Below are 72,089 nucleotides of genomic sequence, written 5' to 3'. Positions count from 1 at the left end.
GAAATGCTATACTTTGAAATGTACGTATATATCTCGAATGAAGTTTTTGTTATTTTAATAAATTTCTCCATTCTTCTTTAACTAACTTTTTCCTTATCTTTATAATTTGTTTTTGTTTTTGTTTTTATTTTGCTTCTCTCTCTTTTCTTTCTTTACTTCATCTATTTCTTTAGTTCTATCTAGTTTAAAAAAAAAAAAGGGGGCAAAAGGTATTGGAGACAATATAATAATAATTGACAATATTATCAATTTAAAAATGTATGACTGTAAAGATGTACCTATCTCCAATAAAAAATTTATCTCAAAAAAAAAAATTAAAAAAAAAAAAAAAAAAATTATTATAATCAAAGAAAAAGCCAAATATATTTGAAAATTAAAACCAGATGAAATGTTGCCAGTGTCAGGATAAAATAAAGCCAAAGTAATATTTGGATGTTATATTTATCAGCCTAATAAGCTTCTTCTTGTACCCAGAATGGGATTTTTTAACTTCCCAGATGTTGATCAATCACAGCTTCCCTCCGGCATTTTCTGCTCTATTTAATGGATGTATAAAATAAATGAAAGTTGCCAAAAGATGCTTTAAATTAATACTAATATGGGCCTCATATCTGCGGAAGAACGTGTTGGCTCTGGAGAGGGTCCACAGGAAGTTTACAAGAATGAGCCCAGGAATGAGTGGATTAACATATAATGAGTGTTTGACGGCACTGGACCTGTACTCGCTGGAGTTTAGACGGATGAGGGGGGAACCTCATTGAAACTTACCGGATAGTGAAAAGCTTGGAAAGAGTGGATGTAGAGAGGGTGTTTCCACTAGTGGGAGCGTCTAGGACTTGTGGTCATAGCCTCAGAATGAAAGGACCTTCCTTTAGGAAGGAGGAGGAATTTCTTTAGTCAGAGGATGGTGATTCTGTGAAATTCTTTGCCACAGAAGGCTGTGGAGGCCATCAATGGATAATTTTAAGGCAGAGATAGATAGATTCTTGATTTGTATGGGTGTCAGAGGCTATGGGGAGAAGGCAGGAGAATGGAGTTAGGAGAGAGAGAGATAGATCAGCCATGATTGAGTGGCAGAGTACATTTCATGGGCCGAATGGCCTATTTTTGCTCCTTCATCTGCACCACACTCCTCCAGCCCCACCTTGCCTTGCTGTGGCCCTAACATGCAATACAGCTGCAGCTCCAAGGGCTGAGCTCTTATAATGAAGAGGTTGTAAATAGCAGGCCACTGCAAGTCTTGAGACCTTTTCTTTCTGAAGAAGATGGTTGGGCTTTGTCATTCTGGGGGGAGGGAGGAACAGAATAAGAACAGAAAGTGCTGGAAATGCCGAGCAGCTCGGAGAGCCTCCAGTGAGAGAGAAACAAAATGAACATCTCATGTTGATGGCCTTTCAGCAGAGCTTTCATTGGAGAGCAGAATTGTTGTTGGTGGGAGTCGTTATGTCAGATTGTACATAATAGAATGTCACTCGTTACACTGGCAATTTCCCAGGAGCCTTCCATCAAGTTCAGGATACAAATGTGTGCAAGGGAAGTCAAAGGCTGTCTCTAGAAATCAAGATTCTTGTAGAGAGATAGAGATGGAAGATGCAACATTTTTTGTTGATTTCTATCATTGTTACTAATAATACTTACTATCAATTACACAGTTCAAAATAAATTTTATTTTTGGATTGTTAGCTGGAAATCAACAATTCTACTATCCAGTGCTTAATGAGTCCTCCCTACATTCCAATGTAGATCCCTACCAGAATGTTAGTGGCATTTCGCTTCATTCTTATTCATGCAATTATGGTAAATGATTTAAAATAATATAAAAGATGGTTTCTCATTCAAAAACTAAAAGCAAGAGAATTTGGTTGAATCATTTAATTGTGGAATCATAAGAGTATTTGGAATACAGAAATACAGAGAATACAGTCCATTGTGTCTATGTTGGTCAAAGGTCAAAAGGCCAGCCAGGCCAATCTCATCTTCAGGCACAGTCCAGAGTCTTGTGGGTCACATATTTAAATACTGTCCAAATGTACTAGGGTTTCTGTCTCTACCACTCTTTCATGCAATTCCTGATCCACTGCCACCATCAAGTAGATTGAGTTTTTTTAATTTTTGACGCATTACACATACTGATAAATGTTTAAGTATTACAGGCATAGTTGTACAGGACAGAAATGGGCCCTTCGGCCCACCACGCCCATGCTGACCTGCTTGCCCATCTACACTAATCCAATCTGTCTCATTATGTCCCAATTCATCTGTACACCAGAGGGTGATGGTGGAAAGTTGCTTCTCGGACTGGAAGCCTGTGACCAGTGGTGTGCCTCAGGGTTCGTTGCTGGGCCCATTACCGTTTGTCATCTATATCAATGATTTGGATGAGAACATACATGGGCAAGATTAGCAAGTTTGCAGATGCTTGGTTTTGCAGATAGTGAAGATGGTTGTGAAAAATTGCACATTGGCCATCAGCCAGAGTATTGAGTATAGAAGTTGGGAGGTAATGTTGCAGTTGTATAAGACTTTGGTGAGGCCAGATTTAGAGTATTGGGTACAGTTCTGCGCACCGTGTTATAGGAAAGATGTTGTCAAGCTGGAAAGGATACAGAGAAGATTTATGAGAATGCTGCCAGAACTAGAGGGTTTGAGCTAGAGGCAGAGGTTGAGTAGGCTGGGATTCTATTCCGTGGAGCGCAGGAGGATAAGGGGTGATCTTAAAGAGATGTATAAGACCATGAGAGGAATAGATTGGGTAGTTGCACAGAATGTCTTGCCTAGAGTAGGAGAATCGAGGACCAAAGGACATAGGTTTAAGGTAAAAGGGAAAAGATTTAATAGGAATCTGAGGGGTTACCTTTTCACACAAAGGGTGGTGGGTGGATGGAACAAACTGCCAGAGGAGGTAGTTGAGGCAGGAACTATCCCAACATTTAAGAAACCGTTAGATAGGTACATGGATATGACAGGTGGGACTAGTATAGCTGGGACGTGTTGGCCGGTGTGAGCAAGTTGGGCCAAAGTGCCAACACTGACCCTATGAAAACAACCCCAGCCTTTCCAATCTCTCCCCAAATCCTCCACTACAAGTAAAATCTTCAATATCCCAGGAAATCTCCTCTGTACCTCTCCAGGACAATCACATCCTTCCCGTGGTTTGGTGACCAGAATTTCACATGTCTTCAAGTAAGGCTTACTTGGTGTTTTGTAAGTTTGAATTTGAAAAGTATATTTATTTATTTATGATCAAAAGTGTTCACGATATTAAAACTGATAAATTATCAGTGCCTGTAATTCTCTTCCTTTAAAATATTTCAAATGCAGTGGATTCGAGCTCCGTGATTATCCGTGATTATCTTACTTTTCAGATCCCCCTGATCCCAGCACATTTTATAAATTTAAAACACATCGCACTGTCTTTCTGAAAGTAATACAGATCTGTTCATTTAACAAGAAGTGATGCGCAGGACAAAAATCAACGTTTCATTTGTTCAAATCAAAAAGTCATCATCAATATCCAAATCTGGATACAGATCCAATCTACAATCATTCACATTGGTATGACCTTTACGCAAAAACTACTTTTTTTTTAACTTAAAGCAAGCAAAATTTGCTATGACTGAAATGTTTAAATAATGAATCCACAACCTGAACAGAATTCTGGGTAAATATTTCCTGGGCCAAGAGATGAAAGAGATTTTTGTTGGACAAAAACTTCCCTATTTTGAATTAAAAACCAAAAATGCTGAAAGCATTCAACAAGCCAAGCAATATCTATGCAGAGAGAACAAAAAAACATTTAAAGTCAATGATTTTTCAAAAGAATTGACAAATATATAGATCAAACCAATTTCAATTGGGACCTTATATTGATCTAATGAGGCAATCCTTAAAGTCTGAAGATGGGTCCTGTCCTGAAATATCACCTGTCCATTCCTTCCACAGATGCTGTGTGACCTGCTGAGTTGCTCCAGCAATTTAGTTTTGCTCAAGATTCCAGCATCTGCAGTTCCTTGTGAATTCTTAAAGTCAACTACACTTCCTTGAACAAGCTGTCAAGAATAATCTATTGATTGACTTTTTCAACATTTCCTAATCACATACTTGCGTAAATATTTCCTTTCTTAAATTAGCTTAGGCACTTGAGTGTATCTTGTTAATATTTAAATAAGCTAATTTAAGTTAAGTTGCAATTAATTCCATCTTATTTTATATTAATTACATATTACACAGTGATATTGAAAACAACTTGAAGATACTTATGTAATAATAACATCTATTCATGCTGCCAAGCATTAAGCATTTAATTTTATAATTCAGGACACTTTAATCATATATTGATCAAGGGTCAAGTCAAGAGTGTTTTTATTATCATATGTCCTGAAATGAAATAATGACATTCTTACTTGCAGCCGCTCAACAGTTAAGTAAACACAGTACTCTGTAAACATCATAATAAACACCAAAAGGTTCAGTACAAAATATTGATTCAATGCTTCAAAGTAATTACATTTTGATCTTAATGTATATATTTCTAAATTTCTCATGCAACATTGTTATATTTATCTTATTTATTTATTTATTTATTTTTGTATTTATCTTCTTTCCTTTCTACTACACTAAGGTAAAATATGGGGGCCAAAAGCTTCAAATCTGTGATGTCAAAATGCATCACTTCCTTTCAGATTTCCGTCAGTTTACATGTGTTGTTTAGCCCAAAGCCAAATGTATTTACTATTATTAGTTAACTAATTATGAAATTAGTTGCAAAGAGACACGTCTCCCACATCTATTGATCACACGTCATTTAAGATGGGAATCCTTGGATGAAATTATGTTGTTTCAATGAGACAATCCGAAAGGTCAATTGTATTTCTGCTGGTGAGCTGTCAAGTATAGAGCTGTGTCTTGTCTGAATGTTTCCACATCATATTTTAACTATTTCCTACCTTAAATTAGCTGTGACACTTGAGTTTCATATTAATATTAAAGGAAGTTTACGTTGCTGAGCTACAATTAATTTCACCTCATTTTATGTTGAACACATGTAATTACACATTTTGAAAGTAATGTAACGGTCAGCGTTTATCTGCGAACGTTTATTCATTCTGGCGGTACACCAAATTATTTACTTTATAATTCACAACACTATGAACATGTTTTGATCAAAAACCTTCAAAATAATCCAATAACCCAATAACCAACCTGCCTCTACCACCTCCACTGACAGCACGTTCCCTAAACCCTAAATTGTGTAATTAACTTGCCCCTCAGAATCCCTTCAAATCTTTCCCCTCTCATCATAAAGAATTCCCTTTAGTTTTAAATGTATGTACCCTAGGAAAAGAACTGTGACTATCTATCATATCAATGTCTCTCCCTCATAGCTTTATAAAATAAACCTATTAGGTCACCCCCTCAACCCCCTTCACTCCAGGGAAACCAATCCCAGCCTCCCAAACTCTCATAGAGTCATAGAGTCATAGAGTCCTTGAAACTCAAGTTCTCCAGTCCAGACAATGTTCTTCTGAATCTTTTCTGCACCATTTCTGGCTTTATCACATCCACGGCAATGGGAACTGCGCACGTTATTCCAAATACAATCTAACCAACGTTTTTTACAACTGCAACAACATCCGAACTCCTGCACTCAATATCATGGCCGTGAAGGCAAGCCTGCCGTAAGCTTTGGTCATTATTCTGTAGACCTATGTTGTCACTTTTTGGGGAACCATGTATTGTACCCCAAGGTCGTTCTGTTCAACAAACTCCACAGCCTATTCAACTCTTTCAGCTTTTTGAGGCTTTCTCTTATTTCTTGCATCATTAATCATAATGAAAGTCTTGTATTCTAATACAAAACAAAATAGATAAAAAACATGTGAATGGCAACTTGTTCATTTAAATGATTTAAATCAATTTTATGTCCTACTGTTTTATTTGAAGCCTTCTACTGAAAGCAGATTCTAAATTATCGACCGCAGCCCTCAGGTGAGCTAGTTTACAATTTATATTAAAAAAGCACATGTGTGGTATCAGGTCTCCAATGCAAACTGTTACGGATGTGCCAAATTTCAACCATCTATTTACAATGGAATCATTAAAAGGAACTTCTGCTGAGAATAGAATGGTTTGTACGAGTTTAATTTTATATCAATTGTTCCCTAACTGTTATACATGAAAGTTTCTTTAAGAGCAGAGACGTTCTCTTGATAGAACCTTGATTTTATGTAAAATGTTGCTTCTCAATGATTAGAATTCATCATTAAGAAATAAATCTTTTTTTTATGTGCATTGGCTATTGAAGCAGAGGAGAGTGTGTTTGTTAAATATGATGAGGGTGAAAATGATCAAATATTTGGAGTTTTTGGTTTTCAGCTTTGAGAAATATAACATCAAAGTATTTCCAAAGCAAAATGTAATCTCTACAATTTAAGATTGTTCAAGGCTTTGAGGCATATTCATACTGTAGAAAAATGAATCATCAAACAACAATGAGTTTGAAATGATTCATATAGTCATGGTCATAGAGCAGGAAAATAGGCCCTTTGGCCCAACTCATCCATGCTGCCAAGATGCCCCATCTAAGCTTGCTTCATATGCCTGTGCTTGGCCTATATCCCTCTAAACTTTCATTAACATGTACCTGTGCAAATATCTTTTAAATATTAATGTATTTACCTCAATTACTTCCTCTGGCAGCTCCTTCCATATACCCTTCGACCTTTGTGTGGAAAAAGTTGCCCCTTAGATTCCTATTAAATCTTTCCCCTCTCACCTTAATCCTTGCTCCTGATCTCTTGATCCCTAACCCGGGAAAAAGACTCCGTGAATTCACCTCATCTATTAACATGATTTTATACACCTCTCTAAGACCATCCCACAGCCTCCTGCTCTCCAAATGATAAAGTTCTAGCCTGTCCAACCTCTCCCTATAGCTCAGGCCCTCGAGTTCTGGCAACATCCTGGTAAATTACCTTACACTCTTTTCAGCTTAATGGAAAATCTCCTATAGCAGGCTGACTAAATATTCCAATTGCGGCCTCAACAATGTCTTGCACAACTAATGTGGTTCACCAACGTCTTGTACAACCTCATAGTTTCATAAAGTTTTAAACCTTCTCCATGGTGATTGGATGAAACTAACACGTTAAAACGAGAATATCACCTCATTAACTAAGTAGCATCGATACAATTTAGGTGACTTAATGACGTTTAATTTAGTTTAGAGATACAGCATGGAAACAGGCCCTTCCAGCGATCCCTGCACACTAATGCACTAGTGCCAATTTACAATTTTACCTAAGCCAATTAACCTACAAACCTGTACATCTTTGGAGTGTGGGAGGAAACCAGAGCACCCGGAGAAAACCCACGCAGGTCACAGGGAGAACGTACAGATAGCACCCGTGGTCAGGATCAAACCCAGGCCTCTGGCGCTGTAAGGCAGCAACTCTACTGCTGCATCACTGTGCATGTACATTGAATATAAATGTATATTTAATGATTTTTGAAAATAACTATAACTGGAATAGGAATGCTCAGTTTCAATCTGTTTATTTTATAATTAAATGAGGCCTCCTCTGACCAAAACAGGTTTGAAAAATTAGTTTGCTGACTATAACTTTAAATAAGATTCTATCAAAACAAGTAACATTTTCACAATCACTGCTAAAAAGGATGATTAATAACATACGTAAAGCAACTTGCAGAAAGAAAGTCATGATGACAGTCTGAAGTAGCCCAGAGGTGAAGTTTTCGATATCTGTCACTTAGCCTCATCTGTCTCTTGTTTTAATCTATTTGGAAAGTAGCTTTGGGGTCCACGGAAGTGATTCTTCACCAAAATCAAACATACTATTTTACATTAACTTTTAAATACATTCCAGGAAATGTGGAATGGCTCCAAAAGAATTCCAGGAGATGTGTTTTCACTCCACAATTATCTGATCCCTGACAATGACGAAAATATTTCTCTATCCACCCAGCTTTATATGCATTGGTTCACTACCTTTCAGGAGTCATATTTTAATATCTGTTTTTATAAAGTCCTTGCATGGATAAGTGTTTGATTCCTGCCTGCAGCAGACTAAGTCAAAAGTTATATTCCGAGGGATAAGAAATACATGCATTTGGATAGACGTGCTGATTAGGGACAGTCCGCATAGTTTTGTATATGGATGATCGTGACTTACAATTCTGATTGAGATTTTAGAAGAAGTCACTAAAAAGGTTGATGTGAGCAAAGCCATTGACGTTGTCTATATGGACTTCAGCAAGACCTTTGATAAGATTCCACGGTAAGCTGCTCTGGAAGGTTAGATCACATGGGACCCAGGAAGACCTAGAAGAGCTAGTCATGAAGCATTTAGATGGATGAGGAGAGACCCCATTGAGGTTAGTTTAGAAGGATGAGGGAGAACCTCATTGAAACTTACCAAATAGTGAAAGGCCTGGATAGAGTAGATGTGGAGGATGTTTCCACTAGAGGGAGAGTCTAGGACCAGAGGCCATCACCTCAGAATAAAAGGACATACCATTAGGAAGGAGATGAGGAGGAATTTCTTTAGTCAGAGGGTGATATATCTGTGGAATTCAAATCCACAGAAGGCTGTGGAGGCCACGACAATAGATATTTTTAAGGCAGAGATTGAAGTGCAAGATATTGTATTTTGGGAAGTCAATCCAAGACAGGACTTTGACAGTGAAAGGCAGGGCCCTGAAGAGGGTTGTAGAGCAGAGGGATCTTGAAGTGCAGGTACATCGATCTTTGAAAGTGGCATCACACGTAGATAGGATTGTCAAGAAGGCCTTTGGAGCATTGGCCTTCATCAGTCAAGGTATTGAGTATCGAAGTTGGGATGTTATGTTACAGTTGTACAAGATGATTGTGAAGCCGCATTTGGAGTATTGTGTTCAGCTTTGGTCACACCGGCATAGGAACGACGACATTAAGCTGTAAAGGCTGCAGAGAAGATTTACGAGGATGTTTGTAGGACTTGAGGGTCTGTGCTATAGGGCGAGGTTGCACGTAAGAGGATAACCTTGTGGTTAAAATGACAATTTGCTTGACAATCTGAACCAGGTGGAAGAAGATGAATTTCTGCATGCAAATGAAGTGAAAGTGCAAATCAAAAGCTTTTGAGGTGGTCACAAAGGTCATATAAGATGATGGTTCTGCTGTTCCTTGCATTTCCCTTGGAGCTTGGAGTTGGCGCATGGTGAAGATCGTCCATTGTACCTCTAGATAGACAAAATCCTTACTGTAGTTCAAGGATCAGTTCTTTGGCCATTGGGAGGAGCTGGTTGAGGAGATCCCTTGTGATGAGCTTCCCTGTTGTGGACAACAGGGAGACCCTTGTGCTGATCATGAGATCATATTTTGTCTTGTTTCTTGAGGATGCTTATGATTAATACAACTCTGGTATGCCCTTGTGGAAACAGTGAATTTATGACTGACGTTCCTTTCCACTGAGTTTTCTAACTTCGGCAGGAGTTCCACCTGTGAACGAGGTCTTGTGTCAGTCAAAATTAGGTTAGGCTGGCATCTTTGCTTTTGGATGGAGCAAAGGATGACCTTATCAAGGACCGAGGCATAGTCAAAGGTTCTTTCAATTGTTTCTTGCTGCAGCCACTGACTGCTTCTTTGTACTTGGTATGTTTATCATCCTTCTTGAATGTGATTTTTAAAAATCTGGAGTTACTCTGGAGAGGCGGTGGGGGTACTACCATGAGGGGGAGGGGGGAGAACAAGGGTGGACCTGGCGCGGGATACTTTGTACTTTGTCAGCGCCCTTTACATGATGACTATTTGCATACCTTGGGTATTCAAGCAAAGAATTTGTAACTTGTCACGTGTGACAATAAAGTATTCAATTAAATTCAATGGAAGCCCTTTGACTTGAAACATTAACATTGTTGTTCCCACGGGTGCTGCCAGATATGCAGAGTACTTGCAGTATTTTCTGTTTATTAAGTATATATGGTTCAGTTGGTAGCACTGTTTCCTCTTAGTGACAGTGTCACGGCTATGTGGACATAAAAATTCCAGACTGAATCTTGTTTTTTATTGAATTAGGGCTGCAATCGTGAAAACATAAAAACATAGAAACATAGAAAAATTGGTGCAATAGACAATAGACAATAGACAATAGACAATAGGTGCAGGAGTAGGCCATTCAGCCCTTCGAGCCAGCACCGCCATTCAATGCGATCATGGCTGATCACTCTCAATCAGGACCCCGTTCCTGCCTTCTCCCCATACCCCCTCACTCCGCTATCCTTAAGAGCTCTATCCAGCTCTCTCTTGAAAGCATCCAACGAACTGGCCTCCACTGCCTTCTGAGGCAGAGAATTCCACACCTTCACCACTCTCTGACTGAAAAAGTTCTTCCTCATCTCCGTTCTAAATGGCCTACCCCTTATTCTTAAACTGTGGCCCCTTGTTCTGGACTCCCCCAACATTGGGAACATGTTTCCTGCCTCTAATGTGTCCAATCCCCTAATTATCTTATATGTTTCAATAAGATCCCCCCTCATCCTTCTAAATTCCAGTGTATACAAGCCTAATTGCTCCAGCCTTTCAACATACGACAGTCCCGCCATTCCGGGAATTAACCTAGTGAACCTACGCTGCACGCCCTCAATAGCAAGAATATCCTTCCTCAAATTTGGAGACCAAAACTGCACACAGTACTCCAGGTGCGGTCTCACCAGGGCCCGGTACAACTGTAGAAGGACCTCTTTGCTCCTATACTCAACTCCTCTTGTTATGAAGGCCAACATTCCATTGGCTTTCTTCACTGCCTGTTGTACCTGCATGCTTCCTTTCAGTGACTGATGCACTAGGACACCCAGATCTCGTTGAACATCCCCTCTTCCTAACTTAACACCATTCAGATAATAATCTGCCTTTCTATTCTTACTTCCAAAGTGAATAACCTCACACTTATCTACATTAAACTGCATCTGTCATGTATCCGCCCACTCACACAACCTGTCCAAGTCACCCTGCAGCCTTATTGCATCTTCCTCACAATTCACACTACCCCCCAGCTTAGTATCATCTGCAAATTTGCTAATGGTACTTTTAATCCCTTCATCTAAGTCATTAATGTATATCGTAAATAGCTGGGGTCCCAGCACCGAACCTTGCGGTACCCCACTGGTCACTGTCTGCCATTCCGAAAGGGACCCATTTATCCCCACTCTTTGCTTTCTGTCTGTCAACCAATTTTCTATCCATGTCAGTACCCTACCCCCAATACCATGTGCTCTAATTTTGCCCACTAATCTCCTATGTGGGACCTTGTCGAAGGCTTTCCGAAAGTCGAGGTACACCACATCCACCGACTCTCCCCTGTCAATTTTCCTAGTTACATCCTCAAAAAATTCCAGTAGATTTGTCAAGCATGATTTCCCCTTCGTAAATCCATGCTGACTCGGAATGATCCTGTTACTGCTATCCAAATGCTCAGCAATTTCGTCTTTTATAATTGACTCCAGCATCTTCCCCACCACTGATGTCAGACTAACTGGTCTATAATTACCCGTTTTCTCTCTCCCTCCTTTCTTAAAAAGTGGGATAACATTTGCTATCCTCCAATCCACAGGAACTGATCCTGAATCTATAGAACATTGAAAAATGATCTCCAATGCTTCCACTATTTCTAGAGCCACCTCCTTAAGTACCCTGGGATGCAGACCATCAGGCCCTGGGGATTTATCAGCCTTCAGTCCCATCAGTCTACCCAAAACCATTTCCTGCCTAATGTGGATTTCCTTCAGTTCCTCCATCACCCTAGGTTCTCCGGCCCCTAGAACATTTGGGAGATTGTGTGTATCTTCCTCAGTGAAGACAGATCCAAAGTAACGGTTTAACTCTTCTGCCATTTCCTTGTTCCCCATAATAAATTCCCCTGCTTCTGTCTTCAAGGGACCCACATTTGCCTTGACTATTTTTTCCCTCACGTACCTGCAGGAGTAGGCGATTCGACCCTTCGAGCCAGCACCGCCATTCAATATGATCATGGTGAATATGATCAATTTGTTTGGCTGCCGTGTTTCTTATATCGGTCACTACATCTCAATAATTGTAAATGTTTAGAGAAGTTGTGAAAGGTGATATAAAACTGCAGTTTATTTTAACTAGCTTTTTTTGTAACTTAATGTTAACAAAAGAATCCCTTCATTCCAGGACTAGATACAGTTTGTACAATACCGAGCTATAATATATTAACAATACTAAATCACATTATATGCATAACAAATGATATTATGACATAGGATAAAAGAATTAAATCTCTTGCCAAATGGTTAAAGAAATCACTAAAGATGTGTTCTGACCTACACAATCTTTACTGTACAGATGAATAATCAGAGAATCTACATTCTCTTGGTCGAGTTTACTTAGAATAACTGATAATTTATTGTATATTTTTATTGTGGTTGATCTAATTTGCTCATAATTCTGCAGCAAGTAAGATTTTCATTGTTCCTGTTCATGACCAGCGAATGCAATAAGTAAACACTCTTGAGAAATAAGTAAGGTACAACTATTCACTATTGGTGATCCTGGAAGTAGTATTGTATTTTAAAATGCTGATTAATACCTGTTTCCCCAATCTTATTTGTGTTATGGATTTGGAAAATTCCTAAAAAGCCACCAGTCCTTTCGGCTGCGGGAGCGGCTGCGACTCGCCTTGGGCTTGGCCCGCTGTGGACCGTCCGGTGCGGCCTGCAACCACAACAACCTGACTGCGGGCGAGGACAGCAGGAGAAGGGAAAGACATTGTGGCCTTCCATCACAGTGAGGAGAGAGAGGACTGGAGGAGACTCACTGTGATGGATGTTTCTTTGATGGATGTTTCTTTTTTTGTGTGTTTTTGGGGTTGGGTAATTTGAATGCCTATTTAATGCTTTTATTGTTGGACTGTGTTTTTGGGGTTTTTGGGGTTGTGTAATTTGAATGCCTATTTAATGCTTTTATTGTTGGACTGTGGGTGACTGAATTTCGTCCAATATTGGATGACAAATAAAGCTATCTTGAATCTTGAATCTTGAATCTCTTGTGGGCGACGCCAGGATTCAAGTTGACATCTGCAACACGACGGGAAGTGCAGATTGTTCCCATGCACCACCTAGTGGGCGCAACTGGAATCTGCTAAGTTTTGGAAGCCTGTTAATCGACTCAGCATGCAGATAAACGTGGTTAAGGAAGAGATAACTGAAAGAGGGAAAAAATAACTTCGTTCTCCGACGTAACATTTATCATCAACATCATGAGTTCAGCTTTCAGAAGATCTATATTTTAATAACAGTTTTATTTAAAACGTAGAAAGAAGGAACTGCAGATGCTGGTCTACAAAAAAAGACACAGTGCTGGAGTAACTGGGCAAGTCTGATCGCATCTCTGGAGAACATGGACAGGTTCTTCAGGAATGCTGCCTGTCACGCTGAGTTACTCCAGCATTTGTGTCTTTTTAAAAAAAATACTGAAAACGTTTGACGGGTTGAGCAGCATCTGTGGAAAAAGAAACAAGTTCACCAGTGTTGGGAAAGGGAGACAAGTTGGGTTTAAGTTGCATAGAGAAGAGGAGAGGGATAGATAGGTCAGATGGAACATCTCTGATTAGGTTAGACCAGGGTTACCCTCGTGACAATTTGTTGATTAAGCTGCCTGGTTCATGGTTTAAAAAGGTGAGATAGATAGACAGATAGACAGACAAACAAAAGGAAATGTAAGAGCTGTGAAATGCAGGTCAGATCAAACCGTGATAGTGAAGAAAGAGAAACTGAGTTAATACCTTACAGATGAATACGGACCCACAACAGAACTGGACAGTTCTGACATGAATAGAGAAGTGAAGTTACTTGAAATTATCGAATTTATTATTGAGTCCAGAGGGCTACAATGATCCAAGTTTCATTTGGGCGTTGTTAGAAAAATGAGGTAGCCACCGTTGGGTTGGTGAGGGATTGGGCAGGAGAATTAAATGACTATTTGTTGTATTTTAATGCCTCAAAATATATTAATAGTTTAAATTAATGCAAAAAATGGCAGCTAATTAAAAAATATTTCTTCAGTTTCACTTATTTCTCTTGTTTTCTGACATTCCAACTGAGGAGGTCTCACAGCTTTGCTTCTCAGCTTTGGGGAAGTTATGGCCTAGATATAGTTGAGTAGTAAGTATTTTAGATTTGCGATTTTTAAAAGAAGAGCCGGAGTGGTAATCTTTAGTGGTAATTATTGTGTACTGAGGCATTTTTCCTTTGTAGCCCCATTCCTTTCCCCCCATATCCTTAGTTGAGAGCTCCACAGACGTTGAAATTCTTCCTCTGTTTCTCGGAGTACAAATCTTTTATGTAAGTTGTGAACAATGTGATCAACTAGTTCTGAGACCCATCGTTGAAAGCACCACATCCTATTATTTACCAGTCTGAAGTGTCATATGTAATTAAACATAATTGAAAGAAAATCGCTCACATCTACCCTTGCACTCCCTAGCAAGGTGTAACCCACCACGGAAGCCAACACCAAGGAAAGTCTCACTCCATTTCATCCATAGATTAGAAGTGACTGCTGCAAGTAATGGGGTGGATTCACTTTGCACAGTGAAAGGGTGGTGGGATGATGCACCATGATGCCAGCTGCTGGGCTGGCATCATGGTGGAGCAGGTAGAGGAGGTGGGTACCAGAAGCACCGAATATGCTGTGCCCATATCCCTGTGAAGCCAAGGACCTCATTTGCAAGAATGTGGAGACATTGCAGCTGATGGTGCATTGGAGAAGAATCAGTTGTCTCCTTTAGTGGTATAAGAAAATAACTGCAGATGCTGGTACAAATCGATTTATTCACAAAATGCTGGAGTAACTCAGCAGGTCAGGCAGCATCTCGGGAGAGAAGGAATGGGTGACGTTTCGGGTCGAGACCCTTCTTCAGACTGATGTCGGGGGCGGGACAAAGGAAGGATATAGGTGGAGACAGGAAGATAGAGGGAGATCTGGGAAGGAGGAGGGGAAGGGAGGGACAGAGGAGCTATCTGAAGTTGGAGAAGTCGACGTTCATACCACCGGGCCGCAAACTGCCCAGGCGAAATATGAGGTGCTGCTCCTCCAATTTCCGGGGGGCCTCACTATGGCTCCTTTAGTGGAATCTTTAACAAAGATTAAAATAAAGACTCTCTGCTTAAATCTCATTAGAACTGATATTCTCACTTAGATTAGCACTAGCCTTTGTTATTGAGCCCAAGAAGTTTCTTAATTGTGTATTCACACCCAAGTGTAACAGCAGCAATGCCAAATGTACTTTGCATGTCTATTAAACTGTGTGTCCTTCATCCTATCTGTGTAGACACATGGCATGACATCCATGGAGGTATGTATGATTTGCACACACAGAAATTAATTGAATTGAAAGATAAGCAGTTCAGTTTAGTTTATTGTCACGTGTGCCAAGGTACAGTGAAAAGCTGTTTGTTGTGTGCTAACCAGTTAGCAGAAACACAATACATGATTATAATCGATCCATTTACAGTGTATAGATACATGATAAAGGAATAACGTTTAATGCAAGGTAAAGCCAGCAAAGTCCAATCAAGGATAGTCCAAGAGTCATCACTCATCAAAGAGGTAGACAGTAGTTCAGCACTGCTCTCTGGTTGTGGTAGAATGATTCAGTTGCCTGATACCAGCTGGGAAGAAACTGTTCCTGAATCTGGTGGTGTATGTTTTCACACTTCTGTACCTTTTGCCTGATGGGAGATGGGAGAGGGGAGAATGGGGAATGGCCAGGGTGCGACTCATCCTTGATTATGTTGCTGGCCTTGCCAAGGCAATGTAAGGTGTAAATGGAGTCAATAGAAGGGGAGTTGGTTTGTGTGATGGTCTGGGCTGCGTCCACAATAAGCCCTTCGGACAACTGAGTCTATGCCGATTGTCGATCACACAAACACACTAGTTATGTTATCCAATTTGCTCATACATTTCTAACACACCAGATGCTAATGAATCTACAAACCTGGACGTCTTTGGGATGTTGAAGGAAACTGGAGCACCTGGAGGAAACCCACACGGTCACAAGGAGAACATGCAAAACACCACATAGGTCAAGATTGAGCCAGTGTCTCTGGTGCTATTAGGTTGAATGTGTTTGGTTTTATGCTTCAATTCAATATTGTGCAGATGTTGTGTTTAACTTTTCCAATTTTCAGAAATTCAGAAATGCTAGAAAAAAAAGCAATATCATACATGATGAACATAAAAGGGCAGGAAAAAACTGCCTAACATGGTGAAGCTTGATTCATCCACTTCTGCCTTTTGGCATGGTTACTCGCAAAAGATACAAGAAATGTGGAGAAGCAAGATTAGAAATATATTCTCTAAAGTTTCTCATAGACAATAATGCAAGTTCTAGTTATTATCATTCAAACAGCAACCTGCTATAACCCAAGATGTTTTTCATTCACATGAACATGCCCTGCTCGTTTTGAAGCCATTTAAGAGCCTATTCCAAAAATTGTAAACATTCTACAAAAGAAAAATACAAAAAGCGAAAATAAATCAATTGTATACTAACTGGTGATCCCTCGGCCCATTGCTCTCCAATAATATAATTAATGTTCCCATTTGTGCAGAATTTAATTCTATGCTATTAAGAATATATAAGGATTGTACTACAATTTATTGTGATATGATGTCTCTTTGCAAAACAAGTTTTGGGTAAACTAATGGACTTGAATACAGACTAAGATTCATGGTCATAAACTAATCAATAATATGTATCGCTCTGGAATGTATGCACATGAGTGATCATGTAGATTTCAAAAGTTCTGTAATGCTGAATTTAGTCCTGAGCACTGCACTGCATTTAGAAGAATGAAGAGGGACCTCATTGAAACATACAGAATAGTGAAAGGCTTGGATAGCGTGGATGTGGAGAGGATATTTCCACTAGTGGGAGAGTCTAGGACTAGAGGTTGTAGCCTCAGAATTAAAGGATGTTCATTTAGGAAGGAGATGATGAGAAATTTCTTTAGTCAAAGGGTGGTGAATCTATGGAAATCTTTGCCACAGAAGACTGTGGAGGCCAAGTTAGTGGATATTTTTAAAACAGAGAAAGATAGATTCTTGATTAGTCCGGGTGTCAGGGGTTAGGGGAGAAGGCAGGAGAATGGGGTTTGGAGGGGGAGATAGACCAGCCATGATTGAATGGCAGAATAGACTTGATGAGCCAAATGGCCTAATTCTACTCTGATCACATGACCTTATGGCTCCAGGTAGGGTGTTTCAGTCTTCAAAGCGGTATAGTGCAGCTTTGCCAGAACGATGCTGGAGCTAAAATGTCAGGACAGATTGCACAAACTACACATTCCCTTGAGTATTAAATTGTAAGGTGCTATAAATAGACACAAAATCCTGGAGTAACTCATCATCTCTAGACAGAAGGAATGGGTGACGTTTCAGGTCGAGTCCCTTGTTTAGACTGAAGTCTGAAGAAGGGTCTCGACCCAAAACATCACCCATTCCTCTCTGGAGATACTGCCTGCCCCACTGAGTTACTCCGCCATTTTGTGTCTATCTTCGATTTAAACCAGCATCTGCAGTTCTTTCCTACATATTAAGGTGCTATAAGATGTGTGACTGGGTGCTCAGGGAATAGAAGCCATTATGTCTGATTTTGGGAGTCGTGACAGAGTGTCACAAACATTAAAATTAGCAAGTTCATCCAAAGGGATGTCAGAGAGCACGGTTTTCACAATAAAGGAAATCCATACTCTCATCCCCAGTACTTCCTCCCAAAAAAAGACAAATTCCAGATCCAGGCATTGAAAAATTCAAAACTTTGGCGGGTTGATTGGTTTTCTGCAGTTGTAATGGATAGTTTGAGTTAAGATGCAGTGCAGGCATTATAACAGAATATAAAACATAGATAGCTGGAAGAACTTGCTAGGTCAAGAAGGATCTGTAGAGGCAAAAGGAAGAAGCCAATGTTTTTGGTTAAGACCTTGCATCAGGTCTGAAAAGGAAGGAAAAAGATTGCCAGTACATAGCATATATCAGTATGAGCAGTTGGAATAGTAATGGAACAGAGACTGGCATGTGATAGTTGGAACAAGATGGGAAAGGTTCACAAAAGGAAAATAAAACTACATGGATGGATAAATGTGTGTGGGAGGAAAACACTAGGACTATGGGCTACCAATACATAGAAAATTGAATGTGCATACCAACTAGTATACAAGATGTGGTTCTACCCATTCACATCTGGACCCTCCATGCCAATGGAGAAGGTCAATAATAGTTCATTGTAAGAGTGGGAAGGGTAGAGAAAAGGAATGCAAAAATAGTGGCCTCTAAAAGAGTCCACCCTTGGTTAGCCAATGTAGAAAAGAACACGTGTGAGCACTTATTGCATTGAGCACTGACTGCAGTCGGTCAGGTTAGAAGAGATACAGGTGACTCACCTGGAAGAGTTGTTTAAGGCCCCTGGGTGGTAATGAGGGAGAAGGTTGTTACACCTCCTACTGTTACAGGGGACTACTGGGTGGGGAGCGATGAACGGACCAGGGAGTCGCAAAGAGAATAATCCATGCAGAATGCAGAAAAAAGGGAAATGTGGAATCATGTTGGAGCTGGCGAAAATGACGAGGATGATATATTGGTGGGGTGAAAGGTGAGGATCTATTGCTGTAATGTTGGGGGACAAGAGGGTGGGCCCTCGCATACATTTCCTTCATTTCCCTCGCGTCTGCTCGTAATATTCCCCTCCCTCTTCAAACTATACGGGAAAGAAAGGCCCAAGATACCGTTGACTTAGGATGTCAGTGGAAGCAAGTTTTCTCTATTCAATTTGACACTCCTGCAGGTGCACACTACTTATTATCGAGACGTACAAGTTATGCAATAAATTCCATGCACGCAAGCCCCTTTAGTTGCAGTCTGCTTTTTAGTGATCTAAAATTGTCTCGATTCATATTTTAAGCAAGAATGGGCGCCTTTGAGATCAGTCGAAACTCGAAGTAAGTTTGCCTGGTTGGAAAACATTTAGACTTTTAGATGGTGCCTCCTCTCAATTCTAACCCAACTCAGACAGCTCCAATCCACTCTCACCTCGGCTCCGTGCAACTACAATTCAGTCTCTCCCCGACCGCACGCAGACCCATCCAATCTCTTCCCGGTTCCATTTACTACAATCGATTCTCTTCCCGCTTCTACACAACTCCAAATGAGTTTCTCTCCGACTCCATACAAATCAACCCACTCTCCCTTGTCTCTATGCAAGTCCGGTCCCATATCCTGGGGAATCTAACAACGCCTCTAATACAACACCAGGAAAGGCAGCGCACCTCGAACTCAGGTCAAAGCCCAATCTTGTAACAACCCCTGTTCTGGTACTTCAAGTTTCAATTATTACTGGTCCCATTCTCCTTACTTATTTTTTTTTAAATTCACTAAATTAATGGTATCTTCTAACGCAGCCAATCAACCCGTCCATCCCCTCTCCCCTCTCCTGTATCCACCTATCACTTTGTCCTGCCAGCTTTCTCCACAACCCACCACCAGTCACCCAAAACGTCGCATATTCAAGTTCTCCAGATGTCGCATGACCTGCCGAGTTACTCCAGCACTTTGTGCTTTTTTTTGTAAAATAGCATCTGCAGCTCTCTCTCTCTCTCTCTCTCTCTCTCTCTCTCTCTCTCTCTCTCTCTCTCTCTCTCTCTCTCTCTCTCTCTCTTTCTCTCTCTTTCTCTCTTTCTCTCTCGCTTTCATCTAATGCTGCTCACTACCCACGGATTTGCCATTTAACTTCAAGCAATGCCGCCACTCTTGGGTGTAGAATTATCAGGGCAACGCTAGATCGCCCGAAGCCCACCCATTCTGCTGCCGTGTTGAGGTGCTGTGTGTCTGCATGTTGGCGTCCGCGTAGTGTGTGTGTGTGTGTGTGTGTGTGTGTGTGTGTGTGTGTGTGCACATGTTGACGTTGAAGGGTCCCGGGTCTCCTCCCCCTCACTTTTCATTCATGAATGCTCCGATAGTATTTACGTCAGCAGCCAGGACGAATCGTGCTACATAAAGCGCCGATGGAGATATAAAAGTGCGAGAGCCAGACTATGTACCCCAATAACTTCTTATCACATTGCCATTTCATCTAGAGGTGATCAGTATCTGGACTTCAGGATACACCAGGTCCGTCCGATCCGGTTACGGTATTTATTTCTATTTCTTTTTCAAATTTCCACAATATTTTGCATTAATTTTCTGTCCGATACGTGCTTGTTTCACCAACACTGAATTTACAGTAAGGGCTACATTTTAAATGTGGTCCTGCATTTGGAGGCGTAATGCAACGGAGATTAGCATTTCCAGGTATAACTGTTTCAGACGACTAATGAAAAACACTGGGCTACACCGGACTGTAAAGGCAATCGATGCCCTGCGCTCTGTGCGTGTGTGCGTGTGTGTGTGTGTGTGTGTGTGTGTCCGTTCTGCCCGCGTCTTCTTTCCTGGCTCCCCGAAGACAGGACAGAGTCGTAATTGGAAGGTGTTTTCAATGATTTATGTACTGATGCGATGATCAAAGATAAAGAGCCAAGAGCAAATATTGAGCAATGATTTACTTGACTGCGTAATGAAAACCGAAGTTAGGCACGATATGCTGGAGTAACTCAGCGGGACAGGCAGCATCTCTGGATTGAAGGAATGGGTGACGTTTCGGGTCGAAACCCTTCTTCGGAAGTCTGAAGTCAAACGTCTGGAAAAGGGTCTCGACCCGAAACGTCGCCCATTCCCTCAATCCAGAGAGAGACCCGCCGAGTTACACCAGCATTTTGTGTCTCTCTTCGGTGTAAACCAGCATCTGCAGTTCCTTCCTACACATGAAAACTGAGGTGCTAGTTTTATTCAATACTTTCTCCGACTTACCAATACAGTACCAGCATGGGGTACAGTACCATTTTAATACTAGGTCTTAAATAACTAAAATAACTATTCGATCAGATATCTTTATTCAATTGTAAACGATTCCTCGTGCGATAGATGGCAAGCAGTGAGTGCGAATTTAATTTGCCTTTGTCCCCTTCAACCCCAGCTCCCTGCCATGAAGACCCCCGTCTTGCTTTGCTCGGCTGTGCTCCTGGTTGCGTTGATACCCAGCGATGACTGTCGGCATTTGCTGAAGCCTGCATCAACTAAAAACCGCCCTGGGCCGCAATCGGAGCTGCAACGTTTCGTTCCACTGGTCGGGGATCGCTTCCTGGAGGAATACCTTAAAGCACTGGCCGAAGCGTACAGTAACCCAACTTACCCTGCTCCACGTCTATTTGAGGTAGTCCCCCCCGGCGGAGCTTTCCAAGTGCCACTGGTCCAGTTCCAGCGCAACCTACATGGTAAAGTTGGAGACTTGAATGACGCTTTGGACAAATACCAAGATTTAGTGGATGCGATGTTAGAAAGAGGAAAAAGGCGCGGTTCGCCTCTCCTTTCCCTTAATGTACCTCTGCATGTTCTAAATAAACTGATCGCGATAGCTAAAGTGGAGCAAATGGCCAGGCAAGCGGAGGAAAACAAGAAAATAATGGATGCAGTCGGGAAATAGAGGCGCTGGCCAGAGTTTGACATCTATCACTCACCATTCACGTTTATTTTTGTGGCGCTAAACTAGAAAGGCTAAACTAGAAATTCACCAAATCAATGTGCATTTGACGGTCATTGTACAATTCTAGGTAATAAACGCATATATAGCCAAGCATTTATCATGAGCGAGAGAATGTCTGATCTTTATATTTCTAATAAAAGCTGCAACGTGACGGTCTATTTGGTTTATGCTTTATTATGGAGGCTGTTGTTAACCAATCCAGGTCATTTTTGTAACGTGTCTGATAACAATGTGATGGAAAGCGCACGGGAGTCGTGTGCATGAACTGTGAACACGAGGTGCCCGTAAACCGCCTGCTAGAGTCAGGAGGAAGCGCCGCGGTATCTGAAATATCAAAGCACACATAATATTTGTAATTGATAGGACACAAACTGCTGGAGTAACTCAGCAGGCCGGGTAGCCTATCCGGAGAACATGGATCGATTACGTTTCAGATGGAGACCCTTCTTCACATTTATAATGCTACGCTCGCCTGTTCAGTTTCGTGAGAATCCTTCCTCCTTCACCCTCTCCGCCGCGCCACCTCACCTATAGCTTGGCCCGAGATGAGGGCTAGCTCAAATGCCGCGGCCTCCGCAATTCACGTGGAAAGGTCGGCAGTTGTGTCCACCACTTAAGTTTTTTTAGTGTCAAAGTTGCTGTTGTGCTTTTCATCCCACGGTTTTCAATCTCCAGCCTAATATTTAATACACTCTCAAATCCTTCCAACGTCTGTTCATAACCTCATCCAATTTCTCAATTTCCTGGTCAGAAAACCCAGACATGTTAATCAGTAAACTATCCTCGTATTTATTTGCTTCGAGGCGTATTCGTCGTTAACCCAAACCCAATCAGGTAGCATCCTCGATTATTGATCCCGGGAACATCTCACTGCCATCAGTAAACATGGGCGATCAAAGGAACAATACTTTACAGTGACGGATTGGTATTAGCAACGTTAGATTCGTTTATCGTGGAGTTCATATCCTAATAGCAATTTTAATTGAGAAAACATGCCTCAACTTTTAATGAGCATCGTATTTTATGTCAAATACTTGCACGTGAACACACCATGCAGGTTGACACAAAAAGCTGGAGTAACTCGGCGGGCCAGACAGCATCTCTGGAGAAAATGAAAAGGTGACATTTCAGGTCGAGACCCTTCTTCAGACTGAGAGTCAGGGGAAAGAGAAATGAGAGAAATAGGTCTATATCCGTCTATTTCTCAGTATCACTCGTTTTTACTGGACTATCTTACTGGACTATCTTACACTAAACGTTATCTCGGTTGAGAATCTTAACCTGTCTCAATGTTTTATTTCAATGACAAAGAATGGATCACGTTTCATAATAAATACTTTCGAGGTATCTTGTTGATCACATTATGTTAATTTTATTTTAGCGTGTACGATCCAGTTTCTATTTTTGTTTTAGATTTCCAACTCTCAGAGTATTTCTACTTGAAACGTTTGTGTCACCGACAATGAACCACACTGAACTTCCAGTAAAAGTTTAATTGCAAAGATGGTCGTGTATTTCGTGATGTCGTGAAATATATACAGTGCATTTCCAGGAATGATTAAATAAGGCAATGTATGTAAAATGCTAGGTTTTAGATATAAAGTCTAACAAAGCCGTGTCCATCCGCTGTATGTATATGATGTGTGTGTGTATATATGTGTGGGGCTTTCCATATTTCTCAAAATATACCATACACCGGACAGAGACGTGGCTGCGACGTGGGAATTAATACCTTAATTACTGATGTGATAATCACAAGTAAAATACAAATCCAAAAACAAATGTTGGGCGGTGATTCATTTCCGCTGTGCAATAACAATCGAAGTACACGATTCAAGTTATCTGTTCTCTGATGTTCCTCTCCAGTGACTGCGTCGATGTGTTTCTGTTGGAGTATTTTATGTTCTTATAATGTTTAAAAATAACTAAAATAACTGTTCAATCTGATATTTCATCGTGTTTTTTCAATTCCACATCTCATAGATAGCAAGAAGCGAGTGCATTTTCATGTGGTTTTGTCTCCTTCAATCCCAGCTCTCTGCTACGATGCCCCACGTTGCTTTACACAGCTGCCCTCCTGTCCTACCCTCACTGATCTCCGCACCAATCGAAAACGGTCCTGTTCAACAACTGAAGCTCTGAACATTTCGTTGCACCGGCCAAAGCGTACTCCTACTCCAAATCTACCTGAGATGGTTCATTTCGATGAGGCTTTGAGGATACCACTCGTCCAGTCCCAGCGAATCCCGCATTGTAAATTTGGAGACTTGGGTGACGTTTACGGCAAGGACCAAGCTTTGTTGGATGAGATGGTAGAACGAGGAAAAAGATGCAATGCGTCTCTCCTTTACTTTTAACGACCTTCCTGTCTCCGTCACATGGGACAGACTTTAGTCCGAACCACTAATCCACTGACTCCAACAGATACCTCGATTATAGCCCATCTCACTCTTGCAAAGACGCCAATCCTTACTTTCAAATTTTCCACATCATAACATGGCACTTTCCATCCTAGGACATGCCAGGTGTCCTCTTACTTCAGTAAATGTTGTTTCCAACGGCTGTTGTGGATGGAGCCCTCGCCCTTAACTTCTCGGTCTAACACAGTTTTACTCACTCCCCTCCAGACAGAACAAGGAAATAGTTCCCCTGGTCCTCACCTTTCAGCCCACCAGCCTCGGTATCTAACTCATCATTTACCAAAAATTTGTGCCATCTGCAACGTGACCGCATGGCCAGTCACATCTTCCCTGCCCCACCACTTTCCACCTTCCCTAGAGACCACGGGCTCTGCAACTCCTTGGTTCACTCGTCTCTTTTCACCCAATCAGACCCCTCTCCTGGGACTTTCCCCTGCAACCGCAGGAAATGTCCCTACCTCCATGCAGGATTTCCAGCAGTCCTTCCAGGTGAGACAGAGGTGCACATGCATCTCTTCAAACCTAGTCGACTGCATTTGGTGCTCCCAATGTGATCTCCTTTTCATCGGCCAGATCAAACATAGACCAGGCCAACATTTTGTAGATCGCTTGCCACTGTCCGCCAAGGCCTGTTGGAATTCCCAGTTGCGAACTATGTTAACTCCCGTTCCCATTTTCATGCTGACCTCTTGGATACCTTACTACACAAAGGTATGGACATTTAATTCTCCAACTTCAAGTAATATTCCTCCACCCTCTCATTCTCCCCTGGCTCCCCACCCCCATCCCTACCCGAAACACTCCCGCCATCTCGCATTTCCTCCCAGTCACGCTGCGCCATTCCCTTCCTCCATGCACTCATCTCCCATCCCCAAATCCCCCCGTTTTTCTTTTGTCTCCCACTTTGACCTGCGATGTCCCCTTCCATGCACACTATCCCCCCCCCCCCCGAGTTTACATTTCACTGCCCTTCTTCACTGTTTATTTGACATCCTTCTTGTGTCCATTTGACCTCTAGTCTTTGTCACTTACTTCATCCATCTGATAATCAAAACCCCCTCTCCTCTGCCCATCGGCCACTTGCCAAGCCTTGTCCCACCTCTGCCTCTCTTTTCCAGCTTTCGCCACGCTAATCTCCAGTTAGTATGAAGAAGGGGCGTGACCCGAACCGTTGCACGCACACTCACTCACTCCCAAGATGCTTTCTGGCCTAGTTAGTTCCTCCAGCACTTTGTGCTTTGCTCAAGTTTCCAGCATCTGCAATTTCTTGCGGAGGGGTCGAGGGGTGGGATAGTGGGACAAATATATGCGCATCGGGGTGGGGGCTACGGGGAAGGTGGGGGGTTTTACTTAAAAATGGGGGGTCAATGTTCATGCCATTGGGTTATAGGCCAGGCATTGCAGAGACGCCAGAAGTTAGTTGCCAGACTTCTGGTGACAGGGGATCCAGTAAAGTTGATCGGGCGAGTTTTCTACCATGTTATTATTTTGATATGTTCCCAAACATTTGGTGCTTCTCACCGTTCTCACTGTTTTTGCATTTTTCCAAAAGTTATGTTGTGTGGCACAAGAGGAAACACGAATAAAATGTCACCACAGGCAGGTACGTTTCAAGGTTAGATTTGGAAATTGGAGGAACAGCACCTCGTATTTCGCTTGGGCAGCTTACAGCCCAGCAGTATGAACATCGACTTCTCTAACTTTAGATAGTTCCTCTGTCCCTCTCTTCCTCTCCCCCTTCCCAGTTCTCCCACTGTCTTCCTGTCTCCACCTATGTCCTTTCTTTGTCCCGCCTCCCCTGACATCAGTATGAAGAAGGGTCTCGACCCGAAACGTCACCCATCCCTTCTCCCCGAGATGCTGCCTGACCTGCTGAGTTACTCCAGCATTTTGTGACACCTTCGATTTGTACCAGCATCTGCAGTTTTTTCCTACACAAGGTTAGATTTGAGGTTATTTTAGTCCAAATCGATCATTCGATTTTTCGATTAAGGCCTCATCATTTCAAAATCAGCTGGAGGCAGAAGGGTACTTGGGAGTTTGCGAGTATAAATAACGCGGACCAGTGTGACATTTTACTTCTTGTTGTAGAGGATGTTATTCAACTCGGGGCCCATGACTTGCCTAGTTTGAACTTCAGGGCTTCACTAAATCCTGCGCTGTTTCTAAACAAAAAAACCCATAGGTTCTGTTTCTTTTTTTAAATTCAGGAAGATATCGTCGCCTGTCCTGTTTTAAATTAAGTGTCCCTATCTCGCGCACTCTGTGGCGAAGAAGAGCCCCGGCCCGAAACGCCGCCTATGCCTGTTATTCTGAGATGTTGTTTGCCCAGCTGCGTTACTCCAGCACCTTGTGTCTTTTTTGATAAACCGGCACCTGCAGCTTCTTGTGTCCACACTCTTCCTAGAAACAAATTTCTGAGCTGCTTCGAGATGTAGAGCGGTTTGTCTCCCGTGTGTTCATGTTTTAACTTCATTGGCTCCTAGCTTTCGTTCTGTTTCCAAAATCACGGGTCCCGGCCTCCCACACAGTTGAGAAAGCCGGGAGATGCCTCTTGCCCATGCTTTTGTTTTCAAACCCAGTCTGTTTTTCGCATTATTTCAAACTCAGGGAATCCTCTTTCTCCCACTGCTACTTTTCAATTGGGGTGGGTGGGTTCTGTCTACTGCAATGTTTTTCACACTGGGGAGGAGGGGAGGGTGATAATTATTCAACTGTATTGTTTTTAAATGCAATGCCCACCTGTCCCCTTCCTTTCTGCAACCGTTTTAGATGCTACGTCAACCAAAATGTCAAGACTAATTGCGATGTATTTCCTCTTCCGTGTTATTTGCAACAACATTTTAAATATGGACCCTCCACGCATCTATGATAAAGATAATTTAGTGAGGTGTCATTCAATGTAGATTAATGTTGCAATCTATTGTTGCAAACCGTGCTATTATCAGTAAATCACAATCCCGTTGTAATCATCATCTCTCTCAAAATACATCCTAGAACAAATATTCGCAGGCTCCGGAAATATGTTAAGGATTTGACAGTTAGATTGCGTTGCTGTGAATTTCTTATATAAGTTAGCACATTTGAAAAAGCCAAATCGAAAATAAGTTCCATCTGATAGAGAAAGTACATGTTCGTGTTAGTTGACATATTTTGTCAAAAAATGTTATATGAAATAAGAGCAATATGCATCTTCCGATAGTTATTCCTAAAGTATCCTTTCACAGTGTTAGTATAAGAAAATAACTGCAGATGCTGGTACAAATCGAAGGTATTTATTCACAAAATGCTGGAGTAACTCAGCAGGTCAGGCAGCATCTCGGGAGAGAAGGAATGGGTGACGTTTCGGGTCGAGACTGATGTGAACATTTCACAATGTTGGTAAAATTGCACTTAACTCAGTGCACCTTCAACTCAGATCACAGTTTAACGCCGCACACTTCTTACTTCTGATTTAATTACATCTTTGTTGCATTTTCATTTCTTCATTAAAGCTACCAAATTCCGTTAAATGGAAGGCAGTCAGTGCACTACAATCCAGGTTTCTGCTCACATTGATCGCTAGCCGTGAATTTGCCAGTTTAACTTCATGCGGTGCTGCCGCACTCTGGGTCGAGTTGGCAGAGAAACGCCAGGCTGAACAGAAACTGTTCTTGCAAGCGAAACGAGGCCGCTCATCACAGATTGTTCAAAGCCCAGCCCCGCTGTGCTGGCGTGGAAGAGTAATTACTTTGCGGACACAAAGATCTGCAGATGTGGTTAAAGTACAAAAAAAAGACACAAACGTGCTGGAGTAACTCAGCGGGTCAGACAGCATCTCTGGAACATTTGCAAACCACGTTCTCCAGAGATGCTGTCTGATCCGCTGAGTTACTCCAGCACTATGTGTGTTTTTGTTATTACTTTGCGTCCGTGTGTGGATGTGTTTGGGGAAGGAGGGGCGGATTTTAGCCTCCCATTCCTCACTTTTCATTCATAAATGCTCCCATAATATTTGCATTACCGACCAGAATGTAGCAAAGTACATAAAGCGCCGATAGAAAGTGCAATGGCCAGACTGTACCCCAAATAACTTACTATCTAGCAACCTTGTAACCTCGCAGAGAACACGACTACAGGGCAAATCGGGTCCGTCCGATTCTACAAAAAACGATTTATTTCTTACCATGTATTTCTTTCCATTCTTGCATGTTGGCCTGATTTTGAAAGGCATTTTGAATTTGTGAATTTAGGAATAGGAACAGGAATACTTTGTTGTCACACGTGACTAGGCACAGTGAGATTCCTTGCCTGCATACACAATGTATCCAAATACAAATCTGTCTGTCCAAATTTTAATCTGTCTAATTGTTATATTTCAATTACCGGAGACGTCGGATGAGAGAACACCACACTGCGCGTTTAATGTGAAGAACTATTCAGATCACTTGATTAATCTCCTTATGATCCAGCCTGTTGAAGGCAGTTCCTCTTCCCCTGAGCTTTCCACGTAAAGTCCAGTGAAGAACGCCAATGGCATGTTGGCCTTCATTGCGAGAGGATTTGAGTTTATAAGCAGGAAGGTCCTACTGCAGTTGTACAGGGCCCTCGTGAGACTGCACCTGGAGTATTGTGTGCAGTTTTGGGCTCCTAATTTGAGGAAGGACATTCTTGCTATTGAGGGAGTGCAGCGTAGGTTCACCAGGTTAATTCCCGGGATGGCGGGTCTGATATATAATGAAAGAATGGGTCGACTGGGCATGTAATCACTGGAATTTAGAAGGATGAGAGGGGATCTTATAGAAACATATACCATTCTTAAAGGATTGGACAGGCAAGATGCAGGAAAAATGGTACCACTGTTGGGGGAATCCAGAGCCAGGGGACACAGTTTAAGAATACGGGGTAGGCCGTTTAGGACTGAGATGAGGAAACACTTTTTTCACCCAGAGAGTTGTGTAGGAAAGAACTGCAGATGCTGGTTTAAATCGAAGGTAGACACATGTGAGTCTGTGGAATTCTCTGCCACAGAAGGCAGTGGAGGCCAATTCACTGGATGTTTTCTATAGAGATTTAGCTCTTCGGGCTAAAGGAATCAAGTGGTATGGGGGAAAGCAGGAACGGGGTATTGATTTTATATGATTAGCCATGATCATATTGAATGGCGGTGCTGGCTCGAAGGGCCGAATGGCCTACTCATGCACCTATTTTTCTATGTTCTATATTTCGGTGTAAACTATCAAGGGTGTGAATTGTCATCAAATTTGACAACCATTGTAGAATTCTGGATAATAAACGCACATCTACCCAATTATTTATCCTGAGCGAGAGAATACCTAATCTTTATACTTCCACTAAAGCTGCAATGTGATGGTCAACTTGCTTTATACTTTATCGTGGAGACCATCTTTATTAATCAAGATAGACACACGCTTCAATGTCGGGAGCCCCGACCGCCCCGACGTGGCAACTCCAACAGTCTGACCGCGGGAGAAGACGGCAGGGGAAGGGAAAAAGACATTCTGGCCTTCCATCACAGTGAGGAGGGACTGGAGGAGACTCACTGTGATGGATGTTTCTTTTGTTTGGTGTTAGTTTATGATTGTATGTGTAATTGCATTTTTATTGATTATTCTTATTGGTCTTAATGTTGAACTGCGGGCAATTTTTCATTTCACTGCACATTTATGTGTATGTGACAAATAAATTGACTATTGACTATTGAAATGCTGGAGTAACTCAGCGGAACGGGCAGATGCTGCCTGTACCGCAGTAACTCCAGCATTTTTTGTCTATCATCAGTGTAAAGCTGCATCTGCAGTTCCTTCCTACACATCTTCATTAATCAATTCAGTCCATTTTATCACATATCCGAGGCGGTTGGACATCAAATCACAATACGCGTGTATAACTGAATAAATCTGTCGACGCCGCGCGATTTTTGAATATAATATGATGGGGACCACACGGGAGTTGTGTGAATAAACTGAGAACACGAGGTGTCCGTGAACAGCCTGCTGGCTGGACTGTAGACAGAAGGAGGCGCCGCGGTATTTGAAGCACACAGAACACATTTAATTGAAAGACAAGGCAAGATTCGCCCGCTGCCTGTTGTCAGAAGCCCCCCCCCCCCCTCACCACCACCACCCCCACCACCACCCACCCCAGCAACGGCGGGGACCAACACACGGATTTGCTTCAAAAGTGTTAAGAGTTGTAGGCACCACACAGTTCACGTGGAATGGTCGGCAACGTAACCAGAAATTCCCCTCAATCTATCAAAATCTCCCAAATGTTCTAGGGGCCGGAGAACCTAGGGTGATGGAGGAACTGAAGGAAATCCACATTAGGCAGGAAATGGTTTTGGGTAGACTGATGGGACTGAAGGCTGATAAATCCCCAGGGCCTGATGGTCTGCATCCCAGGGTACTTAAGGAGGTGGCTCTAGAAATAGTGGAAGCATTGGAGATCATTTTTCAATGTTCTATAGATTCAGGATCAGTTCCTGTGGATTGGAGGATAGCAAATGTTATCCCACTTTTTAAAGAAAGGAGGGAGAGAGAAAACGGGTAATTATAGACCAGTTAGTCTGACATCAGTGGTGGGGAAGATGCTGGAGTCAATTATAAAAGACGAAATTGCTGAGCATTTGGATAGCAGTAACAGGATCATTCCGAGTCAGCATGGATTTACGAAGGGGAAATCATGCTTGACAAATCTACTGGAATTTTTTGAGGATGTAACTAGGAAAATTGACAGGGGAGAGTCAGTGGATGTGGTGTACCTCGACTTTCAGAAAGCCTTCGACAAGGTCCCACATAGGAGATTAGTGGGCAAAATTAGGGCACATGGTATTGGGGGTAGGGTACTGACATGGATAGAAAATTGGTTGACAGAAAGCAAAGAGTGGGGATAAATGGGTCCTTTTCGGAATGGCAGGCAGTGACCAGTGGGGTACCGCAAGGTTCGGTGCTGGGACCCCAGCTATTTACGATATACATTAATGACTTAGACGAAGGGATTAAAAGTACCATTAGCAAATTTGCAGATGATACTAAGCTGGGGGGTAGTGTGAATTGTGAGGAAGATGCAATAAGGCTGCAGGGTGACTTGGACAGGTTGTGTGAGTGGGCGGATACATGGCAGATGCAGTTTAATGTAGATAAGTGTGAGGTTATTCACTTTGGAAGTAAGAATAGAAAGGCAGATTATTATCTGAATGGTGTCAAGTTAGGAGGAGGGGGAGTTCAACGAGATCTGGGTGTCCTAGTGCATCAGTCAATGAAAGGAAGCATGCAGGTACAGCAGGCAGTGAAGAAAGCCAATGTAATGTTGGCCTTCATAAGAAGAGGAGTTGAGTATAGGAGCAAAGAGGTCCTTCTACAGTTGTACCGGGCCCTGGTGAGACCGCACCTGGTGTACTGTGTGCAGTTTTGGTCTCCAAATTTGAGGAAGGATATTCTTGCTATGGAGGGCGTGCAGCGTAGGTTCACTAGGTTAATTCCCGGAATGGGGGGACTGTCGTATGTTGAAAGGCTGGAGCGATTGGGCTTGTATACACTGGAATTTGGAAGGATGAGGGGGGATCTTATTGAAACATATAAGATAATTAGGGGATTGGACACATTAGAGGCAGGAAACATGTTCCCAATGTTGGGGGAGTCCAGAACAAGGGGCCACAGTTTAAGAATAAGGGGTAGGCCATTTAGAACGGAGATGAGGAAGAACTTTTTCAGTCAGAGAGTGGTGAAGGTGTGGAATTCTCTGCCTCAGAAGGCAGTGGAGGCCAGTTCGTTGGATGTTTTCAAGAGAGAGCTGGATAGAGCTCTTAATGATAGCGGAGTGAGGGGGTATGGGGAGAAGGCAGGAACGGGGTACTGATTGAGAGTGATCAGCCATGATCGCATTGAATGGCGGTGCTGGCTCGAAGGGCTGAATGGCCTACTCCTGCACCTATTGTCTATTGTCTATTGTCTATAAAATGTTTAGTGTCTTCGCGGCTCCCTCACCCCTAACTAGGCGGCCGGTGGTAAAGTTAACACAGGGCCGTTGGTATAACGACGACCTGAAGCTTCCCATCCACAAATCCACAAGCATAAACCAAAATCAACAGCCTCAAATGTGAGGCGTGAAGGTTAGATTTTTTTTTACAATGACTGCTATTACTTTGGAAAGGTTACGATGCGTCTCCGGCTTTGTCCGGTGTCTCTGATGGTTTTATTTCGCCTGCGTGTTTAACCAGGAGAACGAAAAGACGTGCCGGGTTGTGTCGTCGCCCGTCGCTTCGCCCACTACCTGCTCCCCAGATGGGATCGGAGCCGGGTTTTCAGAACCAGTCTGAAAGAGGGGGAACAGACAGACGCTCAGTTAGTTTCGGATGAGGTTTAAAACCTCTCGTTGTACATCCAGGTCCGACAAACGCCACAAATGCAGGTACATTCGGCGCGAAGCACAGTCTGTATCCCAGGTTTCAGATGGCAAGGCGCATATAGACTGGGAGGGACCTGCATTTTTGACTCTTAGGTGCATGACCTTTACTAAAAAAATGCTCTTGGTTTTGCAAGTGCTACGCGAAAGACATGTACATATCCAAATGTACATATCCAACTGTGCACAAAGTAGCAAAAAACATTGCTGGAGCGACTCAGTGGGTCGGGCAGCGAGTGTGGAGGGGAATGGGCGATGATGTTTCTTCCACAGATGCCGCCTGACCCGCTGAGTTCTTCCACCAGTTTGTTTAATTGCTCAAGATTCTTGTATCTCTGCACCGAAGTTTAGACCTTTCTAACTAGGCACCAATGCACACTAAATCTTACACGGCACGTTTACCGTCACTGGTTACAAAAAGCCCTACTTAGTCCATTCATCCTGTACCATAGTTGGGCCACGCCTAGTGTTTACATAGATTTAACTTATCTTCCAGAGTTTTTTAAAACTCTGATGCACCTGCTTCTGAAACCCAACTGAATCATAAGATATATCCCTACACACATCCATCCCATTTATATCAACCTTCCATGGGAAATTTACCTTTCGTTGTTACAAACAACATTAATTATTCCCTGCCACTGCTTTCACGTTGTACCCAGCCTTGCCGACACTGTTTAGCCATCGTATTTAACCAAGAGAGGGAGAAAACGCCTCGGGGTGTCCAGACGCCCTTTGCTTCATCTCTGCAGCACGCTTCAGTTTATATTGCTTTAGTTTAACTCTGGATTTTTTTGCTCATATTCCTGGTTCTAAAACCCATGATATCAGGTTTGCATTAGTAATTTCTACACGAATCGCCTCTGCCGTGTTCAAAGATTGCTGGGTTAATACGACAAGGTTTCTTCTCTTTTATTATGGCCTTGAGAATTTGTACCATTTAGCACCGAGCATTCACATCTATGTGTGTGCTTGTGTTAAGTCCGTTGCTAGTGTGGAGACGTGAGGTAATGGAATAGTTCCATCGGATCAGTCCACAGGACATAGAACCGTACAGCATAGGAACGGGTCCCATGACCCACAATGTCTGTGCCCAACACTGATCTTTGTGGTTCACAACAAGTTACAGACTCCCACCACTACCCTCTGCTTCATAAGTTCATAAGTGGTAAGAGCACAATTAGGCCATTCGCCCCATCTAGTCTACTCCACCATTTAATCATGGCTGATCTATCCCTCCCTCCTAACCCTATTTACCTGCCTTAACCCCATAACCCCTGACACCCACATTAAACAAGAACCTGTCTATCTCTGCCTTAGAAATATCCATTGACTTGGCTTCCACAGCCTTCTGTGGCACACTCTTCCTATCACCAAGCCAACTTTGGATCCAATTAACCTGCCTGCGTTGGTTTCCATATACCTTCACCTTCTGGACCAGCCTACCATTAGGGACCTTTGCAAATGGCATTACTAAATTCCACATAAATAACAACTCCAGACTTGATTTCCCCCTTTTCTTTTCAGTCTCCTTTGTTACTACCTCCTCAAAAATCTCAAGCAAATTAGTGTGACAGAATTTCCCCTACACAAAGCCCTGCTAATTATCCCAAAACAATTTGCCTTTCCAAATGTACAATAATCTTGCCCCTTAGAATTATCTTTGCCAATTTTCCTCCCATGGTTGTGAGGTTTGCCCTGTAGTTACCTGGTTTATTCATGCTGGTCTTCTTAAATGAAGGAACAACATAAGATACAATGCAGTCCTCTGATACTTCACCTGTGCAAAAATCTCTGTCAGGATCTCAGCAATCTTCTCCCTTGTTTCCCACATCATTCTGCTAGATTCTATTCCTTGCTGCCTAAACATCCAATGCAAGGTTCCAAGGTAATAATATAGAAAAATATTGGGGCTGCACTGTGGCGCAGCTGGTAGAGCTGCTAACTCACAGCACCAGAGACCCGGGTTCAATCCTGACCTCTGGTGCTGCCTGTGTGCATGTTCTCCCTGTGACCGCGTGGGTTTCCTCTGGGCGCTCTTGTTTCCTCCCACACCTCAAAGACGTAAGGGTCTGTAGGTTAATTAGCCTCTGTAAATTGCCCCTTGAGTGTAGGAAGTGGATGAGAAAGTAGGATAACATAGAATTAGTGTGAACAGGTGGTCACATGAACGATGGTCGGCATGGACTCAGTGGCTCAATGGAACTGTTTCCTTGTTGTGTCTCCAGTAGGGAGTTTTCAGTTCTGGAGTAGTAATATTTTCAAAGGATGAGAAACTAAAATGTTTCAAGATATCATGGAATGAATAACGTGCAACTAGAATTTAACGGGTGCAATTTTTAAATAAGGTGATTGTTGTTTTATTTCATGACACTGAATATTGCGAGATAAATCTTTCTAAGTCACAACTTACTGCTTTCTTTCTTATTGTCTTAGTAATGGGCACTTGAATGTAAAATAATCAACTTTTACTATTAATCTGATTATTTGTCAGCAGATTATATATAGTTATCAAGCAACAGGTCTTTGGCAGTAATAAAAAGAAGCAATGCTGGTCTCATACTTGGATCAGAGCATTAAAGTGGGCACAAAATCACAAAGCAAATGTAAATTCCTTATAATGAAGGTAGGTTATTTTTTTGTAAATTATATAATGGCATTCAATAGGATGAAGTCGAATATCATGGAATTATGGAAAATGGACATCCCTGTTAAAGACACTGTTAGAGAGATTTTGTTCAATTTAAATGAATGCTGCTGCTATTTTTCTGACAAAACATGCTGTTATGAGTTAATCACACAATCATACTGTAAATAACATAATCTCTGTCAAAATATATCTCAGAACAAAGGGTGTTATTTAATTGATAGATAATTATTTTTTTGATGATCTCTGCAAAACTTTTATGGATTTAGCATTTTGATTATGTTGTTAAGAGTTACAGGTGTTGAATATTCATTTGCGCCGGTATTGTAATGATAAAATTCTTACGTGTTGCAACTTTACAGGCATATTAAATGCATACTAAACACAAAAATAAATATGTAACAAACTATTGCATATTGTAGATAAATCAGATCATAATGGAGCAAGCCAAAGTAAGTAGTGCAAACTCTATAGTGCAGGGTCCATAGAAATTCAGTCCTGTTGCTCTGAATTTCCCAAAAATTTTGATAAATTTGAAAATGCCAAATTGAAATTATCACAATCAACTTGATTAAATTCCCTGCGATAGGGAATTTACAAAGAATGTCAATGTTTTCCAATATACTTTGACAAAAACTGTTGTCATATGAAATCAGGGCAAAATGCACCTTGCAATAATTATGCCAGAAGTTTATTTCACTCTGTTGTTAAAATGTCATGGCAGAATAAAAAGCAAAGTGCAGCAATGCAGAGCACACCAGCTTTTTAAGCAAACTATCTGAAACATTGCTATTATAAAAGCATATATAAAAATTCTAAGGACCTAAAGGCTTTAATGATAAGGATAATGGTTTTCTTTATTAGTATTGTTCTCTAATGAATCTGACAGTTAAATATAAAAAGTAAGCAACTAATCTAATGATGTATACTATGTATTTGTAACAACAATTCCTACATATGTATTTGAAAAATAAATCAGATGGAGGATCGGTGCATGAGGAGGTGAGGAATGATACATTTACATGAGGTATTCAAAGCTCTTTCAACAAATTACATACGTTTAAACAAACATCTTCTTCCCAGTTAAAACCTGTGTTGGCTACTCTATATTATATTTTTGGTTTCTAGATGTTTTCTATTATAGTTTAATGTAAGGATTTGATTATATTTCTAATCCCTGACATTAAGGTAGGCAAACATCTTCTCCGTTTTTAAACGTAGCATACAGAATTGGCTTCATGGAAGGAAGCAGAGGGTGGTGGTGGAAGGTTGTTTTTTGGACTGAGGACCTGTAACTTGTGGTGTTCCTCAGGATTCAGTGCTGGGCCCATTGCCATTTGTGGTTTATATCAACAACTTAGATGAGAATGTGCAAGGTATGATTAATACGTTTTCAGGTGCACTAAAATAGGTGGCATCGTAGACAGTGAAGATTGGTATAAAAAAATACAGCGGGATCTTGATCAGCTGGGTAAGTGGGCTGAGGAATGGCAAACAGTGTTTAATACAGATAAATGCGACGTGTTGCATTTTGGGAAGTCAAACCTAGGCAGGATCTTCACAGTGAATGGTAGGGGCCTGGGTGGTATTATACAGCAGAGGGATCTTGGAGTACAGGTACATAGTTCCCTGAAAGTGGCTAAATAGATAGGGAGGTAAAGAGGCTTTTGGCACATTGGTCTTCATCAGTCAGGGTATTTATTTTAGGGCAGGAGCCTTCCGGAGGTGCTGTTGCAGCAGACACCTTCTGGAGGTGCCGCTGAGTAACCGAGGCCAGAACCTCGCAGAACGGAGCCTGGGCCTCGCCGGTCAGAGCCTCGTGGGCCGGAGGTGGAGCCTCTCGAGTCGACGAAGCCCACGGTCAATGGCCCCATGGTCTGTGGAGCCTGTGGCTGGGGCCTCGGTTGAACCACAGAGGCGCCCGGAGAGGAACCAGCGCAATAGTGGAGAGGTTGGTGTGGCGATCAACGATGGCGCCGACCGACGGATGAGGACGGACCATGTGGAGTGAGGATGCCGTTGCTGGTGGAAGGAAGAACGGAGGACTTGGTGTGGGGGGACCGTCGTAAGGGAGGGGGAAGAATAATGTGGACCTGGTGTGGGGGGGGCAGCCGTGAGGGAGGGGGAAGAACAATAGACAATGGAGGACCCGGCATGGGTGACCACCGTGAGGAGGGGGGAGAACAAAGGGAGACCCCTTTGGACTTGAGGGGCTGAGCTATAGTGAAGGATTGGGCAGTCTAGGACTATTCCTTGGAGCGCAGAAGGCTGAAGGGTGATCTTAGAGAGGCACAGAAAATCATGAGGAGAATAGATAAGGTGAATGTATGGTGTCTTTTACTTAGGTACAGGGAATCAAGAACCAGAAGACATAGGTTTAAGATGGGAGGGGAAAGATTCAATGGGGACCTGTGGGGCAACTTTTCATTTAGAGGGTGGTGCATACATGGAATGAGCTGCCAAAGGAGGTAGTTGAGGTTAGTACTATAACAGCATTTAAAAGACACATAGATAAGTTCAGAATTCAGTCTGAAGAAGGGTCTTGACCTGAAACATCACCCATTCCTTCTCTCCTGAGATGCTGCATGACCTGCTGAGTTACTCCAGCATTTTGTGAGTAGATAAGTGCAGAAATAGCTTAGGTTCAGAGATAGGCCAAATTTGGGGAAATGTGACTAGCTGAGATCATGGTCAGCATGGACAAGTTGGATCAAATGGCATGTTTCCATGCTGTATGACCCTATGAAAAATATGTACGGTCTCGCAGTCCTCTCATGTTAGTCATTTTACTAAGTGTAATAGTGTCTCTATTGCTCCGGCCGACTTTCAAAATGATTTCAAATAAAAATGGCTTCCATCTGTTGTAAACCTGCGATATAAATAACATTCAGTTCCTATCCTTGTATATCTTTCAGAGAGAGCTTGAAACATTATAGGCAAAAAACATGGAGGAACTATTTCTCTTATTCACTTTGGCTCGGGAGAATACATGGGCAACCGAGATGAAAGAAATGGGAAGAAATTAAAGGAAGATTTATTCTAAATTAATTAAAATTTGGTTACTTATTGTATGCTCTTAAAGTGTAAGGAGCAGGAACATAGAACTGCAATTAGCCTTCACCCTACTCTGCTTCCAGTGTGGTTTTCTTATGATCAGCTTTTAATTTGGTTTATCAATTTATTTATTTTAAAATATTTTTCAAAATCAACCAACAAATTAAGAACTCATACTCATGTGATAAAAGTTCCAAAGTCACACGAAGCGCACAAGAAACATTGAATATAAAATGATGCATTTCTGAAAAAGAAAACATTTTTCATCCAGAAAAGATCATTAGGGCTTCAAACCACCACTCACACATTAATTTCTGGGATTGCTTTATATGCCACATAAAAGTAGTTTCTCACTCTCACAAATGCAAATTGGTATGATTATCATATGATTTAAGGATAGAAGCAGAATCTGGCTAATTTGTGGGGAAATTAAATGAGCTAAATCACTCCAATTATTCATCAGGATGCATATTTCAAAGTTTATTTGTCACAGATTTTTCAAATTTAGAAATAAAAGTGATTAGTATGAAGTTAAAAAGCCACAGTTGTCAGCTAATGGTGACTTAAACACCAAATCTTTGGAAATTAGTGTTGCTACTCAACAACCTTCAAGCATTAGTGATGGAGAATTGGGTTTGTAATTCAGGCAGGTATAAATTAAGTCTCATCTCTTCTCATTAACTCGTGATTTCAAGACTGAGAAGAAAAATAAACAGCACTGACCAGAATCTGTGGCAAGATATTCTGTTGGTCTATGCTCAGATAACACTGAAAGCAACAATAGTAACCTGGCAATCAGAATAACCCAATCTCAAAACTGGAGAAAATGTGCCTTAAATTGGTAAAAGTGGAGGAACATTTTTCACTCTAAGTTTTGAAGCGATTGATATATCAATATTAGGCCATTCCTTTAGTTCCTTAAACAGGGGGAGAGTGTGAGTAACTACTTTATGTTTTAAAGATACCATATTTAAAAATATTCTTCCTACCCAGAAAAGAAAAAATCATGTACTGAATCTGATTCCAAAGGTGGCGCAGTGCGATCATCAAAACCAAAACTGAAATGAAGAACGCTAGACCCTATGAGAAATAAGATACACTGGGTCTGCATTAAGATAACTTTGTTGGTAATTGGTTCTTTAGAAACTTTCGTTAATGCAAAACTGTGCGGAGTGGTGAGAAGGCAATCGAATTAAACAATACATTCAATACAATCAAATTAAATAATACTTAGAGAAGCATTTTGTTCAAGTACTTTCGATTGCATGTAGCAGAGTGCAGTTGTTCTCCTGAAGAGAGAAAATACTTTCTCTTTCCTGATCCACCTTGTTCATATTTTTAGGCTCTTATTAAGGAAGGATAAGCAAGGGGACACTTGCAACTCTCCAATTCCCAAGTGTTCTCATCCCTTTGGGAGCTTGGAGGGAACAGCCTCGACTTCCTGCCCACGTCATTTAACAACCTTGTTAATCCTTTTATTAATGCTCGTGATCAAAAGGGGTGGGACTTAACTGTCAATAGCTAATTTAACCATGCGGACCATCACACTAATCTGATCTTGTCTCTGTCTGGCAATTGTCAGGGCGCTTGCTTCAGCAGGGGGCTCTGGGTGGTGTTCAGGAGCCTGAGCCACTGTTGGCCCCTCAACTCTCCAGTCCTGCAACCTTAATGACAGGAGATAATTCAGTAGAGGGACAAGTTGATGACTTCTTGATTTGGATGTGCTGTTATTATTGATTTGACTGTTATGTGGCTACCTGTTGAGTCTTTGGGAAACACTAATAACATTCCCGATTGTTAATAGGAAAATAACTGCAGCCTGCTTCACCATGCACAAAGCTTATTTGGATACATGAATGAGAATAATAGTGAGATGCATTATGTGTCAAACTGGCCCACAGGTGTGGAACTCATTGTGCAAACTTTTCACTGACCTGCGATTGAGTGCCAACTGAACTGTCTTCCTTCTTGTCCACTTCTAGATCCCCTGAACTCTTGCTGACTGGGTTCAGATTGGGGCTGTTCTTGTCCAAAGAGCGAGATTTATGCCAGGCAGGGTAAAAGAAAGGATCTGCTGCTGCTGCTGCTGCTGCTGCTGCTGTTGACAGCAACTGAGTTCCAGACTCTGATGCATTGTGAATCTCAGTCATCTCAGCCACGGCCTTTATCAATAGGATAAAACAAATGTACACGATTCTTTTGTCTCTATATATGAATATAACATACATTGCAATTACATGTTCTTTTATATTTAATTGTGATGTTTTAAGGAAAAATCAGTATTAAACATTTGCTTGTGGGTGAATCCTGTTTCACCAAGACCCTTCCAACTTGCAATTTGTGCTTCCACTCTAATAATGACCAATCTTTGCTTCTCAGTATCATTGTGTATCAGATAAAACAGTAAATTCTCAGTGAAATGTGTAAGCTGGACAAGCATGTTATGAATGAAGGATGGGTTTGATATGGGACTTTAATTTTGTTGAAAGGTAATGAGTTTCTCGGATTTGATCAGAGTCATTTTCTACCACAAGATAACTTACGGCCAAGAAGACAGCACACATCAATTAGAATATGTATATGGTTGTTGAGCCAGAGTAACAATGTTGGAGCGTAGGAGGATGAGGGGTGATCTTATAGAGGTACATAAGATCATGAGGGGAATAGATAGGGTAGATGCACAGAGTCTTTTAATCAAGAACCAGAGGACATGGTGTAAGGTGAGAGGGGAAAGATTTAACAGGAATCTGAGGGGCAACTTTTCACACAGTGTGGTGGGTAGATAGGATAAGCTGGCAGAAGAGATACTATTTGCAGAAACTATAACAACATTTAAAATACATTAAAATAGGTTCATAGATAGGAAAAGTTTAGAGGGGTATTGGGCCAGACACAGGGAGGTACTACAACTAATATAGATTGGACACCCAGGTCAGCATAGGCAAGCTGAGACCAAGGGCGTGTTTCCATACTGTATGACTCTTTGACTCTGACTCCCAACTGCTGGAGGAACTCAGTGGGTCAGGCAGTATCTGTGGAGGGAAATAGATAGATGGCATTTTGGGTCAGGACTTTCTTGAAGTTCCTCCAGCAGTTTGTTTTAATCTGCAGTTGGTGCCAGCAGCGAGAACATTATTATTGAAGGTTAAGCATGTCACATACTTAATCTTATCGAAACATATAAGATTATTAAGGGGTTGGACACGTTAGAGGCAGGAAACATGTTCCCAATGTTGGGGGAGTCCAGAACAAGGGGCCACAGTTTAAGAATAAGGGGTAGGCCATTTAGAACTGAGATGAGGAAAAACTTTTTCAGTCAGAGAGTTGTGAATCTGTGGAATTCTCTGCCTCAGAAGGCAGTGGAGGCCAATTCTCTGAATGCATTCACGAGAGAGCTAGATAGAGCTCTTAAGGATAGTGGAGTCAGGGGGTATGGGGAGAAGGCAGGAACGGGGTACTGATTGAGAATGATCAGCCATGATCACATTGAATGGTGGTGCTGGCTCGAAGGGCCGAATGGCCTACTCCTGCACCTATTGTCTATTGTCATACTGTTTGCCTCTGAAATCAGGGAGGAGAATTGGTCCTTGAACATCTTGGGCAGGTGCAGCACCATGTTCTCAGCCCTGCTCTTATTCCTCCACTTTCCTCTTCCAGCAGCCTGTCCTGCTTTGTGTGCCTTCTGCTCAATCTACCAGTGCTGAACTACCGGTCCACCCATGCCATGAGGAATCCTGGATGTGCAGAAGCAAGGCTCAGGGATGGGTCTGCTGCAGGCTGCATTCCCTTTGGAGCACATCCAACGTTTCCTCCGATTTTCTCTTCTTAAAACTTTCTTGCCGCACATCTTCTCAAGTAAACATAGAAAATAGATGCAGGAGTAGGCCATTTGGCCCTTCAAGCCAACACCGCTATTCAATATGATTATGGCTGATCATCCAAAATCAGTATTCTGTTCCTGCTTTCTGCCCATATCCCTTGATTCTGTTAGCCCTAAGAGCTACATCTAGCTCTCTCTTGAATACATCAAGTAGGTGAAAGGTCAGAGGATATAGTCCACAATCTGTGATTGATTTTCTCTGATGCCACAGGCTGTCTTTTCCTTCGGGAAAATACTGTGTTTCCAATGATCGCAGTCAATGACAGTTGTTAGGAGATTAGACTGCAGTCTTTTGATTTTAGAGATACAGCGTGGAAACAGGCCCTTCAGCCCACCGAGCCCACGGCGACCAGCAATCACCCCGTACACTAATACTATCCAACACACGAGGGTCAATTTTACTGAAGCTAATTAACCTACAAACCTGCACGTCTTTGGAGTGTGGGAGGAAACCAGGGCACCCGGAGAAAAACCACGGGGTCACAGGGAGAATCTACAAACTCCATGCAGACTGCATCCCTAATCAGGATCGAACCTGGGCCTATGGCACTGTGAGGCACTGCACCACTCCAGATATGTGATAATGGATTGTGTTAACAATTCAGAACAAAATGAGTAACAGCCATTAAGGGAGACTTCTGCTGGGCTCAATTTATGAATGTTTGTGAGAGACACAAAATGACCCACACCTTAAGGTGATAGTAAATAGCAGTCCTTTTTAGTATCGTAGCTTTTTAGCTTGCTTCCTTAACCTGTTAAAGTTATTAAACTTCTAACTGTTTTATATTGGGCGTAGGTGTCACCAATGTCCCGGTTCAGACCATACTAGGCTCGGAGTCAGATGATTGCGAGTTCAAGTCAAGAGACTTTTCAAAGATCCATGCTGACATTCCAGCTCAATGCAGAACCAAGGTCACACAGCCTGAGGTGGTGTCCTTTCGACCAGGTCTTGACAGATCCGAAGGCAGTATATTGTAAACAAGTAGGGGAAGTGTTTCTGGAGTCATGGTCAATATTTATATCACAGTTGACATCAATACAAAATAGATTAACTGGTCATAATGACATGGCTTTTTATGGGAGTCTGCACCATGCAAATTGGCTGTGTTTCTACCATCATAAGAGGTTTGAGCTGGTTCAGAACATTATCCTCTTCAGAAACTGTGTCTTGAAAGAATAAAGCTAGGATTTTCTAGCATCATTTTTCTTCCTTCCCCCCAATAGTGTGAATTGTATCACAACTCTTTCATCAGTGAAAGAAAGCATCTCTGTCTCATCCATCTCCAAAAAAACCAACCAGCAAAAATAAGTTATGATTTCTGGAAGGTTTTAAATGCTGTCACTAGTTGTTAGCATCAACATTTGAATATCAGGGTTACCTGCTGAACAGCATCTGCTGGCAATGAATCATTTTCCACTTCTGCCGCCAATGCAGCTGTGTTTGTGCGCATTGTCGCTGCTGGAGATAGAGGCGGTGGCATAGCCTCGGCACTGCCTTCCTGGTTTAGGGACTGTTCCACTTCAGTGTGAATCTCATCAGCTTCTTCGGCTTCCATTTCTTCCTCTTCTCCTTCCAGTTCCTCTGTCTCCTCTTCAACTGTGGATTTAAAGTGTTTAGATTCTTATGTACGAGTGCTACTCATGATGACAGAAGAAACTACAGATGCTGGGATCTTCAGCAAAAGACAAAGTGTTTGGAGGAACAATGCGGGTCGGGCAACATCTGGGGAGGGAATGTACACGTGACGTTTTGGATCGGGATCCTTCTTCAGGTCATCTGAGTCAGATGCTGCCTGACCCACTGAGTTCCTCCAGACATTTGTGTGCTAAGTATGGTGGTCCTTTGTTCTTTCTTGGTGCTATCAGCTTCTGATAAGTGAATGTTAATCAGGTGGCAGTAATGCCATCTCAAATGTTGCATCTATGGGAGAGGGAGGAGGGGAGCTGAGGTGGGTGAGGTGAGGTGGGTGGGTGTGGGCTCAACATGTTCAGTGTTTGCATTGGCATTGCCATCAGCTGCACTAAGCTAACAGATCAGGAGCAGGGCCACTAATATAACTGACAGTAAAAAGCATCTTCGAAATGAGTAAACAATGTGAAGAAGATGAAAAGAGACTGCATCTGGAACTAAAAACAAAACACTGGAAGAACTCAACGGATCAAGCAGAATCTGTGGAGTCAAAAGGTGTAGGGCAACACAAAATCCAAGTCATAACGTCTATGAGCAGCTTCTGCCTCCATGGATGCTGCTTGACCCAGCAGGGGCATTCTGTTTCTGAAGCAATGTGCCAATCTCTGATGGCTATGGAAGATTTACACTGTGTGCTAAGTCCAGCAAAGTCATAGAAGTATTTTATTATGTCATTATGTACAAGAACATTAAGTTTCAAGGGACTTAAAGTGCTAGGGATTTGCAAGGGCCTTTAACCAAAGCAATTTTAGTCGAAGTAGAGCCAGGTCCCAGGGGTTTACATCCTTCCCATCCTCTATCCTAAAAGTACTTTGAGGGGCAAGGTGAAGCCGATGGGAGTCTTTTTTAGGTCATGGCTTAGTAAATTTCTGGAATGCCCTGGGAATTCAGGCCTGATATCAGACCTGATAAGCCCAATGGGTGCTAAGAGTCATGGAGTCATGGTTCACGGACTGTCATGCATGCTGCATAGTCCCCAAACATTTAGCACCTTTTGCCTCAGTATAATGACACTTGTTAAGGAGAATGCAAGATTATAATTCTGGATGTTAAAGTTCACTCAAGAACACAACCCTATCCTCATCAATCAATGAACCACTTAGTTTAGTTTAGTTTAGAGACATAACGCTGAAACAGGCTCTTCAGCCCAACGAGTCCGGACAGACCAGCGATCCCCGCATCAACACTAAGCTACACACACTAGAGACAATTTACAATTATACCAAGCCAATTAACATACAAACCTGAACATCTTTGAAGTGTGGGAGGAAACTGGAGATCCCAGAGAAAGCCCACGCACGTCACGGGGAGAAAGTATAAAGCCAAGCACCCATAGTCAGGATTGAACCCGGGTCTCTGGCACTGTAAGGCAGCAATTCTACTGCTGCGCCACCATTGTGGAGATGGTTGACAGCTTCCAATTCCTGGGCATCCACATCACCAGCAAACTAACTGATCTCTCCACACTGATGCGGTGACCAAGAAAACATATCAAATATTTGACTTAGGCGTCTGAAAAGACTCAACATGTCCACAAAGATTTTCTCAAAATTTTGCAGATGCACTACCGAACCTTACCTTACAGCGCTTGCAGCACTGGAGACCCGGGTTCAATCCCGACTATAGGTGCTGTCTGTACGGAGTTTGTACGTTCTCCCCGTGACCGTGTGGGGTTTCCCCGAGATCAGTTTCCTTCCACACCCCAAAGACGTACAGGTATGTGGGTAAATTGGCTTGGTAAATGTTTTTTTTAAATTGTCCCTAATGTGTGTAGAATAGTGTTAATATGCGGGGATCGCTGGTCGGCGTGGGCCGAAGGACCTGTTTCCGTGCTGTATCTCTAAACTAAACTAAACTATCATTACCATGTATACTATGGACTATGATTTTCATGCAAACAAGGAATTTCATTGCCTCCCAGTTTATGTCAAAAATAAACAAATCCAATCTAACCTACAGTGGATTAAACGTGATCAGTCCAGATTTTCTAATATTATTTTTACAGCAATTACATTTCTATCTGAATATTCATAAGAGTTTTGATTATTTCCAGTACCAACATCTTGACAAGCATAAAACACATTTTGGAATTGCTGTATAAACCTCTGCTTGTTGTTTATTGCAAACTGTATATGATTAGAAATGTTTGTGGACTTCCAGAATATGAACTTACATCTCTGGAAGTCAATCTCTTTGAGCATCCTTTCTTCCTTTGCAAATTCAGCTGAAAAATGTTCCATATTCTCAAAGCCACGTTCTATCTTTTCCATGTGTGATATCTTTGATGTATCTGAAATCCTAAAACGTTTCACGATATTGGTAAATAAGATTGTATGATGACAAATGATATCTTAAGAAACATCAAAAAATAAACCTGTTTGCTTTGGTACTCACTTTTTAATAAGAGGCTTTGTACTCTGTAAGAGAAATAAACATCTTTATTAAATGTCCAAAATACTTCCATAATAAACATTTGATAGATTATTTAAAATAATATTATTGAACAATATGATTGGTGATTAGTTAACATTTGCCTGATGCTGTTTTATTGGTAACATTATCTGCCACTAAAAATTAAGAGAGGGATTTAAATAAATCCACTGCGTGTCCACTAGAATTTCCAGATAATCGTTTGAATGCTTGTATTCCCTCTTCTTCCCGGTCACTCTCTCTCTCCACCATCAGGCAAAAGATACAAAAGCACATATCACCCGATTCAGGAACAGCTTCCTCCCTACTGTTATCAAAGTCTTGAAAGGACCTCTCATCTGCCAAGGATGCATTGCTGATCCCCCAACCCACTTTGTTACAGCCCTTGCACTTTAGGTCATCTGCACACCATTTTCTGCACTTTATTTCTCTTCTCTTTTTGTTTTACCTCTTGTGCTTATGTATGGTTTGATTGTACTCGTCCGTGTAAGGTGTGAATGGCATGGATAGCATGCAAAACTAAAAAGGCAATACGGGGAGAAAAGATGAGGTACGAGGGTAAACTAGCCAATAATATAAAGGAGGATAGTAAAAGCTTTTTTAGGTACGTGAAGAGGAAAAAATAGTCAAGGCAAATGTGGGTCCCTTGAAGATGGAAGCAGGGGAATTTATTATGGGGAACAAGGAAATGGCAGAAGAGTTGAACCGGTACTTTGGATCTGTCTTCACTGAGGAGGATACAAACAATCTCCCAGATGTTCTAGTGGCCAGAGATCCTAGGGTGACAGAGGAACTGGAGGAAATCCACATTAGGCAGGAAAAGGTTTTGGGTAGACTAATGGGACTCAAGGCTGATAAATCCCCAGGGCCTGATGGTCTGCATCCCAGCGTGCTTAAGGAGGTGGCTCTAGAAATTGTGGACGCATTAGTAATGATTTTCCAATGTTCTATAGATTCCGGGTCAGTTCCTGTGGATTGGAGGGTAGCTAATGTTATCCCACTTTTCAAGAAAGGAGGGAGAGAGAAAACGGGAAATTATAGACCAGTTAGTCTGACATCAGTGGTGGGGAAGATGCTGGAGTCAATTATAAAAGACGAAATTGCTGAGCATTTGGATAGCAGTAACAGGATCATTCCGAGTCAGCATGGATTTACGAAGGGGAAATCATGCTTGACAAATCTACTGGAATTTTTTGAGGATGTAACTAGGAAAATTGACAGGGGAGAGTCAGTGGATGTGGTGTACCTCGACTTTCAGAAAGCCTTCGACAAGGTCCCACATAGGAGATTGGTGGGCAAAATTAGAGCACATGGTATTGGAAGGTAGGGTACTGACATGGATAGAAAGTTGGTTGACAGACAGAAAGCAAAGAGTGGGGATAAATGGGTCCCTTTCAGAATGGCAGGCAGTGACTAGTGGGGTACCGCAGCTATTTACAATATACATCAATGACTTGGATGAAGGGATTAAAAGTACAATTAGCAAATTTGCCGATGATACAAAGCTAGGTGGCAGTGTGAACTGTGAGGAAGATGCTATGAGGTTGCAGGGTGACTTGGACAGGTTGTGTGAGTGGGCAGATGCATGGCAGATGCAGTTTATTGTGGATAAGTGTGAGGTTATCCACTTTGGTGGTAAGAATAGGAAGCCAGATTATTATTTGAATGGTGTCAAGTTAGGAAAAGAGGACATACAACGTGATCTGGGTGTCTTAGTGCATCAGTCACTGAAAGGAAGCATGCAGGTACAGCAGGCAGTGAAGAAAGCCAATGGAATGTTGGCATTCATAACAAGAGGAGTTGAGTATAGGAGCAAAGAGGTCCTTCTGCAGTTGTACAGGGCCCTAGTGAGGCCGCACCTGGAGTACTGTGTGCAGTTTTGGTCTCCAAATTTGAGGAAGGATATTCTTGCTATTGAGGGCGTGCAGCGTAGGTTTACTAGGTTAATTCCCGGAATGGCGGGACTGTCATATGTTGAAAGACTGGAGCGACTAGGTTTGTATACACTGGAATTTAGAAGGATGAGAGGGGATCTTATCGAAACGTATAAGATTATTAAGGGGTTGCACACATTAGAGGCAGGAAACATGTTCCCAATGATGGAGGAGTCCAGAACCAGGGGCCACAGTTTAAGAATAAGGGGTAGGCCATTTAGAACAGAGATGAGGAAAAACTTTTTTAGTCAGAGAGTTGTGAATCTGTGGAATTCTCTGCCTCAGAGGGCAGTGGAGGCCAATTCTCTGAATACATTCAAGAGAGAGCTAGATAGAGCTCTTAAGGATAGCGGAGTCAGGGGGTATGGGGAGAAAGCAGGAACGGGGTACTGATTGAGAATGATCAGCCATGATCACATTGAATGGCGGTGCTGGCTCGAAAGGCCGAATGGCCTACTCCTGCACCTATTGTCTATTGTCTATTGTCTAAAACAATTGAGAGCTTTGAGAGCACAGATTTTTTAACAATGAATGAAAAAATTGTTTTGAACGGTTGATAACACGATGTCTTCATAATGTTCTAAATTTTACTTTCAGAACTCTTTAGTGATTTGAATGTGAAAATAAAACAAATGTCGTTTACAAAATAAGGTTATTGAGTACCTGCAGAAAGACTGCTATTTCTGGCTCCTCCATACACTGTAATCCAGTCCCGATAACTTTGGAGACCTCCTCGAGATGTTCTCCATATTTCCTAATCAACGAGCGAACATGCTGCGTTTTTTCTTCCTGCTCCACAGTGATGATTTGCTGCATATCCTTTTTCCTATCCTCCAGCATAGTGTACAGACCATCAAATTTCTCACAAATCAATTCCTTTTGGCAACTACCATTGCTCTGCAAAATTTAGGAAACATGCTAGTCATTTCTGTAACATTCAAAATTCCCAATATTGAAGTCACCTCATTTAAAAATTCAAAAGCAATGTGTAAATGTCTCTTGACTCTTACCACTGTGAAGTTTCACTCAGTGCATAACTACCTGTCAGCTGATTAAGTAGACTCTTAACTTTTCTTATTGCAAGCAGGTTATCGACTTTGTTATAACACATTTCATATGAACTAAGTCTCAAGAATGTGAATGACAACATTTGCAAATTTACGGCTTCAGGAACTAGATTACCTTTTGCTCTATCAAAGTGTTACATCTATCACTAAGAGAAAAGAAGTCCCAATAGAGGGTAATTTTTATTACAGGTTAAAAGTCTGTGAGAATACTGGAGCAGTTATATACATGGCACTGTGTGGTAGATGTCAACCTGTTTGAACACACACTGACTTCTTGATCTCAGGTTAGCTTGCTTTTCTTCATTAAAGTGAGGACATTTTAGAGGAAATAATTTAGTTCAAAACATGGGTTCAGAGCAATTTTGCCAGACACTAGTAATGGTCTTTGAGGTCTTATCTGTGGTTGAGAAAACTGGGACAAAACATAAAAATAAATGAATGGCCAAATACCCTCTTGAACTTCTACAGGTGCATGGTAGAGAGCATATTGACTGGTTGCATCACAGCCTGGTTCAGCAACACAAATGGCTAGGAACTAAGAAGATTGCAAAATGTGTTGAACACTGCCCAGTCCATCACAGATACTGACTTCCCCATCATCAAAGGGATCTACAGGAGTTGCTGCGTCAAAAAGGCAGCCAGCATCATCAGCGACCCACACCAACCTGGCAAAGCTTTCATTTCACTTCTGCCATTGGTTGAAGATATAGGAGCCTGAAAACTGTAATGTCCAGGTTCAGGAGCAGCTTCCCAACAACCATCAGGCTATTAAACACTACAACCTCCAACTAATCTCTGAACTACATAGACTTGCGGGGCATTGTTTTTATTTTTGCACTATTATGGTCTGTTTTTTATATACTGAACTTCTTTTTTGTTGCTTATTATAGTGTTTACCGAGTACCATGTATACATATCTGTTGTGCTGCTGCAAGTAAGAATTTCATTGTTCTCTCTCAGGACATATGACAATAAAACACTTTTAACCCTTGACTCTTGCCATGTATTAAATAACACACTGTAATACTTCTAGAGTATTGTGAAGGAGTTATTGACATTGGCAGCAGTCGTAATACAAATTTACATGGATATGAATTACCTCAATATTTCTGCATGTCTCTTCCAACTGCGTGATCACTGTCTGAATTCGGTCATTGCTTGCCACCAACATTGAAATCCCGTCACTGAGTTCAGACTACAAGCAAAATTAAACAAAACATTCCAAGTAACTTGTGTAGGATGGAACTGCAAATGCTGGTTTAAATCGAAGACAGATACAAAATGCTGGAGTAACTCAGCGGGACAGGCAGCATCTCTGGACAGAAGGAATGGGTGACGTTTCGGGTCGAGACCCTTCATCAGACCTAATTTTAATTCTAGTTCTAAGTTTAATTCTAAGTAACTTAAGCAATAATGGGAAAGTTCACTAATTTTGGATGAAATGTTATTTTTAAATTGGTAATAAATTGCCCAAGTGAAAAAATCTTATCTCAAGATTTAAGATGGAGTTTGTTTTTTCACTGTATCAGGGCCATATGGAAAGTTTTTTTTTAAATTGGCATAGTTTGATGTTTCAACAAATACTGAAAATAAAACTGATGCATAAATAATTATAGGCTGGAATCAGAAAATATATTTCATGTGCCAGTAGAGATATTAAGTTCAAGAGTTCCTGAACAAGAACAATGTTATTAAACAGAAGTCTAGTTTGTAATTAATAATGATTGTTTAAATGTATCCACTCTATTGATGAGTGTCACCTGTGTATTGAATTGATGGAAAATCATGGAGGTCCACCTCTCTGATACGAATTTGAAAATCATGTCCCCCCGGAAACTGTTCTATTGGACATACCTAACCTAATCGTCAATTTATCACTTAACAACCTGGATATATTAAACACTTTCAAAATGTGTCTATCTATGATTCATTCATAGAAGCACATTGGAACAAAATTTTGAGATTTTTATACAGTAACTTCTAACTGCTTCAAATTTCATACGACACACAACGGACTGTGAACCTTCATTAAATTGATGCTTAGATCTTTTGATGAACTTAATCCATTTCACCATTTTAATAATGGATTAAACTATGAGGGAAATATTTCATCATATCCATGTTGGTTTTTATAGCATGGAGAAACAGGCACTGTTACCTCCACTTTGAACAACACAAAACCATTTTCGTCATGCCTTTTGTCCCTTGATTGATAATAAAATATCAATCAAGAAGCAAACGGTACGATGAAAATAGTTTTGTGTTCTTCAAAGAGGAGTTAGGGGAAACCTTCCAAAAATAATTTTGGAGCGAAAATAAGACCTACCTTTTGTCTTTTATAAACATTAGTGAGTGGAGCCACCTCACAGTCTTTATGGGCACCAAATACTTTACACATGGAGCATGTTGGTACTTCACATGTCATGCAATAAATGTTGATTCGTTCATCATCATGTTCTTCGCACATGGGCTGTTCAGTCTTCTTTTCGGGTCTGCACACAAAAGTGAATGAATACATCATAATATCCAATCTAACAAGGGACTTTCAACATGACGCATTGTGCCATTTCATCCCACTGTGGAGCTTCTGATTTTTTTTTTGCTTTTTAAAGAAATGCCCAGCTTCTCCAATGCACAGAAGCGCAGAGCAGACCCAACATAGAAAGGGAAGCGAATAAATTACAAAAACTACAAAAGCAACATTTGTTGATGGGCAGCTTTCCAAATCCACACTATAGCAGGAAACCCTGGATGCACATTGAAAACAACAGATAGTGGTCTCACATGATAGTGGTCTCACAAGATTCGCCACGATGAGATGGTAATGAAGAAGGTCAATTCAGGTCAATTCAGGTTTGGATTTTCACAAAGTTTCACAAAAAAACTTGTGACCAAGGTCCCCTTTGTTGTTAACATTCATATCCAGAAGTGTGCTTGGGTATGTGTGATTATTCACATTTGTACGTGCAGTGTGCATGCATCCATTTCACAAGGAGTGACCTGGCAATATGGTTGTGTACATGTCGTTGGGATGAGATAGGGTCTTCAGGAATCATTGGAACTTATGTAGCTTACTGCTTGAAGGTTAGGGGAGGTTGCCTCAGTAGGAAGGAAGCAAAGAGATTGAGAGGGCGTATCCTGCACAAAATTAGAATTTCTGTTGGATATACTCAAATTTGAATGTACATTATAACTAGCTCTGGGGTACCTTTGCACTCAAAATTAGATGCTGAGATCCAACAACAATTGTTATGCATATTTATATCACATTAGGTATGGACATATGAGTTTCAGTTCAGTTCAGTTTAGTTTATTGTCACTGTACTGAGGTACAGTGAAAAGCTTTTGTTGCAACTAACCCGCCAGCAGAAGACAATACATGATTACAATCGAGCCATTCACAATGTACAGATACATGATAAGGGAATAACGTTTAGTGCAAGGTAAAGCCAGCAAAGTCCGATCAAGGATAATCCGAAGGTCCCCGATGAGATAGATGGCAGTTCAGGACTGCTCTCTAGTTGTGGTAGGATGGTTCAGTTGCCTGATAACAGCCGGAAAGAAACTGTCCCTGAATCTGGAGGTGTGCATTTTCACACTTTTATAGCTTTTGCCCAATGGGAGAGGGGAGAAGAAGGAATGGGCAGGGAGTGACTTGTCCTTGATTATGTTGCTGGCCTTGACAAGCCAAGCGTGAGGTATAAATGGAGTCAATGGAAGGGGGGTTGTTTGTGTGATGATCTGGCTTCGCTTCAAGCCAGCCAGCAACTCAAAGTTGGCTGTGATCATTAAAGGCAGAACCTACTGTTATTCCTGAAAAATTAATAAAGTACATCCAACTGGTTATAATTAGAGAGAGTAGTGATTCTGATATCATGTGTAATGGCTGAATTGAGCGGTGAGACAGATGGCCAAGTTAACACCTTGGTTGGCATATATTTACATGTCGTACACATTCTGTTGATGATAAATGCTAGCTGTAACATATGAAAACCAATCCTAAATAAAACTAATAGCAAACTGACTATTTTTAGTGCATTTGTCATATGTTTGACTTGTCAATGTCATCTGAGCTCATGCCAATTTGTGGCACACATTTCTGAGGCAAGTTAGTTTTAAATAAACTCTGTTTACAATTCCATTACTCTAAGGAATTTGCTCGTGTTGGACTCTGCTGGTAAGAGTAGGAAGAGGAAGACTATTGTTTTGCCTGTTCCTCAAGGGGCTCAGTTCAAGAAATATAAGTAGACAGTCAAACAATATATTCAGAAAGTACTTTCTATTTTCCAAGATTGTATTCAACTTCAGTATAAAGGTTTATTTTAATCAAAGTTCCACCGGTAATGTCTGAAATCACATTCATAATGGGCTGAGTAACATTAGTGCAAACACTTACCATGGGGGCAAGATATTTACAGCAAGATGTAGAATATAAAAATCGCAAAAAAAGTTGCAGATGCTGGATATCTAAAATAAAAACTGAAATTGCTGGAGACATTCACAGATTAGGGAGCCTCTGGAAAGAAAAACAGTTAATGTTTTAGGTCTGAGACCTTTTGTGAGAACTGGGAAAAGAGAAAATAAATTAGTTTTCAGGAATAGTGTAGCTGAGGGAGGGATGTGTGGAACAAAGGGAATATCTCAGATAAATTTGAGAGTGAATCTGGCAGCTAGCATCAGATTATGTTTGTTTGTCTGTGTTATGTTTTGTTAATTGCAGGGCTGACTATATTGAGGCCAGACTGCACAATTTGAGGCCAGCACAGCAGTGAAGCTTATAAAGCTGCTGTCTCACCGCACCTGTGACAAGGGTTCAATCCTGACCTCAGGTGCTGTCTGTGTGGAGCTAGTACATTTTCTTTGCAACTGTGACTGTTCCCATTGTGCGCTCTCGTTTCCTCCCACATCCCAAGACATGAAGGTTGATAGGTTAATTGGCCTTTATAAATTGCCCCTGGTGTGCAGACGAGTGGTAGAATAAGCGGGGAAGTTGGTAGAGTGTGGGGAGAACAAAGTAGGATTAATGTCGTGCAAATAGGCGGTTGGTGGTTGGCATGCACTCAGCAGCTGAAACATAGAAACACAGAAAATAGGTGTAGGAGTAGACCATTCGGACCCTCGAGCCAGCACCGCCATTCAATATGGCTGATCATCCAGAATCAGTACCCCGTTCCTGCTTTCTCCCCATATCCCTTGATTGCATTAGCCCTAAGAGCAATATCTAACTCTCTCTTGAATACATCCAGTGATTTGACCTCCACTGCCTTCTGTGGCAGAGAATCCCACAGATTTACAACTCTCAGTCTGAAAAAGTTTTCCCTCATCTCATTCCTAAATGGCCTACCCCTTATTCTTAAACTGTGACCCCTGGCTCTGGACTCTCCCAACATGGGGAACATTTTTCCTGCATCTAGCCTGTCCAATCCCTTAAGAATTTTATATGTTTGTATAAGATCCCCTCTCATCCTTCTAAATTCTAGTGAAGTATCTGTTTCCATGCTGTATCTCTCTACATAAGAAAATCTGGGCCAAAGTCTCAGATAGATGACAGAAATAGGCAGGTAGACACAAAATGCTGGAGTAACTCAGCATCTCTGGAGAGAAGGAATGGGTGACCTTTCGGGTCGAGACCCTTCTTCAGGTAGAAATAGGCAGATCTGATATACAGAAATAAATAGTGAGTTATCCAAATTTGAAGAACTTAATATTAATATCTAGAAGGCTGTGATGTGCCCAAATGGGAAATGAGGTACTGTTTCTCAAGTTTGCATTGGTCCTCATTGTAACTGTGCAGGAGGCCACAGATACTTTTGAGAGGGAGCAAGACGGGGAAATAAAATGGCAGATAAGTGGAAGCTCAGGGCCTCTACTACAGGGGTTAACGTAGGTGCCTTGCAAAGTGCTCGCACAATCTACATTTGGTTTCTCCAGTATAGAGGGGAACACATTGTGAACACACATTAGATTGGAAGGGCAAGTCAATCACTGTTTCAGCTGCAAAGGTTATTTGGGTCCCTAGATAGTGTGTATGGAAGAGGTTATGCATCTCCTTTGGTTGATGGGGAGTGCTTGGTAGAGATGATGAGCTGATCAATAAGTTATAAAGAGAGACAGATGGTTGAAATGCTGAAAGCAAAGGGGAAGGGAAAATGTGTCATGGTGGTATCTGGTTGGAGCTGTTTGAAATTGCAAACGATGGTTCATTGAAAGTGAAAGTTGGTGAGGTAGAAGGTGAAAAATGGGGGAACTGATATTGTTCTGTTGGGGGGGGGGGTTGTGAGCAGAGGGACAGGAAATAGAAAAATAGAAAATATGTGGTAAAAGGGTCTCTTCATTATGGTGGAAGGGAAACCACAGTTGAACAAGAAGGAAAATATTTTAGAGACACTTGGGTGGAATGTCTTACCATTGGAGCAAAAGTAATAGAGAATGAGGAACTGGGAGAATAGGATGGAATTCTTACAAGAGGCAGGGTGGAAAGGAGTATAGCTGAGAAAGCTGTGAAAGTTGATGAGCTTGTAATGGATGCTAGCCTATCCCCAGAGGTAACGATGGAGATATCCAGAAAGGGTAGGACATTAATGATGAGGGTTGGAAGCAAACACCCATGGAGGTCCCAGCTGAAAGATGGCAGATGCCTCAGGTCCCATAATGGTGAACCAGGTACGTTGATTCTCCCTATAATTAATGCTGAAACAGTCCTCAACTCTATGAGTAAATTCTATTGGTGAGTGACATGAGCTTTAAATGCGCAATGTGACCTTGTTGCAATGATGTCAAAATGTGCACAGCATGCTGCTTCATGTTACGTCACAAGTCCAACGGTTTCTGTGCATGATCATGGTAAAATATCCCCAAGCACTTCAATGGGAGCGTCTCCAACAACATCTTACAGCGAATCGTGCAAAATTAGGTGTCCAAAAGCCTGATTCAAGATTGAGAATTGGAGGAGGAAGGGGATAGTGGGAAGGGAGAAGAGGAAAGGTGGAAGGTGAGAGGGTTAAGAAGGAGGCAGAAGGGGAGAAGTGCAGTCATCTTATTTCCAACTTTAAGTATCTGTTCTTAATGCAGATTTGCTGGACATGAATACTGGAGAATTACCTGATTGACTCTTGCTTGTATAAGTCGATAATGTTTTCAACGAGTAGATTTCTTTGCAGGCCGTAAACCCCATGTCTGTCCAGAATCACCTCGTGTCGACAAGAGGGGCAGCGGAATCGACCCCCTGATCCCAGTGTGGAACTGCCACGGTTAGACCAGTATGGATTGGATGCCTGATTATAATTGAAAAGGGACAACTGATTAATTATCTGTAACTATTTTTTACTCTGGGCTTTTGAATTTGTACTTCACTTTTGCTAGATTTACTACAGTGGGAATACAAAATCAAAAATATTTTGCTAGTGCTTTTTCTTATCACCAATCCTTTGCAGCTTTAACACTGCAGTATGTTAATCTGAAATGCAATCAGAAGGTTTTTTTGTAGTTTCAAAGGCCTTACTTTTACTGTAAGAATATGATGTTGTTTTTTTATCCATCTTCTCTCTATACATCTGGGTGCCAGTAATTTTCTCCAGTTGTTCAGAACAATATACAAAACAAGCACAGCAATAGCAGCTCCGAAATGGGCTCCCGCAGTCTCTACCTCTCTAAATCTTATATGTCTGGGAGTCGAATTTCATTTTCAATTGCTCCAATGAAACACTTTGTGGTATTATAAAATGCAAAAGATACTGTATAATTCTCAGTTATAGTTAGTCAGCTTTATCTTCCTTCCCGTACCCCCCACCCCCCCCCCCCCACTTTGCAATCAGCCTGAATAAGGAGGGTCTGACCCAAAACGTCACATCCAATTTCTCCAGAGATGCTGCTTGCCCCGCTCATTTACTCCAACATTTTGTGTCTATCTATAAATAAAATAAAACCTTGCGCAGGGCATTGTGAGGAACTTGGGACCCATATCTCCAGCATGAACAAGAGGCCAGCTCCATTTGAACCATTATGCAGAAGCTGAAGGACGACATCTCAGCTTTCATTACATGACAAGCAGATCCCATGCAAGGCCTAAGCACTGCAGTGAAAGCTCTGAACACATGTCTGTGGTATCAGCGTTCCAAGAAGATGCCAGAGAATTTCAGCAATCTGTCCTCAACTGTAAGAAGGATCATTGACGCTCTGTCCCAAAGGAGGGGGAGTTGCTCTGTGCACCTCATGTGTTGCCCTCTCTCACAATAATGACAATTGTAACAACACCACTGCCACTCTGCCTGTGCTGCTGCCAATGCCACTTACTGACACGCAGTAAAGGCTAAACTGAGCTTCTGGGCCCTAGAGCCAAACACAGACTTCTCCATTGCAAGAAGGCAATCTTTCCACAAGCAAAGAAATGGCAGAGCAGTTAAACGAGTACTTTGGTTCTGTCTTCACAAGGAAGACGCAAATAATCTCCCAGAAATACTAGGGGACCGAGGATCTAGTGGGAGGGAGGAACTGAAGGGAATCCACATTAGGAAATAGTGTTAGGTAAACTGTTGGGGCTAAAGGCAGATAAATCCCCATGGCCTGATGGCCTGCATCCCAGAGTACTCAAGGAGGTGGCCCTAGAAATCATGGATGCATTGGTGATCATTTTCCAAGGTTCTCTTGACTCTGGATCAGTTCCTGTGGACTGGTGGGTAGCCAATGTAACTCCACTTTTTAAGAAAGGAGGGAGAGAGAAAACGGGAAATTATAGACCAGTTAGCCTTACATCGGTAGTGGGGAAGATGCTTGAGTCGATTGTTAAAGATGTTATAACAGCGCATTTGGAAAGCAGTGACAGGATCGGTCAAAGTCAGCATGGATTTATGAAGGGAAAATCATGCTTGACTAATCTTCTGGAATTTTTTTGAGCAGAAGGGAGAGCCAGTGGATGTGGTTTATCTAGACTTTCAAAAAGCCTTTGACAAGGTCCCACGCAAGAGATTAGTGTGCAAAATTAGAGCACATGGTATTGGGGGTAGGGTATTGACATGGATAGAGAACTGGTTGGCAGACAGGAAGCAAAGAGTAGGAATTAACAAGTCCTTTTCAGAATGGCAGTCAGTGACTAATGGGGTGCCGCAAGGCTCGGTGCTGGGACCCAGTATTTACAATATATCTTAACGATTTAGACGAGGGAATTAAATGTGACATCTCAGAGTTTGCGGATGCCACAAAGGTGGGTGGCAGTGTGAATTGCGATGAGGATGCTATGAGACTGTGGGATGACTTGGGTGAGTGGGCAGATGCATGGCAGATGCAGTATAATTTAGATAAATATTCGGTTATCCACTTTGGTGGCAAGAATAGGAAGGCAGTTTATTATATGAATGGTGCCAAATTAGGAAAAGGGGACATGCAACGAGACCTGGGTGTGCTTGTACATCAGTCACTGAAAGTAAGCTGCAGGTACAGCAGGCAGTTGGCCTTGATTGCGAAAGGATTTGAGTTTAGGAGCAAGGAGGTCCTACTGCAGTTGTACAGGGACCCTAATGAGACCGCACCTGGAGTATTGTGTGCAATTTTGGTCTCCTAGTTTGAGGATGGACATTATTGCTATTGAGGGAGTGCAGCATAGGCTCACCATGTGAATTCCCGGGATGAAACAATGGGTCGACTGGGCTTGTATTCACTGGAATTTAGAAGGATGAGAGGGGATCTTATAGAGACATATACAATTCTTAAAGGATTGGACAGGCTGCAGGAAAAATGTTCCCAAAGTTGTGGGAGTCCAGAACTAGGGGTCCCAGTTTAAGAATAAGGGGTAGGCCATTTACGACTGAGATGAGGAAACATTTTTCACCCAAAGAGTTGTGAATCTGTGGAATTCTCTGCCACAGAAGGCAGTGGAGGCCAATTCACTGGATGTTTTCAAGAGGGATTTAGATTTAGCTCTTCGGGCTAAAGAAATCAAGGGTTATGGGGAAAAAACAGGAACGGGGTACTGATTTTAGATGATCAGCCATGATCATATTGAATGGTGGTGTTGGCTCGAAGGGCTGAATGGCCTACTCCTGCACCTATTTTTCTATTTTCTTTGTTTCTAACCCTGCTGCAGCTATTGTGGGAGCTCTGCCTTGAAGGACCAGGACAGCCAAGGACAAATGGAAAACAAGTGGAATGAAGTGGACCGATGGACTGATGTTGTTATAATTTGCTCACGGTCGGATTGTATAGATACAGTTAAGGAGCACCCATTCCTTCTCTCCTGAGATGCTGCCTGACCTGCTGAGTTACTCCAGCACTTTGTGAATAAATACCTTAATTTGTACCAGCATCTGCAGTTATTTTCTTATACTTAAGTATCTGCAGATGCTGGTTTACACTGAAGATAGGCATAAAATGCCGGAGTAACTCAGCAGGTCAGGCAGCACCTCTTGAGAAAAGGAATAGGCGGCATTTTGGGTTGAGACCATTTTTCAGATTGAGAGACTAGAGTTATGGAAAGGTACAAAGAACAAATTAATGAAAGGTACAAAAATGACAAATCGAAGCCAGCAATGATGTTCAAGGAAAGCTGGAGCCCACCATGGTTCATTGTTGGCTGTGTAAAATGTGATAACATGTGGATACAAACAGTGAAACTAAGCAGGACGACTAGGGTGGGGGAGAGATGGAAAGAGAGGGAATGCAAGGGTTACTTGAAATTAGATAAATCAATATTCATACCCCTGGGATCCAGTGGTTCCAGTTCCTTGGTGTTAATATGACCAAAGTTCTGTCATGGACCAACTACATTGATACAACTGCCATGAAGGCACACCAAATGCATTTACTGAGTAAATTTGGCATTCTCCAATGACCTACAAACTTCTCCAGAGCAGTGTTAGAAAGCATGCTGTCAGGTTGCATCACAGCTTAGTTTGGGAACAGCTCGGCCCAAGACTGCAAGATATTGCAGGGAATTATAGATGTAGCCCAGTCCAGCACACATGACAGACTTCCCACCCTTCAGTCCATCTACACTTGATGCTACCTTGGAACAGCAGCTTACATAATCAAAGACTTGTCCTATCCGGGACATAGAAGGTCATTCCTTCTTCTCTCTGCTCCCATCCGGAAGGAGGTACAGAGGCATGACAGTGTGCACCACCAGACTTAGGAACACTTTCTTCCCCTCTATCAAGCTTCTGAACAGTCCTTCCTTAAGCTATGGTATTGTCTGATTCACCTCTACCTCATTGCAGACACCGGACTATGTCTATCGAACTGATCCACTATAGTGTTGAGAACTATATTCTGCACTCTAGATCTTGCACTTTGCTCTACCAATTGTTCTTGAGTTTTACTTGATTGTATTTATGTGCAGTATTATCTGATCTGATGGATAGCAGATAAACACAAAGCTTTTTTATTGTACCTCAGTACTTGTGACAATAATAAACCTAAACAAGCACTTGAAACATCAAGGATAGAAGACTATGGGTTCTGTACTGGAAGATGGAGCTCATGTGGAAGGATGCCCACTGGCCTTTGGACATCGAGGGCACATTCTGTTTCAATGCAGCATGATCTTTTGCCTCTATGACAGAGAGGTCAGAGTTATAATGCAATGGAGAATTAATCTATCAGGCAACTAGATGCGCAGAGTCATGCTTATGGATTGAATGCAAGTGGTCTGAAAAGCAATTACCTTTCGATAAATGGTTTCCTCAAAGCAGAGGAGTGCCAAACCATGAGCATATATTATGCAATATGCTAAATTGGAATAATTACTAGTAGGTTGCTGCTTCTCATAGAAGGTGTATTTTTGAGCAGATGTACAGTGGAAGGGAGGAAGTGAAATGGCAGGTGTTGTATCTCCTGCAGTTACACAGGTGGTGTGGCAAGAAGGTATTTTTGGAAACAAAAGGGCGAAGCAGAGCATGGTCCAATCAGAATATTGAAAAAGGGATGCACGATCTACCTGGTAATGGTGTCATTTTGGAGGCGTCAAATTATGGAGGGTAATCCTTTTAATGTGAAGGATTCTGATGCGTATGGTAAGAGAAAGATGAGTTGTATACAGGCTCTGGATGGGAGAGGGTGAGAGCAGAATATTTTCATCCAAGCATCATCTTCACTGGCAGGGCCAATGTGTTTCTGGGAGAAATATGGCATGTTTAAAATGTGTTCACTTACATCACAATGAAACTCCTGCCAAATCAGTCACAACAGAGTCAAATGTTGCAGGTAGACTGTTGTTACTGTAAGAACCATTTGCTCTTAGTAAGTTTGGCATTTATAAAGGCAAACATGACAGATTCTAAATGCCAATTTTGTTCTAATTACTATATTACCGCATGCATTCCTGTATCAGTTATGGATCCAGCCCAGAAACATATATAACTGTGGTAAGTGTGATGTACAAATGCCCAATTTATTCTATGTAATCTCCAATAAAGCTTAACTTAACAAGTTAAAAAGATGGTTTGCAAAACAAAGAGTCTTTGAACATCCCCAATCCTTTCCATTCATCACTTTAATTTCATGTTTTATGTATCTTGTGTTTTATGACTGTTGGAAGATCAATTTCCCTCCTTTTATCGTATCGTATCATATCATATATCATATTGCATTGTGATGGAAGGTTTAATAGTGCTGCTATGTGGCACTTACTCACCAACAGCCTGTCCACCATTGCTCAGTTTGGGGCTAACTGGGTCATCACTTGGCACAGGACCTCATAACAGCACAAACGGAAGTGTATGGCCTGAACATCAAGGCAGTGTTTGGCCACATGTGGCAACAGGGAGAGGTTTATAGAAATCAAGAGAAAACTCGAACTTCATGGTAAAGGAAACCATTTGGAATGACTGAAGGCCAATCAGCTCAGCCTGATAACATTGCTGCAGGTGAGACTGGGACAAATATACCAGGCCCAACCATCTACCGTCAGATCTACATTGACCTTCCCTTTACCATAATCTCACCACTGGGAATATTTGTTGACAGCAAAATATGTAGTCCTGTTATTCAGTTAATGAGGCTGTTTATGCCCATCTGCAGCAAGACCTGGATGACATTCAACACACAGCCATTTTAGCTGGTGTTGTCAGCCTACACAGTCGTCAGGCAGGGTGAGACACATTGGACTGTATCTCTGCCAACCACCCACATGCAATGAGCTGCCAGAGAAATGCAAGTCAAACTGCAGGGAGTAGGTATGCGCAGATGCAGCTTCTTGTGCTGGCTCATGGTAAAAAAAAAGGCTTTGAAACACACTTCCAGTTTCAGAAACATCTTCCAATTTGTAAGCATTTTTATAGAAAGCAAATTACATAATTTTCTGTACATACTATCGAAGGAAAATGAGGATCCTTCAGTTACTGCTGCCAGCAAAAACAAGGAGAGCTGCAGGTGGAACTCAATGGGTCAGGCAGGGCCGTCTTAACGTATGGGCCTGATGGGCACTTGCCCGGGGCCCCACAAGCATAGGGGCCCCATGCTGATCTGTGTATGTTAAGTGACTTGCAATAAATAAATACTACTTTAAAAATGTAGGTTCAATAAGTGCTTTTTTCGCAACATTTTCGGTCACTAAGTGCTTCTCACAGCGATCTGTAAGTGCTTTTCGCAACAATGTAGCACCCTAAGTCCAACGCTAAGTGCTTTTCGGTAAGTGCTTTTCGCCGGCACGACAGGGGGGGGGGCTGGTAGGGAAAGGGGGTGGGGGAGAGTAACGGTAGGGGCCCCAGTACACTGCTTTGCCCGGGGGCCCATAATGCTGTAAAAACGGCCCTGGGGTCAGGTAGCATCCATGGAGAGAAATGGTTAGTCAATGATTGGGTCCAGACCCTTCATATAGACTTTGTCTGGCAGATCTCCTGATGTGCCACAGATTCCAGCATTTCTAGTCACTTGTACCTCTATACTACTGCCAGCAATTGCCAATAGGTAGTTTAGTTCCTACGAATGCTGTATAGAATAAATAAATACTATGAAGGACATTAACATAAAAATGCTTTGAATAAAAATGACTGCAAGCAAGGTAATTATATAAATATATTTAAATTCCTCTCCTTCGCAATTTAATTTCTGCTTTCATCTATTTATTTTAAATGATTTGACCTCTGCAATCAAATAGCAGGGCGAGAAAACTGATACAGGATGTTCAAGCATTTACAGTATTTGATGCTATTAAAGATTGTTACAGGATTTCAATGATTATCCATTTCTAACCATATTGTTTATTGGCCAGACACAAAATGCTGGAGTAACTCAACGGGACAGGCAGCATCTCTAGAAAGAAGGAATGGGTGACGTTTCAGGTCGAGACCCTTCTTCAGACTTGTCGAAGAGCAGGAGGAATCACAGAGGGCGACCAGTGAGAGAGGATGTCACTGAACTCTCATCGGAGAAAGGAGGAGAACCTCTTCAAAGTAGACATACCTGTTTATTGGCCAGTCACATGATCAGTTGGAACGAAGACATGCTGGATGAGATTAATTAAAGGCAGCCTACACCTCCTACAGTAACATTACAGATGGCGTAAAGCATTCTATGTGTCCTTACAAATTGCTGGAAGAGTTAGTTAAGCATGGGGAACTGCAAGCAAATAGATTTTCAAACACAGAACTGGATGCCCTGTTAGGCAAGTTAGGACGTAGAAGCAAGAACAGTGGCGCAGCGGTAGAGTTTCTGCCTTACAGTGCCAGAGACCTGGGTTCAATCCTGACCACAGGTGCTCATCTGTACAGATTTTTTTAAGTTCTTCCCGTGACCTGCGTGGGTTTAATCTTCGGTTTTCTCCCACACTCCAAAGACGTACAAGTTTGTAGGTTAATTGGCTTGGTATAAATGTAAATCATCCCTAATGTGTGTAGGATAATGTTAATGTGCAGGGATCGCTGGTCGGTGTGGACTCAGTGGGCTGAATGGCCTGTTTCCATGTTGTATCTCTGAACTGAACAAGGTCCTTTACCTAATGGGCAGGAGGAACACGGCATCCAGATACCATCTCCCCAGAAGGCAAAGATGCACATGGGTTCTGCTGGTAGAATTGACATGGCATCTTTGATATACCCATGATAATAATAATAATAATAATACATTTATTTTATATAGCGCTTTTCAAGATACTCAAAGATGCTTTACAAAGCAAACAAGACATAAAAACAAACAAACAAACAAAAGATTTGTCCTGACGGAGACAGTCAGTCAACAGATGATATTTATGCTTGGTTTATTAACACATCTGCTGACTTTGTATGAAAGTTGTAGCCAGTTCCATTTATATTTCTGCCTTTCCAACCATCACACAGTATCTAATGCTCAATGTGCCAGCTGCTTTTGCAAGGTAATTAGAAGCCACTCAGTGTCTAAATGCCAAGTTTAATACTCAGTTTACGTGTACAATTAAGCCATTCAAGGTTAAGCTACTCTTATGCAGGTTAATTTGGTAACCCCACAAGCTAGTGTAATAATGATTGTGGGTACCAGTGTTCGAAGGGAATTTGAGGGTCCCTGGCACACCAACAATCCATCCTCTGAAGGAATACCAAGGATCGTGAACTACCAACCTGGGGAACTGGAAATGGCCCTGAAAAATATAAGTACTGAATCCCTTAGGAAGATCTTTCCATTGTCATTTCACGTGCATTTGTCTGTTGGTCACTCATGGTCACAAGGTTTGATCCAAAGCCAGGCCAGAGCTCTTTGAAGTCATCCTTCAAAGTCATTGACATTTAACAACCTGCTACCAGCCATGTGACAGCCATTGAGGAGCTTAACATAGAAGCACATAAAACTAAAGAGATGGTGAAACCTGGTGACCTGTACTAAATGTCAGCACAGTTTCACATTGGCTTAATTGGATTTTTATCAGAGTCCAGTGAGCGACTTATGTTATTCAGGACAGAAGATCCTAATAAAGGGAATAGTTGCATTAAAATTTCCCAATCATTTGCCTCATTTGAGATTTGACCCTTTTAAAACTCAGTATGTTAAAAATATAAGAAATAGAAGTTGGACTATGTCTTCTGCCGACAAACCCGTTCAACAAGATCCTCCACTTCATTGGCACATGGCAGAGCCCTGGAGAGTGTTGTAGAACAGAGAGATTTGAGAGTACAGGTGCATGATTCCCAGAAAGTAGCCTGTCAGGTGGACAGTGTGGTGATGAATGCTTTTGGCACGCTTGCCTTCATCGGGAAGGGTATTGAGTACAAAAGTTGGGACATCATGATGCAGGTCGTTGTTGAGACCACACTTGGGACACTATGTGATGTTCAGTTCTCCCAGCTATAGGAAGGATATCATTAAGTTGGAAAGGATGCAGAAGAAATTCACAGGATGTTATCTGGGCTTGCGATATAAGTAGACATTGGATAGGCTGGGACTTCTTTTCTTTGGAGTTTAGGAGACTGAGGCTTGACCATGTTGAGGTGTACAAGATCATGAAAAGGATCAATAAAGTGAATCGTCACTATTTTCTCTGTGGTGGAGGTTTATAAAACTAAAGGGTATGGGTTTAAGGTGAGAGGAAGGAGATTCAAGAGGTATCTAAGCAGCAACTTTTTCACTCAGAGGGTAGTCTGTATCTGGATTGAGCTGCCAGTGGATGCAGTGGAAGCAGACACAATTAGAATGTTTCAAAGCCATTTAGAGAGATATAACGATAGGACAGTTTTAGAGGGACATGGGCCTTATTGGCCTATAGGCCGATGTGCCATGTTCGTCAACATGGACAAGGTAGGCCAAACTGATCTCAATGTGTCTCCAGCCCCACAGCAATGTAATTGACTCTTAAAATGTCATCTGGAGTGGCCTATGTTGTTCAGAGACAATGGGGAAGGACCTGTCTCTAATCTATATAGCTCTATGAATAAGCTGTACCCCATAGTTTGTGCTCAGGCCGAGTCTTTATGCTGAGACATTCTTTGTTGCTGGGCTTCAGCACTTTATAAGTGAACCACACAACAAAGGGACCTGGATTACTTCCCTTTCCAAAGGTGGGGCTGAGGTCACCTTCCTATGTTTTATATTGTTCAGTCATTTTTTCAGGATGGACACATTGGTGCCATTTATTGTCCTTGTCTCTGAACAACATAGACTAATCCAGAGGGCATTTTAAGAATCAATTACATTGCTGTGTGGCTGGGTTGATGAGTTCAGGTAAAGCTGAAAATTTTCTTCCCCTCAAGGGCACTTTTCGTGCATTGTATTCATCATTTCTAAAATCATTTAAAAACTCCAGACCTGAATGAACACAGGATTTTAGATTTACCCCACGTCTCTGGATAGCTAGTCCAGTAATCTAATCACTGATTGGCACAACTAAGTGGTGGCCAATGGTGACATTTGAATGCATGAGAGGTGGATACACTCTGGGGATTCACGTCTAACAGTGTCTGTGCTTCCCACCAATCTGTAGGGCGTCACTGAAAGATATATTTTCCAATGTAAATGCAAGGTTTGAGCCTTGACAAAACTTGGGGCTTGTGCAAGGTAACAAAAGTAAGCAAATCTATGTGACTACATGTGACGATATTAGATTTGCAAATCTAAGATTTGCATGTAAGATTTGCAAAACAATGTGAACAACAGCTCGTATCGCTATAAAATTATTATATGATTATGATATAAATCATGAGGCATTAAAGTTTGGAAGTCCTTACCCTAATCAGACTTATGAATTGAAACAGAACACTGCTACCATGCTCTGCACAAAAAAGTGACCTCTGCCATTTAACTTGAAAGGCCTGGCTCTGATTTTGCCTCTGAAACAGTCCATGTCATCATAGCCATATTATTAAACAAAATTTTACATAAATTTATAAAATAATATATTAGAGGAAACAACTGATTGCTTAGTGACAGAGTCAGAGTCACAAAGCATGGGAACAGAGCCTTCGTCTCAGCTCATTATGCCAATCAAGATGCCCATCAAAACTAGTCCCATTCCCCCCCCCCCCCCCCCTTTAGCCCATATCCCCCTAAACGTTTGATAACCATGTACTTGTCCAAATGTCTTTTAAATGTGTCTGCCTCAACAACCTCCTCTGGCAACTCCTTCCATATATCCACTACCCTTTGTGTGAAAAATCTGCACCTCGTGTTCAGTTTACATCTTTTCCCTCTCACCTTAAACCTATGCCCTCTAGTTCTTGATTCTCTACCTCGGGAGAAAGACTCTGCATTCACCCTATCTATTCCCCTCATAATTTTATACACATCTATAAGATCACACTTCAGCCTCCTGCATCCCAAGGGCTGAAATCCTAGTCTGCACAACCTCTCCCCACAGAGCCTCATTTTTATCTAAAGTCCTAAAGGAAGGTTTTAAGGAATGTCTTAACATTGAATAAATGAAGAGGCAAAGAGACTGAAGTAAGGACTTCCAAACTTTAATGCCTCGGGAGCTGAAGCTGCTGATGGAGCAACCTAAGGCATATGAAGGAAGATAATCTCCTGGGAAGATCAGATATATCCGAGGACACTGTGTGAAGCTAGGAAGAAAATGCAGGTGCCTTGGCTGAGACATATGAATCATCATTAGACATGGGTGAGGTGCCAGAAGACTGGAGGGTGGCTAATATGCTTCTAATTATGGAAGGCTGCAAAAAAAAGCCTGGGAACTATAGACCAGTGGGCCGAACATCTGTGGTAGACAAGTTAGTGGAGAGGATTTTGAAAGATAAGATATAAATGCATTTGGATAGACAGGTGCTGATTGGAGATAGTTGGCATGGTTTTGTGTGTGGACGCAGGCAGGTGGGACTAGTGTAGATGCGGCATTTTGGTTGGCATAGGCATGTTGGTCCAAAGGGCCTGTTTCCATGCTGTATTACTCTCTGACTAATCAAATTTTGGAGTGTGTATACATCTGGAAGCTCAGATATTGTTGAGACCTGAGAGATTGGAAATAATTAGAGAACTGGAGAGAGATACGAACATCGTGAGAAATGAAAGGCGGAATGAGGATTTAAACACGAGTTCCAGTGAACTAAGAGCCAATGTAGCACAGCATTTGCAGGGGTAATTTTGAATAATGGGTTTTAGACAAACTTAATTTTGCGAAGGATGGAAAAATGGAGGTTAGCTAGTAGCAAGATGGAATAATTATCTCTAACCTTAAGAGAGGTTATCTTGTTCCACTTATCAATTTCATTTCCTTTAAAAAATCTGTTCATAAACCACATTCAAAAGTAAGCAATCTTGCAAAGAATTCATGGGGAAAAGTGCTGAGAATAGTAGAGATTTTCACAGAACACCTCACTCACTTTAATTCTAGTTTGTTCAATTGTGCCCTGTGATCTATAAACAATTTCAAAATGGATTCACTTCTTTACACCAGCGGTGAAAAATCTCAGGTTGCAAATTAGTTAACTTACTATATTCCTCTTTTAGTGGCTACATATCTTGACAATCAGTTACTTACCTGGAACATGTCATTTGCACACTTCCGGCAGAGGTTATGCTGACATGGAAGAATAACAACTGGTTTGGAGAACAATTCTAAACAGATCGGGCAAATCAACTGCTTTTCCAGGTTGTCCATGGTTTGACGGTCATTGGACAAAAGATTATAATCCATGGATGTTGTCATGTTAGAAACCTTTAGGGATCAAGTCTAACTTGCAGTTACTTTCAAAAACTAAACCGCTTTCAGCTTCTCTCCCTTTCGTCCTGAGGTTGTGACCTGATTGACTGGAGCACTTCTTGATGTTTCTGCTTAGGCAACATTGTCTTTGATTGGGTTGGTGGGTTTGATGTTGTTTTTAGCATCACAACGTCAGCTGTTGCCATGCTTGCTTATTTTGTCGTGTCCTTATATGAAACTGATGCTGCCTTCCAGAGCTGCTGCCTGCCTTCCTTCCCTCTCCCTCTCCCTCTCCCTCTAATCTGACACCTGTCAGCACTCTGATCCAAAACAGCTGTTTTTCTGAACACTGACATTGAAAAAGAAATGTTCATTAACTGAATTTAGTCAAAACAACCTGAAGCAGAACTGTAAATAATAACTTCCCAAGTTCATGCCTCCCAAGACTGTGCTGAACTAAAATGCAAACTGTTTTTTATTAAAGTATCTTAATGTCTGGACTATGACCACTGACAATCTTGACAGTTCTGCATGGACTCACTTGATCCTGGAATGCAGCCAGAGTTTTAAATAGAAGAGAGATACTGTACACAGCATGTCCTTATTGTACTGAATAAGCAACTATGCCATCATTTTCAATGCAACAGCAAAAAGGCAAAATGTCTCAGAATAATACATTTTTTATACACATTGCATCTGGCAGAGATGGCGACTAGATATGCCAACTTGGAGTGTTCTAATTATCTAATCTGTGATAAATTAAATGTAAATTCAAATTATAAATTACTTTTTAAAATTATTATGTTTATAAATTTTGCTGACTTGAAGATTTAATCAATTATTATTCCTTGATTTTATTATGGCTATGGATGCACTTTCTCCTATTCAACTTTCTTTTTTAAGGGGTACCATATCCCTTCAATAATACTGCCTGGTTGAATTTTGCACTTCACAGTCTAATAGTTAGATCATAGAATATACAACAGTACAGCACAAAAACAATCCCTTCGGCCCACCAAGTCTGCTCTGACCATTATGCCAATCTAAGTAAATCCTCTGATCTTGGGAACATGCTATACTCTTCCTGTCCAAAGTAAATGGCAGCACACGTTCATCCCTGCATATGGAGGGGAGAACTTAGTCCAAACTATGAGCCAAGGTGCTCATTTTGACTGACTGACTAGTGTGAGATCCTGCAACAGCCATTTCCTGACACACAGGGACTTTCCACCATGTACAAAGCATAAACTAGGAAGTGTGATGGACTACTCTCTATTGAGTGAGTGCAGTAGTAACAACTTTACAGAAGAAGTCCGAACATAGACCCTGGCTGGTGAAAATTCAGTCCCGCCAGACTGGAGAGATGGGGTTAGGAAGTCGGAGATGATGTCCAATACAAACAGAAAACGGTTCCAAAATGATTCAGCCCGCACAGAATAATCCACACTAAACTAAGATTGTAGAGAAGGACGGGACTTTATGTTTCAAGCTTTGTTCTAAAGTCAGAACCGACGTTTTTTAATTGAAATCTTTGAGTTATTATTTCATTTAAAAGGTGAGGTATGTCTCTGCACAGTTTGCGTGGACACCGAGCCCATGTGAACGCTAAAGAAGGGTCTCGAGCCGAAACGTCACCCATTCCTTCTCTCCAGAGAAGCTGAGTTATTCCAGCTTTCTGTGTTTATCTTCTGGATTTGAATATTGGAGTAAAGAGGTCTTTCTGCAGTTGTACAGGGCCCTGATGAGACCACATCTGGAGTACTGTGTGCAGTTTTGGTCTCCTAATCTGAGGAAGGACATCCTTGCTATTGAGGCAGCGCAGCATAGTTCACGAGGTTAATTCCCGGGGTGGCGGGACTGTCGAATGAGGAAAGAATGGAAAGACTAGGCTTGTATTTACTGGAAGTTAGAAGGATGAGAGGGGATCTTATAGAAACATATAAAATTATAAAAGGACTGGACAACCTAGATGCAGGAAAAATGTTCCCAATGTTGGGGGAGTCTAGAACCAGGGGCCACAGTCTAAGAATAAAGGGGAGGCCAATTAAAACTGAGATGAGAAAAAAACTTTTTCACCCAGAGAGTTGTGAATTTGTGGAATTCTCTGCCACAGAGGGCAGTGGAGGCCAATTCACAGGGTGAATTTAAAAGAGAGTTGGATAGAGCTCTAGGGGCTAGTGGAATCAAGGGATAGGGGGAGAAGGCAGGCACGGGTTATTGATTGTGGATGATCAGCCATGATCACAATGAATGGCGGTGCTGGCTCGAAGGGCCAAAGGTGTCCTCCTCCTGCACCTATTGTCTAAATTTCATTGTGAACGCAGTCCCGGGTTGCCTCTGTGCAAAGACCCTGAGCATTGCCCTTCATTTCCGCAGATAAACTGCTGATTGTGGGAAGAGTGGGAAAAGTCCACGGGGACACAACGCGCTCATCTCCAGGAACATAAGGTGCACAGGGTGAATAAACATTGCACCAATAGTGACTGTGTTTGTGCACCCCCCTCCCCTGGGTAAACATTGCTGTAACACTGTGTTTGTGCACCCCCCTGGGTAAACATTGCACCAGCATTGTGTTTGTGCACCCCCCTCCCCTGGGTAAACATTGCACCAGCATTGTGTTTGTGCACCCCCCTCCCCTGGGTAAACATTGCACCAGCATTGTGTTTGTGCACCCCCCTCCCCTAGGTAAACATTGCACCAGCATTGTGTTTGTGCACCCCCCTCCCCTGGGTAAACATTGCACCAGCACTGTGTTTGTGCACCCCCCCTGCCCTGGGTAAACATTGCACCAGCACGTGTTTGTGCACCCCCCCTGCCCTGGGTAAACATTGCACCAGCATTGTGTTTGTGCACCCCCCTCCCCTGGGTAAACATTACTGTAACAATGTGTGCACACGCTGCGACGGTGAATGCCACACCAACCCGGACCCTGTGCGGCCCACGTAAAGGTTGGATCTTAATTCGGAAATATAAATGGAGTAAAAGTATTTCACCCGGGAGATTCATTGCAAATTGTCGATTAAAAAAAAAAAGTACTTTTGAAAAAAAATTGTCCTTCGAGCCGGAATCGAACCAGCGACCTAAGGATTTCTGGAGCTGCCGCCACTACAGTCCTCCGCTCTACCATCTGAGCTATCGAAGGAACCTGTCCCCTGGTTGTCCCCGGCGCTTCAAGACCCGGGACACAGGCGGCGAGCTGCGCCCTCCATGGACTGCGGGGGGAACTGCAGGCACTGCAGGGCTGCACAGACAGATGGACGCACAAGACCAGCAGAAGGGGGGTCTCGACCCGAAATGTCACCCACTCCTTCTCACCGGAGAAGCCTCCTGACCCGCTGAGTTACTCCAGCTCTTTGGGTCTGTCT

The 72,089-nt window shown here is 41.9% G+C and overlaps 2 protein-coding genes and 1 non-coding gene across 3 annotated transcripts; 1 reads left to right on the top strand and 2 right to left on the bottom strand.

Annotated features, from left to right (window-relative positions):
• Positions 1–20,076: 20,076 nt before the first annotated feature.
• crhb (corticotropin releasing hormone b) lies at positions 20,077–22,139 on the top strand. The gene is made up of 2 exons (XM_078398580.1): positions 20,077–20,205; positions 21,087–22,139. Exon 2 carries the CDS (start codon positions 21,096–21,098, stop codon positions 21,591–21,593), a length of 498 nt encoding a protein of 165 aa, XP_078254706.1. The 5' UTR covers positions 20,077–20,205; positions 21,087–21,095; the 3' UTR covers positions 21,594–22,139.
• Positions 22,140–43,640: 21,501 nt separating this feature from the next.
• LOC144593116 (tripartite motif-containing protein 55-like) lies at positions 43,641–68,730 on the bottom strand. The gene is made up of 8 exons (XM_078398579.1): positions 68,563–68,730; positions 56,283–56,455; positions 51,508–51,673; positions 50,281–50,376; positions 48,778–49,011; positions 46,145–46,167; positions 45,924–46,048; positions 43,641–43,642 (listed from the first exon to the last, which is right to left on the bottom strand). Coding segments are annotated over exons 1-8 (987 nt in total).
• A 3,046-nt stretch (positions 68,731–71,776) lies between these two features.
• trnay-gua (transfer RNA tyrosine (anticodon GUA)) lies at positions 71,777–71,866 on the bottom strand. Its single transcript is given in 2 exon segments — positions 71,777–71,812; positions 71,830–71,866. It is a non-coding gene; the product is annotated as a tRNA-Tyr (tRNA).
• Between the last annotated feature and the right edge of the window lie 223 nt (positions 71,867–72,089).

Source organism: Rhinoraja longicauda, chromosome 4 (assembly GCF_053455715.1).
Source record: "Rhinoraja longicauda isolate Sanriku21f chromosome 4, sRhiLon1.1, whole genome shotgun sequence".
Lineage (NCBI taxonomy): Eukaryota > Metazoa > Chordata > Chondrichthyes > Rajiformes > Arhynchobatidae > Rhinoraja > Rhinoraja longicauda.
This window is presented reverse-complemented; position numbering and strand designations above follow the sequence as displayed.

Excerpts from the sequence above, each read along its gene's own strand:
- LOC144593116 (XM_078398579.1), bottom strand. The coding sequence starts at position 68,730 with ATGACAACATCCATGGATTATAATCTTTTGTCCAATGACCGTCAAACC. Across the intron at positions 50,377-51,507 it reads ATGTTTATAAAAGACAAAAG|TCTGAACTCAGTGACGGGAT; the intron begins GTAGGTCTTATT and ends TTTTGCTTGTAG. Across the intron at positions 49,012-50,280 it reads AGACATGCAGAAATATTGAG|AGCAATGGTAGTTGCCAAAA; the intron begins GTAATTCATATC and ends TAAATTTTGCAG.
- crhb (XM_078398580.1), top strand. The coding sequence starts at position 21,096 with ATGAAGACCCCCGTCTTGCTTTGCTCGGCTGTGCTCCTGGTTGCGTTG.